Source organism: Pteropus alecto, unplaced genomic scaffold, assembly GCF_000325575.1.
Source record: "Pteropus alecto unplaced genomic scaffold, ASM32557v1 scaffold7, whole genome shotgun sequence".
In the NCBI taxonomy this organism is placed as follows: Eukaryota; Metazoa; Chordata; class Mammalia; order Chiroptera; family Pteropodidae; genus Pteropus; species Pteropus alecto.
Window position 1 is genome coordinate 55,100,536 of NW_006494614.1, and position 59,192 is coordinate 55,159,727.

General features: G+C 34.4%; 2 protein-coding genes across 6 annotated transcripts in view; both read left to right on the forward strand.

Moving 5' to 3' along the window:
• The first annotated feature begins 13,506 nt into the window (after positions 1 to 13,506).
• Positions 13,507 to 40,349, forward strand: EED (embryonic ectoderm development). Of its 4 annotated transcripts, none has more exons than XM_006926689.3 (13): positions 13,507 to 14,466; positions 19,272 to 19,424; positions 21,101 to 21,193; positions 22,628 to 22,693; positions 23,797 to 23,922; positions 24,757 to 24,838; positions 27,043 to 27,134; positions 28,845 to 28,978; positions 30,872 to 30,977; positions 32,173 to 32,247; positions 38,661 to 38,819; positions 39,549 to 39,622; positions 40,012 to 40,349. In XM_006926689.3, the coding sequence occupies exons 1-13, from the start codon at positions 14,353 to 14,355 to the stop codon at positions 40,136 to 40,138; spliced, it is 1,401 nt and encodes a 466-aa protein (XP_006926751.1). In that variant the 5' UTR covers positions 13,507 to 14,352; the 3' UTR covers positions 40,139 to 40,349. The 4 variants fall into 4 exon arrangements, with proteins under 4 accessions (XP_006926751.1, XP_006926753.1, XP_006926750.1 ...); XM_006926688.3 differs by having other exon boundaries at positions 13,659 to 14,466; positions 22,628 to 22,714; XM_006926691.3 differs by lacking the exon at positions 32,173 to 32,247.
• An 8,369-nt stretch (positions 40,350 to 48,718) lies between these two features.
• HIKESHI (Hikeshi, heat shock protein nuclear import factor) overlaps positions 48,719 to 59,192 on the forward strand; it is a 33,218-nt gene continuing 22,744 nt past the window's right edge. The window contains exons 1-2 of one of the 2 annotated variants that reach the window (XM_006926692.2): positions 48,719 to 48,971; positions 52,413 to 52,650. In XM_006926692.2, coding sequence (XP_006926754.1) covers positions 48,942 to 48,971; positions 52,413 to 52,650 — 268 coding nt within the window. In that variant the 5' untranslated portion in view covers positions 48,719 to 48,941. The remainder of the gene's footprint in view (positions 48,972 to 52,412; positions 52,651 to 59,192) is intronic. The other variant, XM_015600645.2, reaches the window with a different exon arrangement.

The window sequence follows — 59,192 nt, forward strand, 5'->3', positions numbered from 1 at the left end:
CCTTTCAGGATAGTCCCTGAGGGATAACAAATCTTTTATTTATCAGATGGTAACCCAATTCCACTGAGTGTTAACTAGTACGACTTTACCAGGGTGAAGGAAACAATCAGAGATGGATATAAACCTGTATGTGCATATATATGAAAAAGATCAGAAACAATTTAAATGCCAAACAATTGGGATGTGCTTAAATAAATTATGGGTATCCTCATGATGTAATACTATGCAGACACTAAAATGATGTTTTAGGAAAACGAAGGAAAATATTCAACACATGCTATTATAAAAATTGCTTACAAAATTATGACAAGGTATCAATTATATTTTCCATATATGTGTGTATTCATGTTTGCGTGTGCATAGAAAAAAAACTAGAAAAATAGAAGACTCAAATATTAATAGTGGTTATCTTTGGGCAGTAGGATTACAGGAGAGTTTTCTTCTTTGTGGTTTTCTTGTATTTTCCAAATTATCCAAAATGTACATGTGTTACTTTCATTATTCAAAACAAATTATATTTTTAAAAAGAAAAACCAAAAAGTAGTCTACCTCTTCCTATTTTGTAGCTCCTTTTGAGAAAAAAACGTTTCACCAAATTCCCCAAGGGCTGGAACGGAAGGCTATTTTTGTGATGCCAACTGTGCCAACTCAAAACATTACTCACAGAACTTGTATCTAGACCCAAAGAAAAGAGTCACTTCCCATCCTGTCTGGGGCACGCTCACCAGGAGCTGCATGGAGTCTTTACATTTTTTTTATTCAAAGGTTTTTAATTACGGTATTCCTGGGGTACAATACTTACTCTCTTTGTGTTTCAATTTCCTCGTCTGTCAATTAGATCACAGTAATATCTACCTTATAATGTTTCTACGATAATTAATCAAAAAATGCAAGCTATTATACTACTATGATAACTATAATAAAGAGATAAAAACAAATGTTATGGGAGATCTAGGAAGGGCACAATTACTCCTGGTAGAGAAGATTACAAAATGTCTGTAGAAGGAAAAAACTTAGATATTCTAAGATGAGGGGTAGATGTATTTCAGGTGATGGTAATGTCAGTGCATAGAAGTGAGAAAGCCATAGAACATAGATTGGTTTTCACATATATGAAGCTTTAGGAGATAAGAATGAAGAGAAGTTTAGACTTGGCTTATAAATAATAAAGACATGTTTCATCTATTTATTACAATTTTATTCCCAAATAATTTTTGTAATATTGCACAGGAATCTCTTTTTGCAATTCATCTGAACATGTGTAGAAGGACCCCATCTGCCCCATCTCATGACTCTCCACATCTCTAGTTAAAACCAAGTTTTAGCCATTGGTAAGTGAAACAATCTCCTAGCCAAAACATAAAGCAGTCTCCTGGGGCAGAGGAAGAAACTAGAATTAACAGAGTAAGGAAAGCATGATTCTTTATTTTTATAGCTATATAGACACTTTAAGGCATCAGGGGATATGAAAGTTAGCAAGGTTATGTTTGGTCTTGGTGATAGGATACCTCTTGGATAAACATTTAAATGACATAAAAATATATGTAGAAAACAACAAGAGTTCAGGATAGATAATACCTGATTTCAAGATTTGCTATAAAGCTACAGTAATCATGACACTGTTGTATTGGTAAAAGGAGAGACATGCAGATCAATGAAACAGAATAGAAAGCCCAGAAGTAGAACCACACATGTGTGGTCAGCTGATTTTTTACAAAAGGTGTCAAGGTGTTTAATGCGGAAAGGGAAGTCTTTCCAACAAATGGTGTTGGAACTACTATATAAATATATGAAAAACATTAAAATTTAATCCTTATCTCATATCATACATAAAGATTAAATCAAAATGTCATATAGGTTTTAATGTAAAAGATAAACTATAAAACTTTCCAAAGAAAACATAGAAGAAAAATCTTCATGAACTTGGGTTAGGATTTCTCAGACAGAACAGAAAAAAAGAAATTAAAAAATTGATAATTTAAACATCAAAATTCAAAACTTTTGCTATTCAAGAGACATCTTTAAGAAAATGAAAAGACAGTCATAGACTATAGAAAATATTTCATATGTGTTAACCAAAGGATTTATATCCAGAACATATGAAGAGCTCCAATAACTCAATCAAAGAAAGGCAAACAATCCAAAGAGAAAAAATTGACTGAACACTTGGAGAGACACTTCACCAAAGAAGATATATGGATAGTCAATAAGTGTTCAACATCATTAGTCAGCAGGGAAATGCACATTAAAAACATAATAAGATTATATTAAATACCCACCAAAGTGGCTAAAATTAAAAAGACTGACAATAGCAAGTGTTGAGAAGGATGCAGAACAAATAGAACTCTCATACTTTGCTGGTGATAATAAAAATATGGTACAACCACTTTGAAAATGGTTTGATAGTCTCTTATAAAGTTAAATATATACTTGCCATATAATACAGAATTCTAATCCTAGACATTTACCCAAGAGAAACTCAAACATGTCCACACAAAGACTTCTCCATGAATGTTCATAGTGGCATTATTCAAAATAGTCCCAAACTGTAAATAACCCAATTGCCAATCAACAGTTAAAAGGGTAAAGAAAGTATTGTACATCTATACAATGAAATACTTACTCGGCAATAAAAAGGAACAGACTACATATGCATGCAACATAGATGAATCTCAAGAAGTATGTATGTATAAATGAGTACATACTGTGTGATTCCATTTATAAAAAACTCTAGAAAATGTAAACTAATCTATAGTGACAGGAAGCAAATCAATGGTTGCCTGGGATGGAGGTAGAGGGAGGAAGATGACTGAGAAGGGGCAATTCGGGAATTTTGGGGATGGTTGAAATGTTCTGTATCTTGGCGGCTGGGCTTACACTAATGTCAAAACTTATTGAACTGTATTCTTTAAATGAATGCAGTTTATTGTATACAAATTATACCTCAATAAAGTGTGAGAGATACTGTGTATGCTGGGTATAATACTAAGGACTTGTGGAACACACGGATGATAAAATATTACTGTTCCATAGACTTTACAATTGAAAATAATATGTACATAGTTTTCAGTAAAGATAGAAGTTCGTTTTCTTTATGCTGCCCCCTCTTGATTCATCTATCTAACACATATTTATTGAGCTCCTGTTATGTGCCAGGCATTTTGGCTCAATGTTAGGAATACAAAGGCAGGCAAGCAACCTTCATAAGGTCCCTGACCTCATCGACCCTACAGGTTAGTGGGAGAGATAGCACTCTCAACTATAATTTATGATGATGACTTCTGTGATGGAGAGGATATAGGATGTCAATGAAGTGCATCTTTATGGTTGGAGATAGCTTCCTGGAGCAAGTAATATCTAAGCTCATATCTAAAGAGTGAGTTTTCATTAACCAAAACAAAGCTAATTGTCACCCCACAAATGCTCCCTTGTACTCTGAATAGCGACATCCAATATGTTCCCCGACTAATGAGTTTTTCAAAAATTTTTTCAAAATAGGATGCAATTTATCCATGCTTTTAGTTTATTACCAAAAACTCACATGTGTTAACCAAAACCCTGGTAGGACTTATATCTGAAATCCTTTCCTAACTTTGACATTAAAGTTTGTTATACTATTCAAAGTTTGCATTTTAAATCTTATTTTAGATAGTATATTTATAGATTCAGACATATTTACTGCAAAATAATCTGATAAAATTAACTATACTCTCAGATAAGAAAATAAAAAAAGAGGGAAAATAATAATCTATATATAAGATATAGTAAAAAGTAACCTTATTAAATCTATTTCCTCTCTAAAAGAGAGTAATCATAATTCTTAATGAAGAGCGTTTCCCTCACCCTGGGGTGTTTGGAAATTTGTGGGATGGTTTTACGGTTGTCACTATAATTGAGAAAGCTATTTGCATTCACAGGTTAGGACCAGGAACATTAAATGCCCTGAAATGTTCACAACAATTCCCCACATACAAAAATTACTCTGCCTCCAATGTTAATAGCGTCACCATTGAGAAATACCATTAGATGGTCTCCAGTGGCCTTTATAGCTCTAAAAGTTTCTTAGTGAATTCTATTCATTCATTAGAACTGACATTGCTTTAGCATTCTAAATGTCAAATTTAATAAGCAGACAATATCAACAAACTAGACATCTGTGATGATTAATTTTATGTGTCACTTGGCTGGGCCACAGTCCTCAGATATATGGTCAAACTTTATTCTGGATGTTCATGTGATTGTGTTTTGGTTGACATTAACATTTAATTCAGTAGACTGAGTACAGTAGATTGCTCTCCATAATGTGGGTGGACCTAATCTAATCAGTGGAAGGCCTTAATAGAACAAAAGATTGACCTCCCCCAAACAGGAGAAAGTCTGCCAGCAGATGGCCTTTAAACTCGAACTGCAGATTTTGAACATTCCAGTCTCCATAACTGAGGAACCAATTCCTTAAATCTCCCCCTCTCTCCCTCTCTCTCTCTCTCCATACACACACATACACACACACACACACACACACACACACACACATACACATATATATGTATATACACACATGCACACACATATTATTTGTTCTGTTTTTTTGAAGAGCCCTGACTAATACAGTATCCTTATTTCTGGTATATACACACATGCATACATATATTATTTGTTCTGTTTTTCTGAAGAGCCCTGACTAATACAGTATCCTTATTTCTGGCCATAAAATTAGAAAACACGGGATGAAGAAACACAGTTAATGAGTATTACCACATTTACCCTGAATATGGATAGCCATGGTCATATTAAATGTGTACCTTAAACCTTAAACATTTCAAGTATTTGAGTTTTAGAATGCCCTTTAGAATGCCCTTCATTTTATTGAGCATGTTTTCTTCTGAACTTTTAAACTCATGTAATTTGAGGAGCATAATCCATATATTTCTGATTCATTTACACTTAACTCATCAAAATCTCTTCACCTTGTCACTCTGAGCCTTCTGAATGCTTGAACTAGCTCCATCAAGCTTTTGTTCTAAGAAATAGCAGTAACCTTTTGCTCTCTCAAAGAAATTAAATAAAGTAAGAATCAAGCTGGAGTAAATTTAAAATGTACAATTTCTAATTTAGGTCCTTGCTCCCTTTTTTTAAAAGCACATTTATTTTTACTCACCACATCTTCATTTGGAAAAAACTGTCTTGTACCTGAACTCTATTCAAAGTTCTCACTGACATATTTTAAAATATATACATATCTCCAAACCAAAAGTAGCAAGTAATTTTTGCATAAAATATATTAAGCACATTTATTTTTTTTGCCTTGGTAAATGTACTCATTCATGGTGGATTAGTGTACAGGTCACTGGATCCAAATGCAACCTTTTTAGAGGTTGTTTTTTAATTTTGTTTCCCTTTAAGTGCCTCATGTTGTTTCACGACGTCCATGTAATTTAACATATGTAGTTACCCTTTCAATATGAAAACTTTCCTGATGTCGCCTTATTCCAACAAAAACAGCACTATCCAATCCAAAAGACTAATATTCCAGAGACATCATACTATAACAAACCTATATGAGAACAGGAAAAAGGAAAAACACAAAGAATTTAGAAATGTAGTTTTGTACTTCTAAGGGGCTAACCTCACAGTTCTAAGTTAAACATCAGTACTGTTTAGGCATTGACTCGTATAGATAGGAGTAAATTTCCTAATGCTGAATAATAATCTTTCAGACAATTTAAAATCATAAATGTTTTTTTTAAAAAAAAAAACAACTCCTGTTTCTCTGACTTTGATAGCTAAAGTTTTATTTCAGAATTGTGCATTTACCAATAATATTCTAGACTCTAAGATAGTGACAATTAACCTGGGAATAATTGTAGACTCTTTTTCAGAGAATTAAAAACATAATATGAACCATGCATTAGACAAAACTTTGCCTTCAGACAACAGTACACTTAATGGTTAATATCAAACTTAAATATAGAAGTGTTCTTTTCAGGGAATGAATGAGAGTGGGCTGTTTAAAATAAATTCACTTATCTGATTGCTTTTTAAGTTAAAATAACATTTTTTTCTCAGTCCCAAAGTCATACATGCTTATTACAAAAAACTACAGAGAAGCAGAAGAAAAGAAATAAGAAAATACTCAGGTCTGCCCACCTAGAGATAAACATGTTGACGACTCACTGTAAAACCATATGGAGCAGGGCTGAAGAACTCAGGTCCCAGCATTAGACTGCGTGCATTCAAATTTAGCTCCACCACTTATCACCTCTGTGACATTGAACTAGTAATTTAACTTCTGTCATAACTTTCTCATCTGTAAAATAGAGATGCAAGGATGTTATAAAGATTAAGTTAGACAAATTATTCAATGTGCCTGACATATAGCAATTCTTTAATGAATGTTAACTTTCCAGATCCTTTTTTATTAGTGTTTTTAAATAGAGATCTCGCTGGTTTTGATATTCACTTGAAAAGAGCACTGAGAGTCTCAGAAAATAGTCATATAATCAAAACATGTTTTATTCATACTTTAAAAAAATTATATAAGGGGAAATTGTGGATAAAATATTATTATTCATAAAATGAATACTGGTGATTTTAAAGCAAAAGCAATGTTTTATATCAAAAACCAAAACAAATTTACCATTAGACAATTTGTCATGCACTAATAAATGTCTTAAGCTCTTCCACACATGTTGTCTCATTTAATGCTCACACAAACCTCTTCTGGAAGAACAAGACATTAGAATCGTGGATGAAAAGGGTTGTAAGGAAAGTAACCTCACAGGGTGATCTGATGATCATAAATTCCTAACTGGGCAGATCATGGTGAGTAGTCGCGCCCCAGGCATAAAACTTCTTACTTACTTATAACTTAACTTCTTATTTACTTACAACGTCTTTTTTGTTTGTTTAGATGTATAACTTCTTTAGTGAAAAAAAAGACTTATATTAGCCTTAAGCAAGCCCTGTCCATTGTTTCTGCGCATCTAGGTTAACACACCTTTGAAATGCATCTTTTCAGACCCCTTTGTCTAACGCCATAGGGCATAGGATGACTCAGGTTTATAGTTTGGCTGAATTCCTGGATAATGGAATCTCTAAGATAGAGAAAATAGGAGGAGAAGCAGGTAGAAATTTTAATTTTCAGTGTTGAGTAGATAGATCCAATGTAATTTTATTTCTCCTCAAATTCAAATATGATCTTCAAGGACAAATGGAAATGACAATGGCTATCATTAACCTAAGAGAAGAGTTAATGAAAAAATGGAGATAATTCTGTCAACATGAGAGAATTTTTATAAAAATTTATTTGAGCCAAACAGAGGACACACCTGGAAACAAGATCTCAACAGACTGAGAAAAAGTCTTCTGAGAAATGACAGCTTGCAGCTTGTTTTATGCATTTAGAATTAAGGAGGGAATGTAAGAGAGATTACATGAAGGTGGGAGAAAGCAAGGTGGGAACTGGATTACAGGATAGTTAAAATTATGCCCTTCTCTCTTTGCCCCTCACAGGTCATGAGTTATTCAGTCTTGTGCAGTCTTGGGGATTATAATTATATTTCTTAAATATCTCGAGACACAACCCTTTACTTTCCATCTTCATTGGCACTGCCTTAGTTCAGGGCTGCCATGTCGGGATAGCCTTGGAGCTCATCTCCTTGTCTCTAGTCTTATACCCTGATATCTGCCAAAGGGAAAACTCTCCTTTGGTCGCCTTTACTCACAGGCATAAGGCTTTTCATGATCTATACCCTCACAAACTAATAAGACAGCTATTTATAAAGTATATGCCAAAGTGTTAAAGTTATACTGTGTAATATACATCTCCAATGAATAAAATACAAGGGTCTACTCTTTAGGGCACTCCCTGTTATGAAGGAAACCAGAAAAGTAAACTAGCGATCATAAAGTAGTGCTTGGTAAGCAAAGACACTGCATAATCACAAGGAAGATTCCATTGATTGAAATCTACAATTGATCTCTATAAATTTTCCTTTATCCACAGTAGAGTATACTTTTCTAGTGTTTAGAATACAGCATTTACATCCTCTGGATTGTCTCTGCCTCTCAGATTCTATTAAGGAAGGATTGACAAAAAAAAATTATTTTCCAAGCTAATTCCCACCTTTTCAGGAAGGTTTCCCAGTTAAAATTACTTATTCCCCTACCCATTCTTTCATAGTACTGTATTCTGTGTTAAATATTTCTAGTACAGGATTCAGTAGTATCTTTAGGACTAAAATTATTTATGAAGGTTGCTTTCTTCCAGAAAACTTCAAGTATTAGTGATTAAAAGGACCAGCAACATGGGTCAACCAGGCCTGGGTTTAAATTCTGATTCTCCTACTTACTCATTGTAGGTCCTTTGTCTAGTCCCATAACCTCTCTGAACTATAAAAATGTGAGTAGTATGGTATCAGCTTCGTAGAGTTACTGAGAGGATTAAATTGCATGCTGCATGGGAAGCACTTTGCACAGTACTATACACATGGAAAACACTCAATAAAGTACATCTGCTGATCATCTTTGCATCCAGGTTGGCAGTGAGGAACCTCATACCTAGGATAGTATCCATTACACAGCATAGCTTTTATTCTTAGTGGTTTATTTACTTTGGAAAGCAAGAGCACTTTTTCTTTTTAAAGCTTTTTATCCATTATTTAGTGACTTTCTACGGCAGCTAGAAATACTCATTTGATTTACCTCTGTCTTACCTTGCCAGACTACATGTTATTAGAGGAGACATATGATGTTTTCATTCTTTTTTTAATCCTCAGCAACTGGGAAGTACCTGGCACATAGCAGGTAATACTGAAAAAAATGTTTATTTAATAAATAGATAAATTCATAAGACATTTCTGATTTTATCATCTAGACCAGTGGTTCTCAAAACATGGTCCTTAAATCAGTAGCATGGCATCACCTTTAGTTTGTTAGAAATGCACATGCAACCTAGTATTTCTGGAAATGGGGCCCAGCAAACTGTGACTTAATGAACTATTCAGATGATTCTTATGCTTGTTATACTTTGAGAACCACTGATCCAGGCAGTTTTTTTTTTTTTTTAAGTTAACACCATTTTTAAATCTTATTATGCTGAGCAAAATAAGCCAGAGATAAAAGAGCATACACTGAATTATTCCATTTATATGAAGTTCTAGAATAGGCAAAACCAATATATAGTGAAAGAAACCAGAGTAGTGGTTGGAATGGAAAAAGGCAAGAGAGAACTTTCTAAAGTGTTGGCAAGTTCTATCTATATCCTGATGGGATGTGGATTACATGTGTGTGTATGCCTATGTCAAAACTTATCAAATTATATACCTAAGACCTGTGCATTTCACTGTTACAAATGAAATACCAATAAAAAATTAAAATTAAATAAAGCCATTCTAATTCTTTCTGTACAAATTTTATCAGCAAGAGTATATTTTTATATGGCGATCTTAAGATAGTCTACAAGGTCCTGCATGATCTGACTGCTGACCTACTTTTCTAGTATTACTTGTTATCAAGCTCCTTGCACTTTTTCAGTCCTTTCCCAGCATTAACCTTTCAGTTTCCCAATGGCATATATTCCTATCCTACCCCAGGGCCTTCACACACACTGTTACCACTCCCAAGAATGTTTCTCTTTCTTCCTTTCCACCTAGTTAACTTCCATTTTTCCTTTGGTTCTAATTCTTCTGTCTGTTCCTCAGGGAAACCCACCCAAATCTCACTTTATTATATGTCCATGAAAACTTTTTGTAGGGCTGCTGTGTATGCTTGTGTAGGTTATTCATCTAAACAAGAGTTTCTAGCTGAGGTGATAAGGGCTGAAATCTAGTTTGTGCTCCATTCACAAAGCCTTACACATGAAGCATGGCTGTGTTAACCTGGAAGTAGGGCTGCCTTTTCCTAATTCATAAAAGGCAGAGTCCGTGTGCTAACTTCTGCCTGCTCTGGGTTGTTTCTGTCTACAGTGCTGGTGAGCAGCAGCCCTGACCTTGTACTTCGCATCATAGTACTTACCACAGTTTTAATTTTTAATTTTATAATTATTTGTGTGATTATTTGGTTAATGTTTGTTTCTTCCACTAGACAGTAAGCTCTATGACAGTAGGAAACTGGTTTTGCTTATTATTAAAGATTCTTAGTACCTAGAACAGTGCTTGGCACATAGTGGGTAAACATTTATTAAATGCATGAGACATTTTTTAATGCTGGAAGAATATTAGGCTTTTTGAAGTTAGGGACTGTGTCTAATTTTCTCTTTATATTTTCTCCATCCCCCCGCAATTACCATACTGCTTTGCACATAAATGGCATTCAGTAAATTCCTCCTGATTGATTTTAAATGTTCAAAGAAGCCATATGATGTTCTGTTCATAGAAAACTAGATCTGCAGGCATATGATTACACACTGCATGATGATGAACAGCTGCTATTTATGAAGCCAAAAAGACAAAAAAATGTTGAGTGAATGATAAATAGAGTTCAATTGAAATGGGAAGAATTTAATTTAGCTTTTGAAACTCATTTCCTGATACGAAGCTTAAAAGATAAGCTTAAAAGACAATAGCAAGGGACGCTGTGAATTTTCTTTTCCTTTATAAATATTTGAAAAATTTCCTGGATAGAACAAAATCACTTATTTGAAGGATAAGGGGATTTCTGACTTGAGTTCTCAGCAATCTGAGGTTTTTTTTTTGTTTTTTTCTTACATAAGGTTTTTTGGGAGGATTATTTTACAGAAAAGTTGCAAAGACGGTAAAGAGGGTTTCTGTATACTCCTTACCTCCTTTCCCTCGTTAACATCTTAGATTATCATAGTACATTTGTCAAAATTAAGAAATCGAAATATATATGTAACTATTAACTAAACTGCAGACTTTATTTTTTCCCAATTTCTGTGGTCATGCCTTTTTTCTGTTCCAAGTGATGCAGCTTTTGGGATGTTCTTCAAAGGTGTATGAAAGATTATGTGGTCTAAAGATCAAGCTCTGAGACGAGAATTACATAAATCTAGAGCTGACTGGGTCCTTCATCTTGAGGCAAAATTACTTTGCATTTTCAATCACTCTTATATAAAACCCCTAGCTCTGCTACTTTGAAGAATATGTGTTTTGGGGCTAATTGTTTAATTGCACTAAGCCATAGTTCTCACATTTGTAAAATGCAGGTGGTAAGACCTCTCTGTGATGATGGATCCTGAAATTCTTCACAGTACAATTCAGTTAAAAATTTACAATCTTAAGTAATTAGGCTTTTGTATTTGTTAAATACCACAAAAAGAGAACACTGAATAGGAAATCTGTGATATTTTGCATATGTGAAATTAGCAACACTCTCCACTTGAACAAACTTTAGTCAGGCTCTCCTGAGCCCTCCTCTCACTTAAGCCTTGTCCCTGCATCTTGGACCTGCCTAGTCCAGCTGTGGTAAGAATTCTGCTAAGTCAGTGTAGAATCTTCGACCCTTGATATCTGACCACCCTTGCACGTTGGTTTAGGAAGAATTCCTCTATCCTTGATATCTTCTCTAGTAAGTCTCCATCCACCCCCCCCGCACCCCGTAGGGTCTATGAAATAAACTGACAACACACAGATTAACAAGAGAAAAAAGTATACAAATTCATTAACTTTTAATATCACATTTACAAGAGGCATAACAAGGGGAAAAAGTGAATATCCAAAAAAGCAGTGAGATTTGAGAGCTCATCCATCTCAAAAAGATCAGGGAGGAGCAACGTATGCCATTCGGGGACAGTAAATGATATTTTGGAAAGATGAATGGGCCCTTAGAATAGATGGGAGATATAATTTGTGACAAACTTTGGGTGTGGTATGGATTTCTAATCTCCCCTTCTCTGATAAGAGTCAATCTTCCCTGGTTGATGAAACTCCTGGGGAGGGGATTTATGACAGTTGAGTTCCTGTTAGAGGATCTGTCTTTAGGAAGATAAGGAGAGTTCAGAGAAAACCTGTTTTTCAAGTGTTTCACTTCAAAATAATTTATCAAGCAGCATATTGTGGGTGGCATGTCCCGAACTCTTTCACCCTCGACACTGATCCTTGGTTATAAATCCCCTCATGTTCTTGCGGTATTCAAAGTTGAGTCCTACCTTTCTCCTATTACAATAGTCTTGACACTTATTCAGTAGTCCTGAATAAAATTCCTTACTGTTTTAACAAGTATCAGAATACTTTTTAACATTAATAATATTGACTAATTTCCATTTATCACCCCTGACTCATTAGAAAAATTTAAAAATCCTTCCATTTTTTAATAAGTTTTAATTTTTTAACATTAATAATATTGACTAATTTCTATTTATTACCCCTGACTCATTAGAAAAATTTAAAAATATCCTTCCAACTTTTAATAAGTTTTAAATTTTATTAAAATTTAACTAATTTTAATAAAATTAATTTGGTTTGGAAATGCTTTAGTTGTTGATCCTTTATTCGTAGAGCTATATTTCACAAACCTCCTTCTCAGCCAACAAGGGGAGTATGTTTATCTCTGCTCACAAAAATATACCAAAGCACATCTTATTTTCTCAGTGGCTGACACCATACCCATCTCATGTCTCATCAACTGAGAAGTGCTTGGCAGTGCCTGGCACATTAGAAGAGTTCACCCAAAAACTGCAATTAATATTATTAAAACCCAAATTTTCATTTTTTTTCAGCTTATTTTTCTCGAGTCTTCATTGAGAAAACCTCTTATTCTGCCCCACCTTTGCTTTACCTTCCTTTTCTGATTCTCAACTGTGTTTTGTCCTTATCTCTAAAGGGAAAAGTGACTTGCAATCTGCTGATAAGGAAAGAGAGGTAAAGATATTCTGTTAAGGCATCATGCGGAAGTAATTCAGTACCCTAGAATTTTGTGGATGGGCACTCCACACTGGTTATCCAACGGGCAATGTAATGAGGTCTAAAAGAGAAGATATAATATCAAGTGTGTGCTCAAGAAATGTTAGGTCCCTTACTATCCCCATATTTTTACAGATGAGGACAATGAAGCCCAAAAAGGTAGTCACAATCAAGTTCTAAAAAAAGGCAGAGAATATCTTTTACTCGCCATTCTCCTTTTTCTGCTGCTCATTCGGTTTTGGCTTCATGACCTATCTAACAGATCCACGAGGCTCATCAATGTACTGAGGATGTCAAGCGTCTAGATATGGTAATATTTACAGAGATAAACATTTTGGTGAAGTATAAATTTCGTTGCCTTCCCCTAAAATCTTTTTGTACCTGGTGTGCCAAAAAATATTGTCCGTCAATTAAGCCTCATGCACAGATGGAGATGACCACTGATTTTAAGGCCTTGGCGTTTGTTCAGAGCCTTGATAATTCTTTAACAGTTAAAAAACTCACTGGCGTCTAGAATATAATTTTTGGTATTCCTACTTAAACCTTACCCAATATCGGCACCAGTTAGATGAAAGCAATCATTCATTGCAATAAACATTCATCAATAATTTAGGATGCGCCCCTCGATCACGATTTCGTAGCGATTTGAAAACTAGCCTAACCTAAAGAAACGCGGTGGAAGACTACCTGCTTCGGCGAACAAGACTTCTAAGAGGAGGGGCTTGGGAGAGGCGGGTCGGGACAACCCAGCGCGAGAATACGCACCGGCGCATGCGCACCTCCTACTGGGTAACTTCCATTTGCTAGACGGGGGACGCCAGTGAGAAGCAATCTACAGTTTTTGAATTTCTATTCTTTACCAAAAATTACACTGTGAACAGTACCGTAAGTAATGTGAGGACGTTATTCTCTGAGTTCGAAATTAAGGATACTTGGCGTATACCGCTAAAGCGATATGTGACTTCTCGTATCTTCCCCGTCCCCTGGGACATTGGTGGTCTAGTCCATTCCACAGACTTTCGAGTCCTTGCAGCGGGTCGGGGTTCGAAGGATTGGGCCAATTGCGACTGAAACGTCTTTGGAAGGAGGAAGGGGGTGAGGGAGCATCCATTTGAGTTCCATATTTTTCTTTTTCGAGGCGGTAGTGGGGAACGGGGACGTACGAAATACTACCCTCGAAAGCCAACGGATCACAGCTCTCCAAGCAAACTGCCGGGAGGGCGGCGGGAAAAGGGCAAGACGGCAGTAGGGAGAGGGAAGGAGCCAGGAAGCCGCGCGGTAGGGCGCGCGCGCGCGCCCCTTTTTCAGCAGTGTGGCGGGGTCGCACGCACGCCCGCCTCGGCGGCTGGGCGCAGTTTGCGACAGTGGGGGGAGCGGTGGAGGTGGCGGCGGCAGTGGCAACTTTGCGGCAAGCTCTGGCCGGGCTTGCTTGACGGCGGTGTGGCGGAGGCCCCGCCCTAGGCGGCAGGAACCTGGGGGGAGGCGGAGGAATATGTCCGAGAGGGAAGTGTCGACAGCTCCGGCGGGAACAGACATGCCTGCGGCCAAGAAGCAGAAACTGAGCAGCGATGAGAACAGCAATCCGGACCTCTCTGGAGACGAGAATGTGAGTGGAACCCTGAGCAGTCCGGATGGGACTCTGGAGTGAAAGTTTTTAATTCTTTTTAAACTGTAGGAGCGGGGAGGGTGTCTGTGGGGGAGGGAGAGGTGTCACTCTTTACTCACGAAAACGCGGGTGTGGAGGAGAAAACCGAACTTTTCTCTATAGGGCTTTTGAGCTGGGGCCAAGAGCAAGAGAAACTTGGTGGAGTGTCTTAAGAGAGAGCGTGGTGGGCGGAGGGTCCGAGGGATCTACTTGGATCCTTTTGCGTGTGTGGGGGGGAGTGTTTGGGCCTTTGGGAGATTTAGCGAGAGCGCGGAGCTGAGATTCCAGTAGTTTAAAAGGCAAGTTAGAGGTTTTTCTAAGAAAGTTGTTTTATACACTCTTAAAGGAATTTAGGAACCCTGTCACTCTTAGACCCTACAGACAGCAGATTGGGAAAAGTACATCTTAAAGGGTTTCGGTGATTTTTAAAGGGAGTTTTGTGTCTGCTTCTGTCCCATTCGTGCAGATGGGGGTGTGCCTGACGGTCAACCGGCTTTTCTTAGGGAGGAACAGAGTTGAGGGGGTCGTCTTCTACCATGGAGGGGGAAACCGCCCTTGAGGAAGGAATGAAAAGGGATGGTTACTCTTTTGAAAGTTTTTACAAAACTTAAAGGGGACAACCTGGAAGATTTAGGCAACGATGGTAAAAGTACAAGTCTTTAGGTGTGGCCTCGTGGTCTCGCAAAGTGTAAAGTGTTTTGGAATCCGATTCAAAACTCCGATTCAAATGAATCTTGGTAATAATCTATTTCCAGCTGTGTTTAGGTGAGACTACAGTAATAATTGAGTTGACATGAATTCAGTCTCATGTTTTTTAAGTTTTATATCCAATAAGGTCAGCAAAATGTCTTGACAATTGAAAGATGTTAAGGTGTTATAGGAGGGTGGTATAAGTTCTTCATTTTCTCAGTTTGGCTGGTTTTAGGAATAAAGGTAACATTTTACGCACCCAGTTTTTAAATTTAACATTTCACTACACCATTGATTGAAGCATATACATGGCATGGTGTCATGACCAAAATTTTTACTGAAGACATGGGAAAGAATTTTTTTTTTTTTTTTTTTTTTTTTTTTTTTTGCAGATAGGAGAAAGATATTTATAGAATTGTCTGTTTGTGGGATTTGGACTTGAAATTTCTGGGAAGCTTAGGTTTTGAATGTTACTTTAAAATCTTTTTTTAGTTCTTAATCTTATTACATATGTACTGTATAAGTAACATTTTTGATTCTTTTCATTCCAGTCTGTGTAGCCTGTTTTATTTCTGCCTTTTTAAAAATTTCTTTAGGCAGGTTAGGTTAGTAATTAGGAGTATAGACTGGATCCAAAAGTTAGGTTAAAATCTTCACTGTATTAGTATTTAATGGATCCCTGACCTTGAGCAAGGTACTTGACCTCATTGCCTCAGTTTCTCATCTTAAAAATGGGCATTATAATGGTATTTGTGAGGATTACATGAAGTAGAATATGAAAAGTACTTAAGAGTGCCTGCCTCATAGTAAGGCCTATACGAGTGTTATTTAATATACTATTACTTATTTTGGGATTACATAGTATACATGTTTCTTACCCTTCCACATACTAAATAATCAGGCAGAAATGTAATGAAAATGTCAGTAAATATGTAGCCTGGGGAAATTTCTGGGAACCAAATAAATGGAAAGCTTATGTTCTTTTTGTGTACTCTTAAGGAAATATATTCTTTGATGCATTGTAAAGCTATTTACAACCAAATAATTGGATTAAGCCTGTTTTGGTTCCTTCATCTAAATGGGGACTTTTAACCTTTTTTGTGCCTTGGACACCTTTATGAATCCTCTGAAGCCTCCTCAGAATAACATTTTTAAATGTATAAAATACAGTATATAAGTTTACTAACAAAATCAATTACAAAATTATAAACTTATAAAAAATTTTTTCTAAAAATATTTTTTTTTAAACAAATTTGAGATTTCTTTTAAGAATTAAATTTATTAACACATTAAGTAACTATCTAGATCTTGCAGTAGGTCTGATAGTAATGATGAGCATGGACAAGTTTTTGAGGTCTGCATCTATAATGTGATATCAAAAGACCTAATTTCCATTGGTGAGAAAGTCACAGCTACAATAACAGTAGCACATATGTTACCTGCATTATAATAGAAAGAAGTGCTAAATTTTAGATAAAGATGGTGAAAATTAAATTTTGTTTGTTTTTGGCCATTTCAGTTCACAGGCCCTCTGAATTAATCCAGGAATCCCAGATCTAGGACATAGGTTAAGGGAAGGGAATAGAGAACTCTGTATAATAATGAGTTTAGAAAAAGCTAACAAGGGCAGTGGTTTTACTCTTGAGGGAGCTGCATAATGAATGACAAGGCCAAAAACAAGTGGGGAAGGAATGTGGTTTTTGAATTGGAATTAAGGTAACCTGTGCAGTCGCTACTGTTAAATGAATCAAAGAATCGAAAGAACATATTGAAAATTTTTTAAATGTGTTTTTTGAGGTATAATCGACATGACATTAATTTCAGGTATACAGCATAATGATTTGACATTTGTATACGTTGTGAAATGATCGCCACAGAAGTCTAGTTAACATCCAGTATGTTTAAGTTTTTTCTGTAGTTATCTGCCATTTTATTGAACTTTGTAAGATCATGGTTACAGAGTAGCTAGCTTCTGGAAGAGAACTAATGGTTTCCTGATAGAATCTGGGGGTTGAGTCTGGAGATTTGTCTTTTGCTTAGGTAACCTGTGGCAAGATTAAGGGACAGTACTCAGTGTTTAATTGTTGGGCAAATGAAGGTAGTAGTACCATATCTGTTGCACATTATCATTACATACTTTGAGGAGGGACAAAGGTGGAAATCAACCTGTATACGTATTAGATACTCAGCAAAGGTTTAATTTTAATTTAAAGATAAAATGAAAGCATTGTGACTATTGCATTTCCATTTGATTTCATCTTGATTGGCCTTTGGAGAAGGTGGGTAAATTAAGTGGTCAAAAGGAAAGGAAGAAAAAAATCCAATGTGTCCTGTTATTGACAGTGTTTGTGTGGCTTCTTGATTAGCAGTTGAATTTTTAGCCAGAATGTAAAGAAGCTCCTGAATAACCGTAATAGTTTTATTATTTCATTTCTCTAGTGTTAAAAGATAATTTCCAGAAAAAAGTAAGTGAACACATGTTAAAATTTTTATTTTGCTCATTTGAGAGAACTGGGCACATGTAAGTCAAACATGACAAATTTATATGGGTTAAAGGAATGTAGAGGTGAAATTACAAATGAAGACAAAAAACTTTCAGAGTGGAAGGGAAGACATTTTGAATTTCTACCTTTAAAGACAATTTGCTCTACCAGTTATCTACAACTTAAAAGAAATGTAAGATTGTTCAAAGGCTACTAAGAGGGCTATAATCTGATAAAGTGGAAGAATGCAGTTTTCCACTGAAATACAAAATCATTTTCTACACTAGATTTAACTGTAAATGCAACTAACTAAAAGGTTAGGAATTGGGAGAGAGAAAAGCATTGATTTCAGCCTAGAAACTGAACTTTAAAATTTTACATTTTCTAATTCTATAAAGGCTGATTATATTTACATTAAATTACTATTTAAATTTTTATCAAGCACCTATTGTCTACCATCTATCCACTTCATTCCTTATTTCACCCCAGATAATCAGTATGTTTCAGAATAATTGTATTTTTTTTAAAAAGCTCATTTTGGTAGGACCATTTGTATTTTTGAAAACCACCCCCAAGAACTATTGTATAATAATACTTTTTTGTTTTTAAATGAAATTTTTATGTAATTTTGCCACAGTAGTTATTTTTGACCTTTGTGTAGTATAAAACCAGTTTTAGGAAGCAGTAAGTTAGAAATAGCCCCCAAAGCAATGCTTCCTAGACTGTTCTCATAGCTGTTAATAGACACTCTATGAAAAAAAGGCTTCCTCTGGAATGAATTTAAGTAAATACTGCCCTAAGGTGATGGGGTTAAATAAATCTATTCCAAAGAACACATTGGAGTCTGTAATCAAAGAAAATAGTGAAATTCTCTTCTGAGATTAGAGGGCCATTAATAAATTTGTGGACTGGAGATGAGGTATAAATTAGGTGAATTTTCAGGGCTTCCTGGAGCCATTTCTACATTTGGATGGAGTTTATAGTGTTTCTGGAGTTCTAAGTATTTAGAAGTATTTAGAATGCTATGAGTCATATCTCACTTGTACATGATGTATAGGACTTTTAAAAAATTCTAAATAGTTTAAGTATTTTAAATAAGCAGAATTTGAATAACAGGATTTTCAGAAACTGCATCTAAAGTAGGAAACACTAACAGTTCAGCTTTAAATGGCCACCCTAACTACCTGCATGCTCCAAACTGAGCAGCAGTCAAATAAATAATGAAGACATGCAGTTAAGTCAGATTTAAGAGTCACAGCTTTAAGTTTGAATCTTTAACAAACAAGAGACCACTTAGGCTCTCTCTTACATTTCCTTATAATAACTTCTTAAAGAGCTATAAAGGACCAATAGCTTGTTATTTAAAGGCAATATTATTATTACCATTATCATTCTGATTAGCTGCTTTTTTGTTATATTTTTGATGAAATATTATATATCCACAGAGCCTAATGTATAGCTGGTTTGCATTTTATCCTTTGGAAACAGGAATAAAATTTTACATTTCTTGCAGAACTTATTCTTTTTAGGTCATTTGCTGCCTGAGTACAGTATTGCTGTTTTAAGTAATTTTTTCTAATTTACTGCTTACAGGATGATGCTATCAGTATAGAAAGCGGTACAAACACTGAACGCCCTGATACACCTACAAATACGCCAAATGCGCCTGGAAGGAAAAGTTGGGGGAAGGGAAAATGGAAGTCAAAGAAATGCAAATATTCTTTCAAATGTGTAAATAGCCTCAAGGTATGTGCAAAAAGAAGATCCTGTGGACTCAATGCTAGGTTTCAGAATTATTTCTCAGTGCTAAACATTTTGTGCTCAAGATACTCCGTCAAGTTAAAAATATTTTTAAATTACAATACTTGGAAATTTTTTGTAGTGCAGACTACATAGTTATTATAATCCATTCCACATCTGTTTAGCTTTTTTTGTTTTGTTTTAACTTAAATGTGTAATACCTAGTACTGCAGGCTGGTTTTTTTTTTGTTTGTATTCAAATTAAAGATTTTAGAAAATGTTAATCTTCATACTTAGATAAAACTTAAAAACATAAGCCACTTCCTGGTACTTGTTACTTAAAAAGAACTGAATGTAACTCATTAACTTAGAGCTAGCTTAAATTGAAACAGATGTCTTAGTTTCTGCTGTTTAAAAAATGTAACTCCTATCCTTTATTTGTAATTGTTTTCAAAGAAAAGTATTTAAGTTTAAACTTTTGAATATCCCATATTTGTAGAAAACAAGTGGTTGGAGTTATTTCAATTACTGCTTCCTCAAAAGCATTTTTATTTATAAAAGGGATTACTGATATTATTTAAAATGTTTTCCTTTACGTGTATTCATTTTCTGTTTTAAATTTAGGGGTACTCTCTCTCTGCTGAAGAAAAATATACATTACATTGTCTTATAGGTTAAAATCTTTTCTAAATATCTAAATATACTTTTAGGCAGTCTTCAGAAAGCATAGACAACTATGGTTGGAAAGGTAAAGTGTTATAGTTTCATGTTAATATTTAGTTATATTAACCTACAACTAAATCATATGTTAGATCTTATGTCTGGAAGGTGGTTTTAAATGTTGGTTAAATATTTTGATTAAATATCTCAAAGGATAAAGCTGTGGTTTTTCAAGGAATGAGAAATGAAAGTTTACACTTTAAAAGTGAAAACAGTGCCTTCATGTGAATATGAAAGTTACTGTTAAATGCCAAGATTGTCAATAAAATCCTACGGCCGAAAAATAACTTTGTGAACAAAGTTGTGAACTTGCTTTTTATATACCTCTTTATAGCATCCTGGTAACTGAAGTTATAGTCCATTGCCTCCCGTAGCCCCCATTGTTCAGTTACAAAACATGTTCATTATAAAACTTCTTGGAATTTTTTCTGTTAGGAACCGATTTCAGGGTTATTTTAAATTGTTCTGTAGGACTACTAAAAAGTAGTGATTTGATTGGAGTCTGATATGCTTTCTTTTACAAAGAAAAAATTAAATCTAATAAACTTTGGCAAGTGCTAGAGAAGTTGTATTAACTCTTAGGTCATTTTTAATTTCCTCTTTCCGAAAAATAGATTTCGTCCATATGTCCTGAGATTATTAAACGCATCTGCCACAATTATCCAGTTTATTTTGATTCAGAATATGGTCGGGTGTAAGAAAATAGAAGGCAAATTTCAAAGTATTTTCATAGATAAATGCTTGTTGCTTTTAAGTTGTTAATTGTTATAAAACTATCATATACCAATATTTTAAAATGTGAAAACTGGACTAGTAGATATCTTTTTAGTGTCAAAAGCCAGTTTATGTATATTACAAAATAGTGGCTTCATTTTGGAAAAAAGTTTTAAGGGGGTGGTCATTTTACTACCATTTCTTGCCTTCTAAAAGATAGTAATTTTTCTTTAATGATTATTTTATAGGAAGATCATAATCAACCATTGTTTGGAGTTCAGTTCAACTGGCACAGTAAAGAAGGAGATCCACTAGTGTTTGCAACCGTAGGAAGCAACAGAGTGAGTGTTAAGGGATCTGTTTGGCATTTGGCTTGATCATCAGACTCTGCAGTGTTAATATAATTTTGAAATGTAATCGTTTTGAAATAAATTTTGTAGAACTGGTTTGACAATATTATGTAAAACATGAAGCATTATAGAAATTGTCTCGAGTGGTTGAAATAATTAACTGCTCTTTTTGGGAGTGATGTTAATAGTTTATTCTAATTCGGAAAAGAAGTCTATGATTTCTTAAAAATAAACATCATTTAGTGGCTCCCCCTCAATGCAAGTGTAAATCCAGTGGATTTATATAGTAGTTATTGAAAGTGTTTTTTAATTATTTATTTGCAGTAAACATTTGGTGGTTTTGTTTTTATTTAAGGAAGCCAAGAGTATCTTGAACTGAGATAAGTGCATTGAAAAAGCCATGCTGGGCACCTGTTAATGTAAACCATTACTATTAAACTTTTTAGTTGCACTTGGGGCTGAACTTGTGGATTGCAAAGACTTACTCATTCTTTCTATTTACATCTAAATAAATGGAGAACAGGAAGATTCCCCAGTGATTTCTAGAGAGTATCAGTTTTCTTATTAATTGAAATCACCGCAGGGAAAAATTGTCCTGTCTTTATTAGGTAACATCCTGGATATACATCAATACTGTACTAGGAATTATAAGAAGTAATGTAGAAATAGATTGGTGTATTTAGAAAAATGAGGAAATACACTAGCTGGATATGAGTTGACAAGAAATACAATTCACTTACTCTGCTTATAGCCCAAGAGGGGAAGTGGGGTAAATCTGAGAGATATTCTATAAGTTATTTTAATTGAGTAAAATAAAATTTTATGCTTCATAACTCTGGGGCTACTGATAGCCAAGACAAAGGGCAAAGAATGCAGTAATGTCAGAGGCCTTAAGTCCTAGTGGTCAACGCTGTCATCAGTTTGATACTCCTCTAGGCCATTGCTATCAAAAGCATTTGTGGTTACCTTTTAGAGAACACAAGATAATCATTAACCAGAAGGCTTTGATATGCTAACTAAGGACAGGGAGGTTGGTCAAAGGCCATAGCATGAAAGGACACAGGAGATGGGTTTTTCTTCACATCTACATCTCTACACTTACATTTGTTTTCTGTTTCTCAGTGTTGGTGTTCTGTTCTCAATCAAAATTAACTTGATAACAAGGGAGTTGTTAGTATTATAATATTCAGTATAGTCTGGAAATTATGTAATACCTTAGACTTTATAATAGTTTTTTTTCCCTCATTAATGTTTAGTAAAGATTAGTTTTTAAATGTCTATAATAGCTTTCTTAAGTTAAAGGAGCTATTTTAAAGCAGTAGTTTCTGTAGTATCTTAAAGATACAGTTGTGACTAAAATATGTGTGAAAGCTAAAGTATGTGTTTCTATATTTGAGATAAAATTTACTGTTTTGTTTTCATTAGGTTACTTTATATGAATGCCATTCACAAGGCGAAATCCGGTTGTTGCAATCTTACGTGGATGCTGATGTATCCTTTCCTGGGTTTTCTGTATCTTTGACTAAAGAAATTGACTTTGAATAAGTACAGTGAAACTTTTCGAAATTATTTCCCTAAAGTTACATTGTTCTTTCTTAACTATAACCAATTCTGTTCCTTCACTACCATCCAGGAGATTTCTGGTATCTAGTTATCCAGTCTTCCCGGATTCCTAGAAATCCATTGTAGGGTGGATATGAGGGAGGAGGGTGCAGGAGGCTGGAAATGAGCATTGGAAATCCAGTAATAGGAAATGATAAGAGAGTAGCTAAAACCTCCTGGTTTTTTTGACCTTGAATTTTATCATTTCAGAGTAGTTACATTGATGAACTTGGGTTGATCAGGAGCTGTTGACTGGCAGTCATACCAAGTATATGATCGTCTAGCTCTATAGGGAAAAAATAAACATGGGCAGTTTGTTTATGGAATAAATATTGCAAAATATGGATTCGTAAAGAAAAGGATTTAAGCCAGAGGGTTAGATAGTAGTCACAGCTTGGCGATGTTTTTCCCATATTCGCTTAAAAAACTTAGCAAACAGGAAAAGACATGGACATTCAGTCTTTCCTAGATGATATGAAAGGAAGTGACCTGCAGCCATATTGGGAAGTTCACACAGGAAAAGGTGGAAAATTAGATAGTTATTTATCTTTAGAAGCAAATAGTCAGAAGTATTGGGATATATCAAAGGTCTGTAAAGTACAGCCCCTCGGGCTGGCCATTTGTTTATTTTTGCTTTTTTTATTGAGGTTATGGGCCCCCTATTTCTGTAAATAAAGTTTTATTTGGATATAACCATGCCTGTTCATTTACGTACTGTCTGTGGCTGCTTTCTAAAGACAAAGTTTTGCAAACAGCTAAATAGCAATCAAAATTGAGTGGAAGGACTGGTTTTGTTTGATCATTTGGTATAGATTTTAGATACAAATCTGATATAGATACAAATCTCTATTTAAATCTGGAAATATAAAGAGAAATAAGAACTTTTATGACAAAAACTTTAGCAGAAGTTCTTTGGAGGTTTCCATGTGTTGTAATTGTTGATATGTTTAATTTTCAAAAACAAATTACATTTCTTAACTGGCATTTCTTAGGCGGATGAAAACTTTTACACTTGTGCATGGACATATGACAGCAATACAAGCCATCCTCTGCTTGCTGTGGCTGGATCTAGAGGCATAATTAGGATAATTAATCCCATAACAATGCAGTGCATAAAGGTGGGTTTTCTGGTTAATTTGTAGATTAGCTTTGAATGTATACCTGTGAAAACTTGTCATGTTGAACTTAAAACTAATGGAATCAGATTTATCATTTGATTTGTACTTTGTTTATTGCACCCTTTAGATAAGTCTTTTGAGACATTTGTCACATTAGGGTAATGCAAAATAAGGAATAAGTGGGAAAGTATTTGCAATTTTTGTTTTAAATCATTTACCTCCTTCTGCCTCGCCTTATTCTGAGAGGCCCTAAATGAGCAATAATAGAAGAGTGAGTCCACTTTCAAGACACCCTAAGTAAGGGTGTAGAGTCAAGAGCACCTTATAGAGCAGGGTTCCCCAATCCCAGTCTGTGGTCTGTTAGGAACCAGGCTGCACAGCAGGATGTGAGCAGCGAAAGAGCAAGCAAAGCTTCATCTGTATTTGCAGCCGCTCCCCAGCATTAGCATCACCGCCTCAGCTCCACCTCAGATCATCAGGCATTAGATTCTCATGGCACCAGTCCCTGGTGCCAAAAAGGTTGGGGATCTCTGTTATAGAAGACTGAAAGTTGAAGCCTTGGAAGTTGATAACTAAGTTTTGCAGATCACTTCAATTGGATATTTTTAACCATGGGGGCACAGTAGAATCCTTGCCTCAGCTAATCCAATCAAATCAGAATACTTGCAGGTGGGACTTAACCACCTTTTTTTTTTTTTCAAATTTGTCGGGCAATTTTAATACACGGCCAAGTTTGAGAACCACTACTTTGAGTGAAACTATTTTTCCATACTCTTAAGATTAATGAAAAATTTATTTTTATGTGAGAGATGATGTATTTTAAATTTATTGTAGCACTATGTTGGCCATGGAAATGCTATCAATGAGCTGAAATTCCACCCAAGAGATCCAAATCTTCTCCTGTCAGTCAGTAAAGGTAAGCAAATGTTATAGTGTTGGTTATTTGGAAATGATTATTTTTTAAGGGACAAACCATTATAAGGAAAATAGCCAAATTTAAAAATTTGTAACAGTAAGTTTTACTAGGGAAATCATCATGGGCTACATTAGAATCCTCAAACCAAGAACTGGGGAAAGGAAATGTAAAATACAGTTACATCAAATGAATTAATTGGTACTGAGAATTAGTTTTTTTACTCTTATTTACCATATTGGAGCATGATAGTTCTGGAGCTTTGTCCTCAACTAAATCATTGTGTTAATAAACTTCATAATTTTAAGTGGCAGATCACCAAGTTATGATATTTATAAGTTTTTATGAGCTTTGCAAGTCATCACTGTGATAAGAAATAAGGAGAAAATTCATATTATATATTTTAAAAACTTTTTATAAAGGATTCCCTATTGGATTCTTGAAAATGCTAATTTTTCAGCATAAGGTCTTTGAAATATTTCCCATACTTAACATTACCTTACTCTTTATGTCTGTATCGTAATTGTAAGTTTATTCTGAGTCAGAAAGGCTCTCTGAAACAATTTGGGTTCTTAAAGCTACATTCTGTTCTTGACTGTCCTTTTTTTTTTCATTTCTGCATTATTCTAGTCAAGTTTATTCTTAAAGGCTTGTCCTATTTATAACCTCCCTTCTATAATCTGCTCTTATTAAAAGATGTCCTCAGATTAAAACATATGAAAATGTTTCTTATATTTGGAAATTGACACCTAAGAAGAGCTGATAACTTTTTCTTGATATCAGTAGTTGAACTCAGGTATTCCAAGTGACAGAGGCCATAATGCTTCACTTGTTCTAAATATTACAACTTTTTAACCCTGCTCTTCCCCCTTATGTCAGTAAGAGCATTTTTTTTTTAATCAAACAGCCCTTCAAAATGAATAGGAATTTTGATGCAAACAGTACCATCAAGAAAGTGAAAAGAAACCCTATAGAATAGGAGAAAATATTTGCAAATCATACATCTAATAAGGGACTTGTATCAAAAGTACTTACAGTTTAACAATAAGACATCCAAATTAAAAAATGGGCAAAATGTTGAACAGACATTTTTCCAAAGAACATACTCAAATATCCGATGAGCACATGAAAAGGCACTAAGTATCCTTAATCATTAGAGAAATGCAAATCAAAAACAATGAGATACCACTTCATACCTATTTAGGATGGCTATAACCAAAAAAGACACAATAACATGTTGACTAGAATGTGAAGAAATTGGAGCACCCACTCTTATATTGCTGTTGGGAATGTGGCAGTTCCAGAGTGAAAAACACTCTGGCAACGAGTTAAACATAAAATTACTACTCAGGGGTTGGGGTGGGGGTTGGTGTGTGTGTGTATGTATGCACGCGTGCATGCACACATTCAAAAAAAGTGAAAACAAATGTCCACATAAATATATCTGGAATCAAGAAATTATTTTTATGGCTTTGCTAATTTCCATTATGTATTAACACAATGTGTTACAATGTATTAGTGTAATATGTACATTGTAGTAAGTGCTGTAATTAGTATATACATTATAATTAGCAACAAGTACATTGTAATTATATGTAATATTAATATTCATCTACATGTTTGCATTTATATTAACTGTTGCCGTACTCTATTTTGTTGCTAATGTTTAGTAGAAAATGAGATTGCTTAAATTATAGTTATGTAATTTTTTAAAGGTCTGTGATACTATAAATTATGTCATGATGTATGTAGGTTTCAATCCTGTTTTTGGATTTACTGCAGAAATCTTATAAATTTTATAAATTTTATGAATCTACCCAGTCTTCTTCAATGCGTAAATGTGACTGGTGGAGGACAGCTAGTATCTTGTTCTATGGCATAATACAAATATTAGTCAAATTCCTAAGTATTTTCTTATTTTAAGCATATCTTCATCAAATTAGGATATTATTTAAAATAAATTACGTGAAATAAATAAGTTTAAAATATTTTTAAGACCACATAAATATTTTTGAAAGCTCATGCCTCATTGGATCTCTATGTGGTAAAATATTTTAAGTTGCTATATAATATATATTTCATTCTTAGTCTTTACTGTGCATAAGTAAGTCCAAACTTTTGTAATTTTTACTTTGTTAAAGCTGTTTTGAAAGTCCACAGTAAATGAATGACAAAAATTTTTCCTAATTGTTTTATGTTTACACTAGATCATGCCTTACGATTATGGAATATCCAAACGGACACACTCGTGGCAATATTTGGAGGTGTAGAAGGGCACAGAGATGAAGTTCTAAGTGCTGTAAGTTGAATGTTGCAGGGCATTGACTTTCGGGTGCACATAGTTGTGAACAACCCCCATGGAGCTGTTATTAGGAAGCATATGGGGTTTTTTTCATACAGCCTGGCAGGCAGCCATTTCATTTACTTGTGACATGCAAGGTTTATCTTACATGTGAAGGAATAAAGCAAGTAAGGTTCTTTGTGTTTTATTGGTACTTTTTTATATCAGTGCCTGGATTCTCATGAAAGAATACTATGAACTTGTTCTTTTCCTTTATTGATCTAAAATCACTAAGTTAACTTTTGTTTTACTCATTTATTAATTTTGTTTCTCATTTATTAAAGAAAGGATTAAACTACTTAGCAATTAAGAAACTCTTATTTGAAGTTAAAATATAAGTTATCCATTTTTAGGAAATATTTTGTGCTCATACTGAGTTTTAGATAACTTCTCTGATGTCATGGTGTTATGTTCTAATGTATTCTATAATGATACGATATCGGAATTTCTAGTCAGGTTTCAGTTTTTTACATTATTTTAGCTTTACTTAAGTTCTCTATATAGCTAACTTAATTAGTAATTTTACAGCTATTCAGTTCTTTTTCATTAAAGGGGCATCATTTTTTGAAGCATATAGCATTTTAATTGGAGGTAGTAAATATTCCTATAGTTGGGGTTTATATGCTTTTGTGAGAATCATACCTACCTTAATATACCCTGGCAATATAGATTTTCTAGAAGTTGCAGTAGCATTCTCCATCTGGCATTATATGTTAAAGAGCCAAAACTTCTGTCCTCTATTAAGGATTCTAAATTGCGGTAATTAGGAAAAGTAGCAGCAACCAGACTGGTGAATTCAGTAACCACCAACCTAAAAACTCTTAGGCTCTTGTAAAACATTGTTCATGTTTAATTAAATGTTAGAGTAATAGAATATCTAGATTACTAAGGAAAATATCTTCCTTAAATAGAACTCTCTACTGTTATTTCTTAAAATGAGTGTAGGAGACAATCTGTATCTCTTCTCTATAATACAAGAGTTCACTACTTAGAAGGATTGATGTGTGAGATTACATTAACACATGTGTTACATGAACTAAATTAAACAGCATTTCTGTACCTCAGTGTCTTATCTGTGAAATGAGGTGGAATAAAGTTAACAATAGATCATCTATTAGGTACCTATTAAAAATTAGTAAACAGCAAATAAAAATCTTTAAATGTTATTTACTTTAAGACAATTTTTTTATTCATTTAAAAAGTAAACTCTAAAACCAATGTACCTGAAGTTTTTGATTTAGATGTACGATAAAATAAAATTTTAATTGTTTAAGGACTCGATGTCAATTTCATCACTTTATCGGGCTGAACAAAGAAAAGTAATATAACTTCAGGTTTTTATGTCATACCTCGGCATTTGATTTACCTTCAAAATCAAGCAAAGGAAATATTTTAAAGATAATTAAATAGAAAAAACAATTCAATCACTATACTTTCTTGCCTTCCATATTATATAAGTTCATATACTGTGGTGATGGCAAATCACTTAAAACTAAATCTTGACAGTAGTAAAAACTGTTTTATGTTCTACATAGATGAAACCCAAAATGTTACTGTTGTGTTTTGAAATACAATTTTCACAATAGTGTGTATCAGGTGAAAATTGGATACTATAATTTGGAAAAATAATTTAAACATTTAATTTTAGCTTTTCTGTTTTACATACAGGATTATGATCTTTTGGGTGAAAAAATTATGTCCTGTGGTATGGATCACTCTCTTAAACTTTGGAGGATCAATTCAAAGAGAATGATTAATGCAATTAAGGAATCTTATGATTATAACCCAAATAAAACTAACAGGTAACATTGTGGTACTTAAGACAATTTTCTGTCTCATGCTGTTAAATAGATGAGTTTTACTTTTTCTAAATTTGTTATATATATATATAAGTCCCCAACACTGAGTTTAGAAACCCTTCTTTTAATCATTTGAAGATATAATTTAGATACCATAAAAATTCACTGGTTTTCTTTGAGAGTCATTTATTTTAATTTATTTGTGATTTATATTCAAAATATTCTTTAAATTTTGTTTTCACTGACTTATTAGTAGCACATTGACTTACCTTTATTTGGGTATACATATGCTTGGCCTTTTGAGATAAAAATTTTAAGCCTCTTAAACTTACTGTGGAATAAAGCAGAAGACCCTTCAGAATAATGTTATTAGCATTATTTGTCAATGCTAAATTCTAATTCAAGACAGTAAATCATACTTGTGTTTTCAGTGGGGTTCTTAGCTTTAATTCATGATGATATAATGCTTTCCCTTAATTGATGTTCATTTCATTAAATGGAGAGAATTCAAAAACAGGAGCCTTGCTCCATGGGACTAAGATGTAGGAATTCCAGTTTTCATAATATATTTTTGAAATGCCTCAGTTCTTAATTCAGTAACTCTTTTCAGAACACTTTCACTGTAACTATCATATATTTGTGTATATTAACTTTGTTTGCACTTTTGTTTTAGCAAGAGCTAAAGTTTATTTTCTAGTTATCAAGCCAGATTCTTAACAGATCGTTAGTAAAATTTAGTCGTCGGTAAATATTTCAGTGCACTAACATTCATCAGACCTCAGTGGCCTCTAAAGATTGGTACAACTTTCAGATTTCTATTTTAAAACACTAAAGGCTAGTACAATACCAAATTTATGTTTTTATATTTTCTGGAGCTCTGGAATACATAGAAATTATATTTCATAGTTTACAGAAAATAACAGGGAGTTATGCTGATCTTAAGAGAGGTTTAACCATAGATTATAATATGTATTTGCTTTAAAAGCAATCAACATAATTATGGCAGGGTTAGGAATATATATCAGATCATCAATAACATTTTAATGTTTTAATAAAGAAAAGATTCTAGAATTGGAATGAATGTTTGAAATGAATCAGCCCAATATCCTTTTTACATATGAGCCAAAAGTAAAGAGAGGACATGTGTTGCCTAAAGTATAACTAATTCATGGCTTATCAGACTTTTATAGTTATTTCAGTATAAATGTAAACTGAACCATTTACTAGATTAGAAATGTTAGGTCTATTTTTAATTAACTTCAGAATTGGTAGCAATTTCTCTGGCTCACAAACATCTGTAAGGAAAAAAATGGCACCATATTTTACTTTCTTAAATACAAGAAAAGTCCTAATGTCAAATTCTTCTAAGATACCATTTTCAAAAATGGTTGCTCAAGGAAGGACTTTCATGTAATCTTTAGCAGCCTTTGGAATGATGTGTTATTGTTCCTAGAAAAATGATTATCTTTTGAAATAATCCAGATGCGATGACTTTCACAGACTAATTTTAAAGAATTGAGTAGGTGGCTTTCTATTTTCTATGAGAAACTTTTTCAGCTCTGTTACCAGATGTGTTTGCTTATCATTGGTTAGGACAGCCAGAATTGAATCGATTAAAATTGGCCTGCATATAGTAAGGTAGGAAGATGCAATTTATATAAATGAAAGTTCATGGGATAAAAACAAAATTGAATTGAGAGCCAATAATGGAATAAAATATAGAAACCAAAATAAAATGAGACTTAAGCTCTCAATAAACAGATAAGATATTCACTTTTCTAGGAACACAAAAATCAGTAGTTGTATATTTTATTTTTCAAAGTCTTATAAATCAAAAAATAAAAAGTCTGATTCTATTATACTTTTTTCTCTGAACTTTTGACATTTCCATTTCAGGCCATTTATTTCTCAGAAAATTCACTTTCCCGACTTTTCTACCAGAGACATACATAGGAATTATGTCGATTGTGTGCGATGGTTAGGTGATTTGATACTTTCCAAGGTATGGTAACTGCTGTTAAGCTGTACTTCCATTGTGTGAGTTGGAACTTTTTAGGGAGCACCATTTTTTATGCAGTTTGGTAAATTGGATGGCAGATGGGAAATTGCGTTGTGTTTTTTTTTGTTGTTTTTTTTTTTTTTTTTAAGTCTCATGATATTTTGATAGATTCTTGGAAACTTGTTTTAGGTTTAAAACATCCCAATGAATTATATAATTTGTGCTCTAGTAAAATGAAAAATGTTAATTTGTAAGGTGATAGTGTTCTCGGATATCCAGTGTTATTATAAAATAACCAGCATCTAAAGCCAGTAGGTTTTTTTTTTTTTTAATGTTTGTGTCCATTTCAGTAAACTTTCATGTGTAAAAACAGACAGCTAGAGTTGGCTTAAGGACTTTCGTTTGCCAAGCCCTTCCCTGGAGTGTTGATATACATATATATGTATATGTATATATGTCAAATTTTTTTGCTGATAATTTAGGGAAGTTGTTGGTGATGTCATGTGAACATTGAGGATTGTCAAATTTGGAGAAATTGCTATCCAGTTTCTTTCCTTGTGTGGATTTCAGGGCATTTCATATTTTCTTGGGCAGAGCCTGATTTATTTTTTTTCTTGACCTTGCAGATACAGTTTTTCCTTTTTTTTTTTTTTTTAACTTTTAATCTTGACATTAGATTCAAAGGAAGTTTTCAAAGATAGTATAGTAGGGCCCCATATTGCCCTTCATCAAATTTCTCCTAGTGGTTACATCTTACATATAACTATAATACAATATTAAATCCAGGAAATTGACATTGTACAATGTATGTGTGTAGTTCTATGTCATTTTATCACATGTGATTTTGTCATTTCAAGAATGTTATACTATGGGGCCTTAAAGATTTTTTTTTTTTTTATTCACTCAGTATAATGCCATCCAAGTTGTTGTGTGTATCAATTGCTTTCCCTTTTTATTGCTGAGTAGCATTCCATGGTATGGGATTTACCACAGTTCATTGAGCCATTCATCTATTGTAGGACATTTCGGTCCTTTCCAGATTGGGGCTATTACAAATAAAGCTGCTAATGAACAATCGTGTACAGGTTTTGTGTGGACTTAAGTTTTCATTTCTCTGGGATAAATGCCTAGAAGGGCAATTGCTGGGTCATGGTTAAGTTTGTTTAGTTTTTTAAGAAACTGCCAAACTATTTTCCAGAGTGGCCGTGCCATTTTACATTCCCACCAGAAATGTATGAAAGATCGAGTGTCTCGGAATCTTCGCCGGCATTTGGTATTGTCACTATTTTTTATTTTAGCTGTTCTGATAGGTGTGTAGTGATATCTCATCGTGGTCTTAATTTGCATTTCCCTGATGGCTAGTGATGTTGAACATCTTTTTCATGTGCTTATTTACCATCCATATATCCTTTTCGATGATGTCTCTTTATATCTTTTGCTCATTTTCTAATTGGATTGGTTTTGTTTTTATTTTTACTGTTGAGTTTTGAGAGTTCTTAATATATTCTAAATATGAATCCTGTGTCAGATATATACTTTGCAGATATTTCCTTCTAGTCTGTAGCTTTTCTTTTCATCCTCTTAAAAAGATCTTTTACACAGCAAATATTTCTAATTTTGATGAAGTTCAAGTTATTGATTTTTTTAAAAAAAATTTTATGGATCATGTTTGATGTTGTGTTTAAATGCTCTTTACCAAGCCATAGATCCTAAAGATTTTATGCTGTGTTTTCTTCAAAAAGTTTTATAGTGTTATGTTTTATGTTAAATATATGATCCATTTTAAGTTAATTTTTATATGAAGTTCAGTAGAAGTTTATTTTTTGCCTATAGATATCCAATTGTTTCAGCACTATTTATTGAAAGACTATTCTTTCTCCTTTGAATTTTGTACCTTTGTCATAATTGTTTGGTCATACTTGTGTGAGGCTGTTTCTGATTTTTCTATTCTGTTCCCTCCACCAGTACTATATAAACAGTCTTGATTACTCTAGCTCTGTAATAAGTTCTGGAATGGGTTAGTGTGATTTCTTCCATTTTATTACTCTTTTCCAAAATTACTTTAGCTCTTCTAGTTTCTGTGCCTTTCCATAGAAATTTTAGAATAATCTTGTCTGCATTTATAGAAAATCTTGCTGGGTTTTTTTGAGGGGAGGGAAGCTTTTGATCAGAATTGTGTTGGACCAATATATCAGTTTGGTGGGGATTTACTATCAGTCTTCTAATTCATGAACATGGTATGTCTGTCCATTTATTTAAATCTTTGACTTTTATGATTAGCATTTTGTAGTTTTTAACATATGAGTCCTATACCTGCTTTGTTAGACTTATACCTAAGTATTTCTCTTGATTATAAATGGTATTTCTAGTTTCCAGTTCTATGTTCATTGCTGGAATACAGAAATATAGTTGGATTTTTGCATATTAATCTTGAATCCTGTGACCTATTTGACTTTATTTCTAGAAGTGTTTTTTAATTAGTTTATATTTTCTACATAGACCATCTTGTCATCTGCAAATAGGGACAGTGTTATATCTTTTCTGATCTGGATGCATTTTATTTCCTTTTCTTGCCTTATTGTACTGGCATACTTCCAGTACTATTTTGATTAGCAGTGTCAAGCCTTGTTAAAAGCAGACACTGACTTGTTTCTGAGGTTAAGGGTAATTCAGTTTTTCACAATTATGTTTATTAGCTGTATGTTTTTTGTAGATGTCTATCAAGAAATGTTTCCCCCTTTTTCTAATTTTCTGAGAGTTCTATGAATGGGTGCTGAATTCGGTTAAATGCATTTTGTGCATCAGTTGATATGATCATGTGGTTTTCTTTAGCCTGTTAATGCAGTAGATGTCATTGATTGGTCAAAGTGTATACATAATTCTTTTATAAGTTGCTGAATTCGCTAATATTTTGTTAAAGATTTTTGTGTCTTTATTCATGAGGTATGATATTGATCTGAAGTTTTCTTTTTTGTACAGTTTTTGTTTGATTTTGTTATTGATAATACTTGCTCCATAAAATGAATTTCAAGTCTTCCCTCTTATGGAAGAGATTACATGGAATTGGTGTTAATTCTTTAATGGCTTGTAGAATTCTCCACATAAGTCACCTGGGCCTAAAAGGTTTTGAGGGGGGTGTTTAAGATCCCAAATTCCATTTCGTTAATAGTGAAAGGGCTATTCAAATTAATTTATATTGCATGAGTTGTGGTAGTTTGTGCTGTTTGACGAATTGGTTCATTCCATCTAATGTAAAATACATGGGTATAGAGTTTGTAGTATTCCTTTGTTATTTGGTATCTGCAAGGTCTCTAGCCCATGTTTCATTTCTGAAATTGGTAATTTATGTGTTGTTTTTTTTTTAAAGTCCTGCTAAAGGGTTGTTAATTTTTTAAATCTCTTTCATTTGCTGTGGGTGTATTTTGTTCTATTGCTAGTTTCTTAAGGCGGGAGTTTAGATTATTGAGTTGAGACTTTTATTAATTATTCAATTGAGATTTACCTTTCCTAGTATAAGCATTTGGTGCTATGAATGTCCCTGTTAGCACTACTTAGGTGCATTTCACAAATTTTGATATGAAATATGTTTCGTTTCTAGGTATTGGGAGATTTTGTTATTATTTTCATCTTGAATTCTAGTTTGATTCTGTTGTGGTCAGAACATACTCTATGATTTTGATTCTTTTAAATTTTTTGAGATTTGTTTCATGACCCTATTTTCGTTATGTTCCATGGAAGCTTGAAAAGAATGTTTATCTGCCGTTGGGTGTAGTGTTCTGTAAATATCAGATCCTACTGGTTGATAATGTGGTTGAATTTGTCTATATCTTAGTTGATTTTCTCTCTGCTTGTTTTATTAATTATTGATAGTGTTGAATATCCAGCAATAACTGGATTTTCCAGTTTCGTGACATCTTGCTGTTGGTGCTTACACATTTAGTGTGGCTATGTCTTGATGGCTTGACCCTTTTATCATTATGTAATGTTCATCTCTATAATTTTCTTTGCTTTGAAGTCTCCTTTATCTGGTAGTAATATAGCCATTTCTGCTTTCTTCTGATTAATGCTTGCTTGGTATATTTTTTTCCAATTTTTACTTTTAATCTGAAGTTTACTTTTAATCTGAGTTTCTTGTGCACAGCATATAGTTGAGTCTTACTTTTTAATCAACCTCGTTAAACTGTCTTAGTTGGTATATTTAGACCATTTCTATTTGAGCCTTTCTGTATCAGTTATTAAGTCTGCCATTTAATTTTTTCCAGTTTTTAATTTCTCTGGGTTTTTCCCCCTAACTTCCTGTGGGTTATGTGAATATATTTTAGAATCCCATTTTGATTTGTCTATACTGTTTTTGAGTATATTTCTTTGTGTAGCTTTTTTGGTGTTTGCCTTATTATATATTTTTATATATGTATATAATAAATGTATACTTAACTGTATCAACATTTTACCACTTCAAAAAAGGTATAGAAACTTTAATTTACATCCCTTTGTCCTCCATTTATAATTGTCTTAAATCCCTTTACAGTTGAGAACTACAACAAATAGTATTACCATTTTTGCTTCAACCATCAAACATAATTTAAAAACTCAAGTGTAAAAGGACACTATTGTATTTACTCATTTTGCTTTTTCCATTGTTCTTTCTTCCTTCCTGATGTTCCAAGATTCCTTCTTATACAACCTCCCCTATTTTTTCCAATAAAACCTCCTGTAGCCATTTTTTTAGGGTCGGTCTGCTGGTGACAGATTCTTAGTTTTTCTTAATCTGAGAATGTCCTCATTTCCACTTTTTCCTTAATATAGTTTTTTTCTTAATCTGAGAATGTCCTCATTTCCCCTTTTTCCTGAATATAGGATTTTGTGTTGATAGTTCTTTTCTTTAAACATTTGCAAAATGTTGAGCTCCCTCTTTTTTGATCTCTTTGATTTCTGATGAGAAATCTGCCACTATTGGAATTGTTTTTCTCCTATAGCTGAGGTGTTCTTTCTGTCTTGACTGCTTTCAGGAATTTTTTTCTTTGTGTTTAGTTTTCAGAAATTTGACTATGATGTGTCTTGATACAGATTTCTTTGAGTTTATCTTATTGGGGTTCACTTACCTTCTTATTGGGGTTCACTTACCTTCACTTAGTATGTCTTAAGTGTGTCTATAATTGCTTATTGAAGCATTTTTATGATGGCTGCTTTCAAACCTTTGTCAGATCTAACATCTATGTCATCTTTGTTGGCATCTATTCTCTTTTCTCATTAAAGTTGAGATTTTTATGTTTCTTGGTATGATGAGTGATTTTTCATTGAGATCTGGATATTTTGAGTATTATGTTATGAAACTCTGGATCTTATTTAGATATCCTACAGCAGGCTCCCTCTGATAAATTTTCAACTGGGGTAGGGGAGCATCGCTTCATGATTGACAGATAGCAAGGGAAGTAAGTCCAGGTTCCCCACTTGATTGACTTGGTGATGGTGTTTCATAACTGTTGGGTTGGGAGTTCAGGCTTTCCACTGGGCCTTAGGAGAATACTACCCTAGCAGGAGGGGCTGACATGACTCATTACTGCTCCACAGATAGTCTCCACTGATACTGTATGTAGGTAGTGGTAGGTGGTTGTGGATATCCTGACTCTACTTGGCATTCTCTGATACCACCCTAGAACCCTAGCCAGAGGGCAAGAGGAGAGTCACCTCATTACCATAAAGGGCAGGGAGAAATCAGGGGTATTATGTACTTGAGGTGCTTAGTTACCAACTGAGAAGGGTTTCACACTGAGTCTTTGCTGGTTCAAATGGATGCAAGTCCACAGTTTTTTTTTCGCACCCCTGTGGTTATTTGGCTGTAGTAGAGCATTTGTCTGAAAATTTTCTCTCTCTGGTAGGTTGCCACTTTCCTGGTCCCTTGTAGAGAGCAGGCTTTTGTTGGGTTTGTTGAGTTGCTGCCTTCTCTAGCATCCAGTCCAAGATACATAAATGAGGGAAAAGAAAACTAGGGAACTCAATTTCCTTCATGTCCCAGGATTCCTAATCGGTCTGCCTCCTCATACTTTTTAAGCTGTACTTAATGGGACAAATAGGGGAAAGTGCATTTAACTATGTCGCTTTGTGAGCAGAAATTAAAAGGCTCTAAAATTTTTGCTCTTAGAACTTAATCAGATGATAGGAAAAGATTTCTGCATTTTATTTAGGTGGGAAGCTGAACTGAATGAATTATATTGGTGATCTCAAACCTGGCTCTGTATCAGAATCATTGAGAGAACATTGTAAAAATAGATTCCTAGACCTTATCACACCCAGAGATTCTAAATCTGGCACAAGGAGCTAGGAATTTGTAATTCTAACAGCTCTCTAGATAATTTTGAGTGCAGTCATCCATTAGTGTGAGTAAATCCTTTTAACTCCCTGTGCTGTAGTTCTCCATGAAGGGACTCTAGTAATTAAGGATAATTTACCAGCATAGTCAGTAAGAAGCACTTGAACAGTTATTTTAGAATTCTGCTTTGGCCTCCTGCCTCAGCTTCTGATTCAGTAGGGTTGGGGCCAAGATGAGTTGATAAAACTACAGGCTGTTGATACAATCGTGCACTTAGTTAAGAGTCATCAGACTAGGTGATCTCTAAGGTACTTTACAGTAAAGAACTTGTGTAACATAGCCCTGGGAATTTAAATAATCTAAAAAAGGCAGAGAAGAAGAAAAGCACAGACCCTCGCCCGCAATCTTCCTGTGGCCCTACTGTTAAACTGTTTAAATACCAGTCAACCCCTACAGGACTGCCACATGTGGTTGTGTAGGCTTTGTCCTGTGAAACTTCAAGAGGCAGTCTTCACCTACAGCGGGAATTTTTAGTCCTGGCATGTGCTGAGGTGCATTGTAAGGTGTTGAGCAGCTTCTCTGGCCTGTATTCAGCAGAGGCCAGAGACATTGCCATTGTCTCTTAACTTGCAAACCACTGGGCTACATGGTAATATTAATAGTGTCTGCTGTTTTATAAATTTTCTTCCATTGTACTCTTTACCACTGGCTGCTTAAGTAGAATTTGTGCAGAGATTTGGTGTTAAGAGGATAGAGAAGGTATAATGCAGCCTATTTCAATCCTATCCCCATATCAATGTCTTAATGTTAAAACCACTGCTTTTATGCCTTCTATATAATCCAATCTCTAAGGTCCTTTTTTATGGATTCATTAGCCTTCCTATGACTGCTATTGAGTACCTACCATGTAGCACAGACACTGAGGAAGAAGGATTAACAGTTAACGAGATAAAAGGAACCATAAAGGGTTAGAAGTGTAGTGAACAGCTGGATGGAGAAAGATGAAACTAGTAAAGTAAGCAAGGGCCATATTGAAGAGCCTTATATTCTAATACAGTGTAATTTTACCTTTGCTATAAAACACTTCAAGTCTCTGGATGCTAAAGTATCTAAAGCTGAATTTGGTTTGTAAGAGAATTTGTGACTTCCAAAAGGAATAGGCTCCAGATAATGCTTTTGGTCAAAATCTATTGATAATCAGACTTCTTGTTCTTTGTAAATATAAATGAATGTATATCACTGTACTTAGTAGATGGATAACCAGGCTCTATGAGCTGTCAATTCTAAAATGATAGGAGACAAAAAGCTTTGTTTCAACATTTTTAATTCAGATGTGCAAGTAATATTTCTTTTTTTCTCATGTCTCTTTTTTAAAGTCTTGTGAAAACGCCATTGTGTGCTGGAAACCTGGCAAAATGGAAGATGATATAGATAAAATTAAGCCCAGTGAGTCTAATGTGACTATTCTTGGGCGATTTGATTACAGCCAGTGTGACATTTGGTACATGAGGTTTTCTATGGATTTCTGGCAAAAGGTAGCAACATTTTTACATTTTAAAATTATTTGACTTAAAACCATGGTAATAGTTTTCTGTTTTGCATCTGTGTTCTCTTTTAAGAATCTACCTTGGTCTGTATTATTTGCTTTGACCTTCGATGTTACTTATGTTACTTATTCTGCCCTCGTGGCTCTGCATACCACCTGTGGTTATCATAAATAAAATTGACAGGTGTCAGTGGTGGCAGTTAGGTGTTTACTTTCCATAACATGTGTTACTAAGACTTAATGTTTTGGTGATTAGAGTGTTAAGATTTTTATGTGTTTTTTTCCTAGAAAAATTTCAAGAAAAAATCAACGTGGGAGATACTCTAGTTATCTAAAATTTTAAAGAAATTCGGTGTTAGAATTTTGTTGGAACAGATTACCTGGGTATTTATAAGAAAGCTTTGATGGAGCTTTCTATAGCTTTTGCTACAGTTTTAAGGAAGAATAAAGAGTACATACTAACGATGTAGGTTATTTAGTAAAACCCTTCATAAATTTAAAAAAATGCCTTCTTAATTTACTCAAGACACCTCTGAAGCATTAGTTGCTCTTTATCTCCACTTAAAATCAGGAATATATGATGCAAAGAAGTAATCAAGAACAAAGCCAAAGCCTCGTGCTGAGGTTTTTTTGAAATAAGAAAGATGTTTTAGGATTGCTTGAAATCTTTAATAGCTTATTTTAATAATTTTGTGTTTTTAAAAATACGTTTTTACAGATGCTTGCATTGGGCAATCAGGTTGGCAAACTTTATGTTTGGGATTTAGAAGTAGAAGATCCTCATAAAGCCAAGTAAGTATTCAGAAATTCCTGTTCATAGTTTCTGCCTTTTTTTCAAAGTGTTAAGCTACATATAAGTAATTAATACTTGCAAGGCCATCTTTAAGCCTTTTGTAACATTTATATGTCTCAGAGTATTTTGAAGTATTTTTTATTCTAATGATTGTTTTTCATCAGTACCTTGATAACATCTTATTTCTCTTTAAGTTAAATGGTGCCTCTTGAATTTAAAGTATACCCAAATTTTATGAAATTTGAGCTTGAGCTTATAGTATATTCAGGTTTCAGATGCTTTCTGAATGACTCAGAATATCTTCATTTTCTAATTCATTGTTTTAAGTTAGATACTGATGACATTATGTATGTATGATATTTAACCTGTTGTCATGTTTTCTCCCTAGGTGTACAACACTGACTCATCATAAATGTGGTGCTGCTATTCGACAAACCAGTTTTAGCAGGGATAGCAGCATTCTTATAGCTGTTTGTGATGACGCCAGTATTTGGCGCTGGGACCGACTTCGATAAAATACTTTTTCCTAATAAAAATGAGTGTGTTTTCTGTGTACAGTAGAGTTAATGTATCTTGCTAGTAAGGGCACCTACAGCATTTATAGTTGTCTTTCAGCATTCAATCAGGCTGAGCTGAATGTAGTGATGTTTACATTGTTTACACTCTTTGTACTGTCTCCTGCTCAGACTCTACTGCTTTTAATAAAAATTTATTTTTATAAAGCCATGTTATTTTTATTTTCATTGTGATGAAATGTTGAAAATAATAAAATTATGCCTTATCTTTTTGAAATGATCATTTTTGTGGTTTAACTGGAGAAATCTAATGTAATAAGTAATTTAAAATTTTAGACTTTTAACAGTGGTTTAATAACCTATCTATCTTTACAGTTAAATATTATTGTCATTCGATTTACAACTTGACCATTAGAAATCTTAGTGAAAGATGTTATCATTTGAGTAAGGGAGGATAGGACATAGAAGCTTAAATATAGTGCGATGGGAAAAAAGAAAAATGAAAGAAATGGGGAATATGTCCATACAATGAGTTAGTGTTCTCTTTTCTAGAAGGGTATATTGATTAAGAGAAATAAGTAGATTGAAGAGGTCATAGGGTTGAGAGTAGTCGGTTGTTTTGTCCCAAACATAGATAACGTGTTTTGCTTATATTTATGGATAAGAAACAGCAAAAATGAAATTGAGATAAAAATCCCCAAAATGGACCAAAGATCACATGTGGAGGCATTAACCTGAAGCAGAGAGAATGAAGAGAACCTAGGTGATCACAAAGATATAAGGTAGGTAAAATGAAGGGGCCATGGTAAAATACAGAAGATTGGATTTTGTCAAGTTTTTACATTCATGAGCTCTTTTCTATAAATCCATACATTTCCATTGAACATATCATTGTTTATTACCTTTTTGGATATGTTAATTGCTTCTGATTTATCGCTCATAAAATTTTGATTAACATCCAGCCTTTGTGGACCTCTCAGTTTATTTCCTTAGGCTCATTTGTCAGAATTAGTTACTGAATGAAAGTATTTTTATTAAGGTTGTACCAAATTCACTTGTTCCAATAGTATACGTTAGTGCCCATTTCAGTGTGGTTTTTAGTTCCTGTGTTTATCTGTAGACAGGTCAGCATACTTTTTCTGTAAACAGCAAAGACTAAATATTTTAGGCTTTATGAGCTGTATAATCTGTCATATCAACTCGCTACTATAGCACGAAAGCAGCTGCTATATGTAATGCAATGGGCCTGGATGTGTTCCAATAAAACTATAAAAACGCAGTGGGCCATATTCAGTCCACAAACCGCATCTTGCTAACCCTTCCTGTGGATATGAGCTATTAAAGAACCCTTAAGGAGCCCCTAAGATTACTGAAAATTTAGTTCAACCAAATAAAAAGATTACCAAAGACAATGAAACAAGCTGTTCTGAGTTAAAACATACATGCTATACTAAGACCACCAGACTTCAGATTTTGGAATTACCAGAGAATACTTATTTTAAAATCATTCCTTATTCTCCATTTCAGTTATCACCTAATGTACTGCACAACTTACTTGGTTTGTTATATTTCTCCTTCCACTGGGATGTAGGCTTTATAAGGGTGTATTTATTTTGTTTGACATAAAACCCCAGCATCTAGAATGGTTCTTTGCACATAGTAGGTACTCAATATTTGTCGAATGAATGAAACACAAAACATGTCAATCACAAAAATGAGTGAGCAGTAAGAAAATACTAAGACAAGGATTTGAAAAGGGAATAAATAGAACTTTTAGAAATGAAAAATATGATTGACAAACAGTGGATGGGCTATACTAGACACAGGTGAATATAAATTAGTAACTGGAAGAGATAGATCCTAACAATGTGGTGTAGAGAATCATGGAAATAGAGAATATAAGAACTATAGGGGATAAGATGAAAAGGTCTAATGATACTATTGGAGATCCAGGAAAAAAAATTAAAGGCTGTGTTTGGAGAATCATTTTACTCGCTACTATGATATCTAAGGGTAATGTGGGTGTGTGTGACAGAACTAGGAGATAGCTGGTGGTTCTGGCATCTTCATATCTCCCACTTCCATTGCAGTCAGTCACTAATACACCTGTGGCTTCAGTCTACCAAACCCAGAATTTCACCCTGATCTGTATTGCTTCCTGAAAAAAAAAAGCCTTACAGTTTACTGAAGTTGGACAAAGGGCCAACTGATGCTATATCCCTTTTGTAGCCACCTGTGGTGAGGCAATGTGCTCACAGGGCAGCAGGTTCTTCCAAGGCTGTCTATAGCACAATTTGAAGGACAAGATGTGGAAGTCCCTGGGTGGTTTTGTTTCTGAACAATGGGAACCAAGGATTGGCATCCCTATACTGTCTTACCCAGGGCCTGATGCTTGATCTAAACTCCCTTTCCCAGTCATTTTTCCACGAGAACTCCAGTGCTGTGATGAGCCATGAGTTCTCCATTTAATTTCACATTTTCTTCCTGGATTAGAATTGCACTTTGGATAGTGAGGGCACTTTTGAAAGTGCACACTTAACTTAGCTCACCAGGACCAACAACCTCCAAATGGAGGTGTTAAGCACTATGACATTTGTCCATGCAGGCCAAGATCATGCTTATTGCCCCCAAGGGAGCCAAAGTCATGATACATGCCAGAGCATGGTTAAAGATCACAGAATTGTTTATGGATTTCAAAACGAAGCCTTTCTGGAGCCCCCTGTGCCTCATGGACCCCTCAACTAGCTCTTTGGGAAAGAAATGTACAATAACTCAAGAGGAACAGGATAGTTTCGTTTCTAGTTCTGAAGGAAGGGTCAGCTTCTTAAGTTGCAGGGCCCAACGCAAAATGAAAATACAAGCCTCTTGTTTCAAAAGCAGGGAAAAGGTACCTTTAAAAATACTGAAATATAAAGCTTTTTCCTTCTGTTGATTTTTCCCCCCTCAACTTACGGTATTTTCAAATTTGCTTTTTAATGGTAGTCTAGAGAAAAAATTATATGTTAGCATGAATTTTTCCATCTTCATATTGTATAATGACAGTTATCAATGCAAACAAAAGCATTTAACTCCTATGCAGAATCATTGATACTATATAATTGGTATTTTGTAGCTTATACATTCATGTGTATTTTGTTCTTATCAGTACAGTGGTAATATGGACAAAAGTAACTCATCTTTATTTCACTTCTTGATGCCACACATTCTGCCAACATTCTCTGCATTTGACTTAACTATGTGTAAAGACAAATTGAAAGAAAAAACTATTGGTTGCCTTATCTTTCTCTTCTGTGCCATCATCTTCAGTGTAAGTAGCTGGTTAATGTAAGGAAGTAACATAAGCAAGATTGTTTTTCCTTGCTTATGTTCCTTGGTTTTCTTAAAATGCCCTTTGTTAAACCAAGTTCTGGTTAAAACTGACATTACTCTTGCCTATTCAGTTCTAGATGTAACAGGCTTTACCTTTGCACTTGTTTAAATCTTACTGAAAATTCCACACATTATGGGTCCAGTGGAATTCTGTGCTCAGGGGAATCATGGATGTTATATGTGAACAGAAAGGCAAGGAACAGTGGAAGTGCATACTGCATGTTCCCCCTCTTCACACGCATATTCCATTGTCTCACTGGACTTTACTTACAAAATATAAGATCAAAGATAAAATTATTAAGAATGTGAAGTTGGGAACAGCAGAGCATTAAACCAAGTATGGAGTCTTTCTGGGTTCAGTGCCCTGTACAGGTCACATGCCCATGAAACTGACCATGCCTGGGGCTGACCAGAGGTCCTGTGCCTTCCTGTTCCCAGCAGCTACATCTGGCACTTAAATCTTTGTTAACAGGTTCTCATTTCTAAACTTTAGTCTTGTTATCTGTCTCTTCCTAGCTCTATCTTGATTTCTTTGCTTCATTAAGTAAAATGAATAGGACAATTCTCTCCACCTGTTCCCCTTCTCCCCACATTTGCCCCCAAAATAAAAACAATTAAATGTTTCACTAACAGGAAATAGGGGAGAAGCTAGAAGCCATGTTATGCTCTGTGGGTAGGGGAACTGAGTCTGAAATTTATGAGGCATAGTAGGATGGTGGTTTCTGTTGCAGAGATGAGAAGTACGATTAGGTCTCAAGGCATTCAGAAGGGAAAAAAAATTGGCTAAGAAAAGACTGGGATGTCGCTTTGGGTGTATCATCCTACTACACAATATTAGAAAAGGACTCGATAGAAATTAGATAATTTTAAAGTTGCTTAAGCCAGTGCCTGAGAAGGTCTAAAGAACTAATAGTCACCTTGTCCAGAAATGCTTAAAGAATTAAAATGCTCAGTGGAGGCAAAGGAGACAGTCATTCAGCTCAACTGCGTCTTCAAGCTTGGTTGAAGTATTATCTAAGACAGTAATTTTTAAACTTTAAAAAATGTACCCCACAGTAAGAAATAGACTACATATATTATATCCCAATCTCACATACATATACAGAACTGAAAAAAAAAAGGTCCACGAAACAATACACTGATCATGTTTAATGTATTAAACTTTTTTTTTTTTTTGCAATGCAGTTGTGACATAATTAATTTCACAACCTAACAATAGTTCTCAACCTGCAGTTTGAAACACATTGATCTACGGGAAAGGAGTCTAGATGGCTTTTACCAAGGAGACTGGAAACAGGATTCACACTGTCAGAAATACAAGACTATGTAAAAAATGCTACATGGTCTCTTTAACCACAGCACTGTTAAGTTTGTTACTTTCCCACCCTACTTTATCATCTGTGGTTTTTCCCTGTTGTGATTTGTAAAAATGACCTTAGTTTTGAAATTCAACAGTTGTTATTTTGTGGTTATTTTTTGATGCAGAGCAAAACTTCAGATGAATGAAAGCAGACTCATTTCACCTTCCCTTGCTTCATTTACCCCAGGGTCGATGCGAAGTGTAATAAGTTGAGTGATTTCTGTTACATTTTGTGTAATGAGTGATGAGGGAGTGGTATTTGTGTTTAATTCTAAAACTATTAAATTGTGATTTGTCAGAAAATCACCGATTGTGAGAAATATATAGTACTGTATTGGCCATTATTTGATTTTTTTAATTTGATGCAAAATTACTTTTTAAACTGCTATGATTTTGCATAAAAAAGGTTTAGTTTATCTTTCTGAAAGACTGGGAGTTAAGCCTTAATAAGCCCGGTTTGAGTAAGTATTCTGCACTGTTTCCCTCCAGTTCCCAAGTACAACTGGCTGCAATGGTGTTGGTAACTCTTGAAAGTCAGAACCCTTTGTGAAAGGCTTCCAAAAAAATAATTTCTTATCTTTGCCTTAAAATATGAGCTCCTAGTAAACAGGAGAGAATTCACTTATACATTTTATTGCCAGGTGTACAAAGCATTGCATTACTTAGGCCCCTGTATAAACCTGTGCCATGTAATGGTTCCCAAATGCTGGGCTGTGGAAGAATGAGTTATTTCGAGAGCATAAGACAGATCTCTGAGTCCCATCCTGAGAGATTTGAATTCAGTATTCTTTAAAAAGTTTGTCCAGATGATTCTAAAGGACAGATTAAGTTTATCTTGGCTCAGCCCAGCACGACCTTCCAGTCATTTGAAACTTTCTCATTGTGGGTAACTATTGCTTCCCAAATTCATGTTCAAGGCTACTGGTGGGAGTGGTGGAGATTACTTCTGCTGTCTGTTGGGTCACCTGTGTGTCAAGGATTTAGCATTCTGTCCTAGGTCCCTAGATCTGGGCTTCATTCAGCTTCCTGCCAGGACTCTTCTCTATGGCCCTGCTCTCTAGTCTTCTGGGCTACAACCAAGGCCAGGACATTTAAGAGAGACAGCTGTAAACAGATCAGGACTTGACACGAACTGTTCAAGGCCTAACATAGACTGAGGGTCTCTCTTCTTCCTGGCCAGAGCCCCTCACTGGCTGACCCTCTTTCCTTTGGTGGCCTTACGATGTATTGGAACTTACATGTATTGGAACTATCTGAAGGGCTTGTTAAATCACACACTGCTGTGCCCCATCTCAGCGTGTCTGATTCAGTAGGTTTGGGGTGGGGCCAGAGAATTTGCATTTTTAACAAGTTCCTAGGTCCCTTGGTGCTGCTGGCCCAGGGACCACACTATTGAATTTTCAATAGTAATAGCTATATTTTTAGTTGAGTACTAATGATTTTATTCCTTACCATGTATTATGCTAAGTTCCTTAGCCAGCTCTCAATTCATTGAATAATATTGCTAAGAGAAGGAATAACTAATTATCAGATAGGTTATGGAAAGCTTTCTGAAGAAAATATTCAAGCCAGTTGGTAGGATGTGTAAGAAATTGCCAAGTGAATATGACGGCAGATTAAACAATCTGTGTAAGCAGAGAAAGGTTGAAAAGCATGCGTTGCTCAGAGAATCAAAAGTATGGTTAAGGTATGCAAAGGAAAAAATCTGGTCTCCCTTTCCTGTTTATCCTTTACTCTCACACCACTACCACATTCACAGCACTTATGACCCAGATGTATGGGGGGGGTTTTCCCAGGTGGGTGTCCCATATTTTGACTCAATTCTAACACTACCCACCTGGAGATAGCATCAAATCTCACAGGTTAAAGGCTCAGTCCCACAGACTGGCCCTCACTTCAGATGCCAACTGCAAGTAGTAGGTACTCAGGTTACTTACTCCTTTGGTCCAACATGGCTACAAATCAGAAGTTCCCATGACCTTCTCTTGCTTGAATTAGATTATTTACTAGAACAGCTCAGAGAACTCAGGGAAACACTTGCATACATTTACCAGTTTATTAAAGGATACGATAAAGGATACAAATGAACAGCCAGATGAAGAAATACATAAGGCAAGGTCTGAGAGGGTCCCAAGTACAGGAGCATCTGTCCTCTCAGAGTTCACCCTTCTGGTTCATAGATGTGTTCACTAACCTGGAAGCTCTCCAAATCCCATACTATTGGATTTTATGGAAGCTTCCTCACATAGGCATGATCGGTTAACTCCATTTCCAGCTTTCTCCTCTCTCTGGAAGTGGGGGTGGGGTGGTTGACATACGAAGCTTCTGATCATGGCTTTGTCTTTTGATGACCAAGAGCTACATAGGAGCTATCCAGGAGCTCACTCAGAGTCACCTCAGAACAAAAGATGCTCCTAGTGCTCTTATCACTTAGGAATTTACAAGGGTTTCAGGGGCCCTGTGTCAGGAACAGGGGGACAGAGACCTATATATTTATTTCTTATTATTTCACAGGCGGTATGAAGACATGGGAAATTAGTCAAGAAAGGTAACTATACTAAGTGCTAACATTTTATTAAGCTATCTATATTCTGGCTACTATGTCCTACTTTATAGAACCTTCATTATAACCTTATGATGTAGATACTATTATTATCCCATTTTACAGATGGGGAAAAGGAGGAATGAAAGTATTAGGTTAACTAGCCTAAGATTATATAGCTAATAAATGACAGAGATGGGCTCTGAACCCAGGCGGTTTGTCTGCCCCTCATGAGATGGTCTCATCATTAATGGTCTTTTTATTTTGAAGGTTCTTAGGTAGAAAGTTGGAGACATTGGTAGAAAGATCCTCTTCTATCTCTTCATCTTGGATTTGGCTATCTCAAAGGAGTATCTGAGATAAGGTAGGTGGTCCAAGTTTATAGCATGTAAGAACCTTCATTATAACAGTTCCAAACATTCTGATCTTCCACATATAATCTGAGGTTTGGAGGACAGACCTGCTAATGGCTGGTAGACTAAACTCAGGTATTTCAAGTTGGGTAGAGATCCTTCTGGAGAGGATATTCTACCTTCCTATAGTAGAGAAAAGTGAATTGAAGCTCTGAAAAGTAGAATGAGTATTGGTGGCATTCAGCACTTGATGTCAGTTGTTGTGGCTTTTGTTTTTTGTTTCCTATGACCCTTTTCTGAAAATGACAATAGAAAAAAAGACATTTTACAATAAAACTCCCATTAATTAAGCACTGCCAGGCGTTATTCTAAGTGTGTGTGTGTGTGTGTGTGTGTGTGTGTGTGTGTGTGTGTGTGTGTATTAATTTAATCCTCACAGTAACCCTAGGAGAGAGGTACAATTAATATATTTTACATATGGGGACATTAAAGCACAAAGGTTATTATATAACTTGCTTACAGCGTTACAGTAAATTAGTGAGGAAGCTAAGTGAAGCTGGAAAGAACTACAATAAGTAGAAAACAGATAGTTAAAAATTAGTGCTTCTGACCGACCTACTGTGTGACAAAAAGACCCGATCTGGATCGGGACCTGGATTCTGCCACCAAATCTTAGTGCCAGTGTAAAGATTTGGGGTTGGTCATTCTGGGCAATTTCCTCAAGTACAACATGGAGATAATACCTACCTTATAGAGTTTTTGTAAGGATCTTGTGAAATGATGACTGTAAAAGCCCACTGTGAGAAACAACTCCTAGGACTGGATTCGGAAATCTGGGATCCGGAATACTAACCCCAACAGGTTCTCCCGGAAACCCGCGCAGAGCCCTCTGGGACTTGTAGTCTTGTACCGGCTCCTGCTCTCCTTTCCCCTTAATTGGGGAGGCTGGTAGTAAGCCCCGGAAGTACTCGTCTCCTGAGAGGCGTGCTGGTTAGGGATGGGGGTCAGAGGTCACCGGGGCAGAAGGCGTTCCTGCCGCTAGCGAAGTCGCTATGTAGTGGGGTGGCCGGAGCCCTCCTGGCAGTTCTGGAAGGATCTTGGGCTCCACTAGCATAGTGGCCCCAGGACTTCTAGTTGCCGGCCCCTGGTCCCTGCCGGCTAAGCGGAGCCGCCGCCGCCATGTTTGGCTGCTTGGTGGCGGGAAGGCTGGTGAGGATGGGGCTGGGTGCTATCAGGAAGCGGGTAGGACACCGAGGGCAGAGCTCCGGGAAGAGGATGGTGCTTTGGTTCGAGGGATGCGGGGAAAACCCTCCACCCCCACTTCCCTTGTCTACTTTCCAGCTGAGAGTGTGGAGGTGGAGAGGGACGCTGGGGTGTTCGTTCTCCTTTGCCCCCAGCTCATCTGTTCGGAGTCATTTGAGTAGTTACATTAGCTGCCGTTTATCTAGTGTGTATTATATACTAGGCAGTGCACGCCTTTTGTCTCTTTCTCGATATTTCATCCTACTATCTTGAGTTAGTTGGCACCTCACATTTAACCCTCACAACTTCAGATGGTTATCATTCGATCCATTTTGCAGTTGAACTGAAGCTCAGTCGACACTATAAGTACTCTCCTAAGCTAGCTCATATAGTGAGTTAGATATAAATTTGGCATTTGAATCTGGTCTGTAGCGTACTGTTTCTCAAAGATTAAGGTGTTCGGGCAATGTGTATCTGCTGGGTCCTTTTGGAAGGGCCCTACTAAAAATGTGCTTAACGTTAATTTTAAGTTGACTGATAGAAACGCCTGAAACTTGTTTGACCATATCTAAGATGACACTTGAAGAATGTGAGCAGCGAGTTTCTTTATTGGTCAGAAAGATGATAACCTTCCTTGCCGGATTACTATAATTAAAGGAGATCAGCACTTGGAATTGTTCAAGAATAATCTGGAAGGTGAATTTTGCTTGCTTCCTTAGAAGCCATTTAGAAATCCATTTCAGACCTGACTTCTTTCACATGGATTTCTTTTTCTTTTTTCTCTCTGCTTTGTTAAATGTGGCAGCCCCCTTGTTGAATGATTTTTATAAGTTTTTGATAATGCGCTTTCCGTACACAATTCTAAGGAATCACAAAGATAAATTGGAGACACTGGCCTCATAAAGTTTATCGTTTGTCTCTTGAATGACTGGGAGGCCCCTTTTGGTAATGGTGAAAATTCCTAATACTGATGAAATAATTTTGAGTTGTCCTTGCTCTCCATAGAAAAAAGGATCAGCCTGGGATGAGTGTGGGTCGGATTAATAAGTGTCATTAATGAGTGACATTTAAAACGTGTGTGTTTTCTTAAAGAATAAAAAACACTAAATGGAATCCATGTATATCTCATATTGACTAATTTGGAAGGAAGTTTAGATATAGTGATACCTGTATTTATCTAAAGCCTAATTTTAGTAATAGATATTCATTACTAAGAACTGCTTCAAGAGAAGACTTTTTTGGGGTGTTAAACTCTTTAATTCTGGGTTAGAACACGTTAATCAAAATGAAGGGCAGATAGACCTAGCAACATCTCAAAGCTTAACAACATTATTCTCTTCCTAGAAAACTCCACTTATCTAAAGTTATGACCTCAATTTTCATTCCTTGAACATTTTTTTCTTAAAAGCTATACCTTTTTTCTTAAGATTAGGAATTAGAGTGTCATAATGCAGATTTACAGACTGGTGCCTTATACAGAGTTGACATTTAAGAAGTATTTACTTTGCCATGTGATTATTTAAGATTTGTAAATGCCATAATTTTATGTGCCTTTTCAGATTATGTACATGCCAAAACCTGTGAAATTGAATTTAATACTAATATTTGTGTTCTTCCTTTGTTCCTCTATATTAAACCAGAGGGTTTTTAATTGGGTTGGAAAATTTCAGAAGAGAGAATCAGCTTGACTTTATGAACACTTATCCTTGGTCTCTTGGGAACAAATTTAGGGCAGTTGATATTACTTTATCACTAATACATAAATTCAGTTTCATAGCAGTATATTTTTCTTAAGTGACTTTGTATTAGTTGATAGGATATTATAGAGGAAGAAAGTAAGCATTTTAGTAACAATCAACAAATATTAGGAAAGGAAAAGTTACATTCTAGGTAATAAGAATTGACTATTTTGAGTCTCCAAATACACTGGTAGTATTTCAGATTTGGTGGTTTGGTAACTAGAGAGGCAACAGTAATTAAAAAACAAAGCCAAAAATTCTCATGGAAGATAAGCTCTTGACAGCCTATTGACCATAGAGCACTCAGAATTGATACCTTTTTGCTAATGAATGTGGTATAGCCATTATCAATTATTTTCTAAAAGTGTAAAAAGGAATTTTGATGCAAGTAGATTTCTCAAACTTCAAAATGAGATGATTTCACTTTATAGCTTGTTCAGTTCTAGAACAGAAAATTAGATTATCAAACGAGTCAAGAGGAAACTTTTAAAAGTTCCCACTTAGTACATTGAAGGTAGAATTTTTACATCTTATGTAGAGTCTGTTCTCATTATTTGCAGTAATTATGTTCTGTAAAGTCGCTGGGAACACTGAATTGGTAAATACTGAATCGTTGCCCCTAAGGGAAATACAGGGTTAGGTTCCTGCAAGCTTCTGATCGCATTTTTAAATCAGCCGATAGCACTGTAACTCATGTCTGAACGAAACTTAATATAACACCTATGTTCTCAATAAGGCACATAATAGCCTTGGGCTTAGGAACACTAGCCAGCATTTTAGCTTAGCCATTTTAAACAGTCAAATCACCAACAAAAAATACAGACAAACACGGCACTAAATAGACTGTGAAAAGGATACTTGTTTACAGTATGAGAGCTGAAACAAGAAGGCACAGTGTAGCTTTGTTCCACTTCAGCTGGGAACATGGGCATCAGGCAACTCATTTTTTTGCTGCTTTGAAAGTGCAATGAATAATGATTTGGGGGTTACAGATATATTTTAGTGAGTAAGCAAATGAGCAAATATGGAATCTGCAAATAATGAAGGTCAACTATAATTACTTTTGGATTGCTTACCAGTGTTAATTGCCTGAGGTTCTTTACCTTCAGATTAGAAGATCAAGGTTTTGTGGTGTATTTTGAACAACCTTTCATTTTTTTATAGCATTCCAAAACTGTAGTTTACTTATGTAAGTAAAATCCTTGCAGGGCACTTCTGAAATAATTTAGTTATATTTTAAAAGATTAATTAAATCATTTTAAGGCTATAATTTTTGGATTCCCTATTCTAAATAATTTTTTAAGTTTTTAATTACAGTTGACCTACAATATTATGTTAGTTTCAGGTGTATAAGAAAGTGATTGGACATTTATTTAATTTATGAAGTGATTCCTCTAATAAGTCTAGTACCCATCTGACACCATACATAGTTATTACAATATTATGGACTGTATTTCCTTTGCTGTACTTTACAGTCCCTATTTTTATAAGATTCCCTATTAACACTTGTATAGTTGGTAATTCCATAACTAAAATATCAGGTTAGCCCAACATTATACTTGTTATAATGACTGTAATTGACTCTACTTAGAAACAGCATGTAGCAATACTCTAAGGGTTACAAAAAGTAGTCAAACTACTGAACTAAGATGGGTTTCTTATTTTCTAGGTGCAAACAGCTGCACATCAAGTGGCAGAAGATAAATTTGTTTTTGACTTGCCTGATTATGAAAATATCAACCATGTTGTAGTTTTTATGCTGGGAACAATTCCATTTCCTGAGGGAATGGGAGGATCTGTCTACTTTTCCTATCCTGATTCGAATGGAATGCCAGTATGGCAACTCCTAGGATTTGTCACAAATGGGAAACCAAGTGCGATCTTCAAAATTTCAGGTCTTAAATCTGGTAAGAATAATAAAATAGTTTCATAATTAAACTGGTTTTTATATAACAGAATAGTGGCTTTTTAAAACTTTTTGTTTTTCTGGTTGCTAAAGTAATATATAACATTTTTAAAAGAATTAGATGATACTAAAACATTTCAGAAATACTAAGTGAAAGACCTCCTTAGCTCCTCATACTCCCATCCTCTGCCCCTAGAGAAAACCACTCCCTGTTCTCTTCGTATGGTATATACCTTTGTAAAGGGATTTTTCTGAATTAGTGGGTATTTTAAAATAACGAGAAGAATCTTCTCATAATTTGTAATATGTACATCTAAGTTTTAAATAAACAGATAACCAAGTAGACTTATATAGGAAATAAAATGAGAGTTCTTTTTTCCTATAAAGATTTTTGAACATTTAGATTTGATTACCTCTTCAGTGTTCTGTTGTTTGTATTGACATTGGCAGATGTTAGACCTTACATAGACATAATCCTTGTTTTGATGCTTTGAGTTATCTTGTAAAGAAATATGAGAATGAAGCTAGGTACCATTTACTCTCATTGAATCTCTGGTTCTCCTTGAAAATCTAAATGAAAACAGACATGAATATGTTTAGAATGTAAATATACATTCTCTTAGAGATTGTAGACTATGAAGAAAAATTATATTTAGACAAATATTTATATATTTAACAAGCATTTGAGTATCTGCTGTGGAGATTTAAAGATAATGATTAAATTCTTGCCTGAGATAACTCATATTCTTATAATTCTGATAATTCTGTAGAACATTAATTAGAAGGGTATAAAGTAATAATGGATGTTTATACAAACTGCTTAGAATAGGAAAGGAAGCAATTAACTCTTAATTAGATTGGGAAAAGTTTCCTGGAAAAGGTGATATTAGGACATCTTGAGAAGATTAGTAGTTAGCCTTTTGAGAGGCCTGTTGGGGCCTTCTTTTCTAGGTAGAAGAAATATGGGTATAATGATGAAAGTTTGAAAGTGTGGTGTGCTCAGAATGGCACAAGGCAGGGTATATATAATGGTAAGATAGGCAGGCATGGATCATAAAAAGCTTTGTATGTCACACTGACTCATTCGAATTTAATAGATCACAATTTTTAACATGTTTAGATCACAGACCTACTTGAAAGTATTATAAAAAGTATGTGTAACATAATATAAACATAGAGTAAACACAATGTAAAAGCTTAACAATTTGTAAGTACTCTGAATCTCATTCATGTAACTTTCCCCAAAAAGAACTGTTCCTGTCAGTATAGAGGAGCCAGTAAACAATTTTAGGTAGGGGAATGACATCAAATTTTTTTAGTCTGAGGACTATGTGAAGAACTGGAGCAGTTCTGGGCAGATGATGGACTGGTTAGCTGCTATTATTTTGTGTAGTTGGAATTCTATGGGAAGAAATGGGAGAGAGCAATATTTAAATTAAAAACTGTTTAGAGTTGATGATAAATACTAATCTCTAGATTAAGAAGCAGGACGGATCTCTAGGGTCTTTCTCAATGAGATTATTTTTTATCCCTAAGGCATAACAAGCAGCATCATCTGGGAACTTGTTGGAAATGTATATTCTTGATAGGACCCTAGACAATACTGAATCAAACTGGATGGAGACCAATAGTTTGTATTTAAATAAGTTTCTTAAGTATTTGTGTTGCATGTTAAACTTTGAGAACCACTGCCCTAGTAGGGCATTTATTGTATGTAGTGAATTAATGTCAATCTCAAATCACTTTTTTTTTTTCGCTGTGGCTGTGCCTAAGAATACTAAATAGATAATCTATAAGTAGAAAAGATATAAATAGACAATTCAATACATTCTAATGAAAATACTGGGCATAAATTATAAAGAGAAAGTAATAAAGGAACCAAGGAGAGAAGGACAAGTCATTTATACCTGAACAGCAATTAGCTTAGCAGATATAAGAGAAGACAAGTCATTTATACCTGAACAGCAGTTAGCTTAGCAGATATATCAAGAACATGAATAGAGGTCAAAAATCAATAGATTAATATCTTCAAAGTACCAAGGAAAAATAAAATAACTGAAAACTGTCATTTTGAAATGAAGGAGAAATAAAACTATTTTCAGATGGAGGTAGACTTTACCATTACTGAAATAATTACTAAAAGTACTTGTACTTAGAGGAGGAAATTGACTCAAGAATGCAGAAGATGCAAGACACAAAGTTAGCAAAGAAAGTGGTAAACATGTAGACAAATTGGGACAACCTGATTTTATAAAACAACATAATAAATAACTTAAATGCACAAGAATTAAATGCCGTACTAGAAAACAGTACATATGACAGGAAGGGTAGTGATCTGAGTTAAAGATTTCTGAGGTCCTATTGTTGAGAAAAAGAATAGTAATGTTGATTCTACTTTCAAGTAGTCCTGTTAGAATTTTAAGGAAAACTAAAAAAAAAGTGGGGGACGCATAGTATATTAAAAACAAAATAAGGAAATAATTTCAACTATATCAGTTATCAAAACAAATGTAAACAGAGTAAACTATCAGAGAAAACATTGGAGACCACAGGATGAATTTTTTTTTTTAAGTCAGCAAACAAATATTTATATTTTTGTTTTTGAGTAATGGGTCTAAAATATTGTAACACAAGGAACCAAAAAAAAAAAATCTGTCATAGGTATATTAATCTTAAGAAAACTTAGACTAAGGCAAAAGCGTTATTAAAGATTAAGGGATTTATTCACTAGGAATGAGTTAATTCACTAAGAAGACTTAAATATTTCTAGGAAAAGGTAAATGTTATGAATTTGTGTGTATATAACTTCAAATATGTGAAGAAAAAATATTGACAAATATAAATGGACAGCCTTAATATTTTAATATATCTCTCAACATATCAGTAAATCTTAGTGAAGGAAGATTTGAATAAAAATTAACAAGCTTGAGCTAATGGAACCCTGCAACTAATTATTAGGTCATATACATTTTTAAGATCATACACATACACAGAACATTTGTTAAATTTCATCACTTACCAAGTCACAAAGCAAGCTGCAGCAAATGGTAGACAATATATAACTCAATGCAATGTAATTAAAAATCAAAAGAAAAAACCTTGTCATGTTTAGAAATTAATAAATATTTTAATTCATGAGTCATAGAAGAAATGATTATGGGAATTAAACTTCTACAGAAACCAAAACCAAATAAAACATCACATATCAAACTTTTTGAATGCAGGTAAAGTAGTACTAAAGAGTTTAATAGACTTAAATGCATATATGTGAAAAGAGAGCTTGAAATGAGTGAGCTAAATATTTAACATAAGCAACCCAAGAAAGTAGAAGAAAATGATAATTCTAAGAACAAATTAATGATAGCAAAGAAACAGAGGGTAATGAAATAAAAATCCGATTCTTTGAAAAGACATAAGATAATGAGCCACTGAAAAGATGTATTAGAGAAAAAGAAGGCACAAATAATGTTATTAAAAATTTAAAAATGGAAACGTAATTATAAATACAGTAGAGATTAACGTTTATGAGGAATTTTTTGCCACTACATTTGAGAATGACAGGAACAGATGAAATTGGCTATTTTCTAGAAAAATATCTTAAAACTGACTCAAGAATAAATTAAAATCCTGAATAGATATAATGTCAATAAAGATTTAAAATAAGTAGTTAAAAATACACCTCTCTCTTCCATGTGTAACTATCAGGCCCAGATAATTTTACAAAGTTCAACTAAACTTTTATGAAACAAATTGTTCTTATCTGTCAGAAAATAGGAAAAGAGGCAGAATTACACAGTTTATATTTTGAAGCTATATAACCTTCATATCAAAAAGGACAAGGCCAATATGAGAGAAGAAATTGGCCTAAGCCACCTTTTTTTATTTTGAATTTTTACATCTGTATACATAAAAAAGTTACAAAGTAGATTCAACAAGGTATATTATTTTAAAAAACTTTATTGAAAAAATTCAAGCATATATAAAAGAAGACCAAGTAGAATATTGAACCTCTCTTTACTCATCACCCAGCTTCAAAAATGGCCTACTCATGGATAATATTATTTCATTTATATTCCCACTCATTTCTCCCTGATAGTATTTGGAAGTAGATTCCAGAATCACCACATGTAATTTGTAAATATGTTAATGTCTATAAAAGGCAAGGTCTTTTTTTAAAAAACGATAAAAACTGTCATCACAAAACCAAATGATAATTTCTTAATATTGAATATCTAATAAGTGTTCTGATTTCCAGAGGTCTCAGAAGTTTTGTTTATATATTATAAAGTGTTTAAATACTTTCAATCAGCATCTATGTAAGGTCCTTACATTCCAATTGGTTGATAGCTCTCTCAAGTGTCATTTATAAAAATCGAAGATTTAGTGTATTCTCTGTTCTCTATTTTCAGTAAATTAATTGGATTTAGAGATTTGATCAGATTTTATTTGAATTCATTTTTAAAATTTTTTGGCAGGATTATTATAGGCAGTGGTACGTTTTTTTGATTCAGAAGTACCTATATATATTTCTCTCTGTGAAATTAGCAGCCATTCATATACAGTGCCTAGATTTGTTAATTCAGTAAGGGTTGAACATGAGAATCTAATTCTATCATTTCATTTATGAGCTGTAAAGACCAATTGCATATCTACTATTTGGTTACCCAGGGATTGAATCATTAGGAAAGGCAGGATAAATGCTTGAATCTTTCTCTTTATATACCAATGTTCAAAAAAATGAGTTGATCCCTAACAATCCTCAGAAGTAATAAAAAAATTTTATGAAGAATTATAAAATCATGGATATCTTTGTGTGTATTTATTTACATGTATATGTTCTAACCATTGGTGTACTGTCAGGATACACTGGACCAAATTTTAATTTTTCACTTTCTTTTTTAGGCAGATACTGATATTTCATGACTTTTATCACGTCTTAGGAAATTTTAAAGAACAGAGAAAATTAACCTTTTTTTGGTTAATTAGCAATTTTAACAGCTTGATTGAGTTATATTGACATATAATAAACTGCACATATTTAAAGTGTACAGTTTGAAAATTTTGATATATGTATGTACCTGTAAAACCCTCACCACAATCAAGATAATGAACATATCCATCACCCTTAAACATTTCCTAGTGCTTTTGCAATTCCCTTTCCTATCTTCTCCCCACCCTAGGCAACTACTGGTCTACTGTCTATCGCTATAAAAATACTTTGAATTTTCTACAGTTTTATCTAAATGAAATCATACAGTATGTACTCTTTTTTTGCCTGGCTGCTTTCACTCAGTATAATTATTTTTAGTGTCATTCATGTTGTGTAGTGTATATGTGTAATTCCTTTTTATTGATAGGTAGTTTTCTATTGTTTGGATATACCACAATTTGTTTATTCACCTTTTTGGTGTTTATTCACATTTTAGGTTGTTCTAGTTTTGGTTCATAAAATCTGCTAGGACCATCTGTGTTCAAGTCTTTATATGGACATACTCTTTCGTTTCTCTTAGCTAAATACCTAGGAGTGCAGTGGCTGGGTCATATGGTATTTGTATGTTAGACTTTTTTAGAAAATGCCAAACTGTTTTGCTACTAGTAGTGTATTAGCTGGATCATATGGCACTTGTATGTTTAACTTTTCAAGAAACTGCCAAACTAATTTGCAATGCGGTAGTTCTATTTTACATTTCAACCAGTAATATATGAAAGTTCTAGTTCCCTCCATGACCTTGCCAATACTTGGTATGGTCAGTTTTAGGGATTCTAATAGGTGTGTATTGGTATCCAGTTGTGTTAAATTTGCCCTTCCCTAATGACTAATGATATTGAACATTTTTTCCACGTGCTTATTTGCTCTTGATATATCTTCCTTCGTGAAGTGTCTGTTCAGATCTTTTGCTACTTTTTAAATTGGGTTGTTTTCTTATTATTACGTTTTGAAAGTTCTGTATATATTCTCAATAAAGTTGTAAGATGTGACTTGAAAAGATTTTTTTTCTAGTCTTTGGCTTGTCTTTTAACAGTGTCTTTTGTAGAGAGCAGAAGTTTTTGGTTTTGATGAAGCCCAGTTTTTCAGTTTGTTTTTCTGGATTGTGCTTTTGGGTGTTGTGGCTAGGAAATTTTTGCCTAATGCAGGATCACAAAGGTTTGTTTTATAGTTTCAGATTTTACATTTATATCTGGAATCCAATTTCACGTTTTTGTATTTAGTGCAAAGTATGAATTGAAGTTCAATTTTATTTTTTTTCTGCAAATGGATATCAAACTGTTCAATACCATTTGTTGAAAGGAGGAACTGATGACACATTTTTCTGCATCCCATTATCAAGCATATTCACTTGGAAGCTCTTAAACTGCTCCATTTTAAAGTAAAATATAAACATATACAGATAAGTATTTATATGAATATTTATGTATTGACTTAAAAAGGAAAGAAACAAATAGATGTTATGGTATTTTTTTTTAACAAATTACTAGTTGAAAAACATGCTAGAAGATTAGATGGATACTGGTAAATATAGTAATGAGCAATACAGAAAAAAG

Coding starts and splice junctions, on each gene's coding strand:
- EED (XM_006926688.3), top strand. CDS start 14,353: ATGTCCGAGAGGGAAGTGTCGACAGCTCCGGCGGGAACAGACATGCCT. Junction 23,923..24,756: donor TAACAATGCAGTGCATAAAG/GTGGGTTTTCTG, acceptor AATTTATTGTAG/CACTATGTTGGCCATGGAAA. Junction 24,839..27,042: donor TCTCCTGTCAGTCAGTAAAG/GTAAGCAAATGT, acceptor TGTTTACACTAG/ATCATGCCTTACGATTATGG.